Genomic DNA, 72089 nt, shown 5'->3' with positions numbered 1-72089 from the left:
TCCCTATCTAAAATGGAAAAGAAGTCGGAGGAAAGCTTTAGAGAATTTGGACTCAGATGGAGGGAGCAGGCTGCTCGAGTCAATACCCCGATTGGGGAAGAAGAAATGGTTGAGCTCTTCCTAAAAGCCCAGGGGCCCACCTACTTCAGTCATTTGATCCCGGCCTTGGAAAGCCTTTCAATGATGTGTTAAAAATGGGGGAGATGGTAGAAGAGGGAATCAAATCAGGTAAAATCATGAGCTGTTCGAAAGACATTCAAAACATCCCAGTAAGCTTGGGTGAAAGAAAGAGAAATAGAAAAGATGATCCGATGGGCTTTCCCGATCAACACTTCCAGCCTCGACATCGTCCCCATGGATATCCTGATGCACCAGATGACCTCCCCAATGCCACTTCTCTCCACAGAATTCCCAAAATCGTACATCACTCTCTCAGTACCCAGCTCCACAAAATGCCTATCCCCCCCTACAAGCCTATCGAAAACCCCCTGGATCATGTTTCCGGCCCAATCAAGCATTTAAGAATAAGAGGTTGCTGAAAAAAGAAAAGGATTTCACCCCATTGGGAGTGCCATATGCCAGTTTGTTCCAAAAGTTGAAGCAATTGGACATGTTGAAACCGATTCATATAAAAATGACAAACCCTCTGTCAAAAAAGTTTGATTTTTCTCAAAGGTGCGCATATTGCTCAGATGACCTGGGGCATGACATAGAGAAGTGTTGGAATCTGAAGAAAGCAATTCAGAAGCTTATTGATGCAGGTGACATTGTCGTGCAAAATTAAGATGCAGCAGACACTAGCCAAAGTCCATCGCCTGCTCGCAATGAGACGCATATGGTGAGTATGATTTGTTTTGAAAAGGAATACGAAAATTCTTCTGAGATCCTCAAAGGTCCACGTGTTGCAAAGTTTTCAGTGCTATCAGAGGCTAATCTTAAGAACGAGCCAGCAAAGGGAACCCAAAAGCATAAGAACAATGTGATGGAAGTTTGTGAAGGTCATAGTAATGTTGATGCAGAATTCAGTGGCTAAGATGCCGAGCTTGGCAATTGGAAAGACGCTCCTGTCTTGGTTAGCCGGGGGGGAGTTTTGGTGGTTTATTTTGTTGTCATTTCTGTTGTCCGGGTTATTTCAAGGTTGTAATCCAGATATTGTCTTGTGACTCAAACCCTTCTATCCTCTTGGTTTGCCTAGTTTGTTTAGTCTAGTAGCCTGCTTAGTGTTTTCTAGGTTTGTTCTAGGTTTGTAACCCCAGTCTAGTTTGTCTGTTTTGTTGTCCAAACCCTTTCACCATCTGTCTAATGCAAGTTTCTGTTTTCTGTTATTTCTAGTCATTTTTGTTTAGTTCTCTTTTCCTTTTATAGTCCTTTTCCTGTTGACTCTAGTGACGTGACATGCACGCGTAATTCTCAGCCTGGTTTTAAAAGTCAGTTTAATCACGAAGCAATGAAACAATGTTGAAGATGTAAGGACATTTGAGGGAAATAAGTAAAGGCATTTTGGGATCACTTCAAGCCCGAATTGTGTGAAACTGGGGTAGATAGAACATAAAGAACCCCTATTGAAATGCATCATGCCGCATCAATTTGAAGATAAAAGCAAGTTTGCCCCAAATTTGTAGGGGGCCGTTCGTGGTAATGAGAGTGAGAGTGTTGTCCAATGGTGCTTTGTATATAACAAATGTAAAAGGCGAATGTGTGGGTACGGTCATCAAGTCTGGCGCAACCAAAAGATGTTACGAATGTTTTCCTTGGTTTGTTTAATTGTGTTGTTTGTAATTGGCAGGTTTTGAAGGTTGGAATGACGAAGACATTTTGTTCTGCTATCTAAACACTTTATCCCTCGTCACCTCTTTTGAGCCTTATTTATTTTCTTTCATACCCCTCTTTCGGAATCAATAGTGAATATCAGAAACACAAGCATGAAAGATAAGAAAAGGAAGAAAGAAAGAGAGAAAGAAAAGGAAAGAGAAAGAAAGAAAGAAAAAGAAAAAAAAAGAAAAAAGAAGGAAAGAGAAAAGAAGAAGAAAAACAATAAAAAGAAAAAGAGAAAAGCAAAAGAGAAAAGAAGAAAAAGGAAAAAAAGAGGAAAAGAAGAAAAAATACAACAAAAAGAGAAAAAGGAAGAAAGAAAAGAAGAAAAAGAAAAGTTGTGGTTGTTGTAAGAAATCTGATTCCGAAAGTTGTAATTCTGAACCCATGTGAATTGTTTTGAGCCTTTGATATCCTTTTTTTTAACCCTATCCAAAAGCCCACGTTACGGTCCAAAGAAAGACCTTCCGATCAGTCTTCGAGGAATGCCAAGCTAAGCAAGGAGAGGTAACTCATATCAGGGGCAACACTCTGGTCCAAGCAAAAACACAATGAAAATGAGAGAGTCTTATTGGTGAAAACCCTCGCGGGCACCGTAAGGCGACGGTAAGTTGAGAGAAAGAACAAAATGAGAGAGGCTTGATGGTGAAAACCCTTCGGGCACTACAAGTCGAATAAGGATTGTGAATCAGATTGGATGATCGGAGCATTGAAGCCCAGTTTCACGGTTCAGAGGTATAACAGGGGTTGAACATCAAACTTGCTCAACAGAATAGGCTACAGGTGCATGTCATGGTTATTAGAGTTGGTATCCACATCTGATAGGTTTCTACTTTGTAGTTTTCTTGTTAGGAATCATTTCTTTCCTTTGTCCTTTACTCTGTTCCTTTTGTCTTGTTTACTTCCTCTTCCTGAGTCTGTTTGGTCAAAATAAGTGAGAAATGACTTCAAAATTTGCCACCAGCTTTTCAATTGCACAAAACGAGATCTGGCCAATACATCAAAGTGTCATAAGTCAGGAAAGAACAACAAGCGCATTGAGATGGTAATAATCAACATGTTTTGGGATCCTTATGAAATACAAAGGTTTGGTACACATCAATCCAGGAACAATGCAACAGATGGAGGGTGTTAGGTGAACAGATCAAAGGTATTTTTGGTGAAACACAACGGTTTGGTACATATCAATTCATAAATAATGCAATAAGATGGAGGGGTTTGGTGAACGGATCAAAGATATTTTCTGTGGTAAGATCGACAAAAGGTGTTTAATTAGTGACAAGCGAGGTCCTCCGAGCAGAAATCAAAGTTATCATGGCAAGTGAAGGAGCAACAAACCCCAAGGCCAGGGCCAGTGGTTTAAGTCAAGAAAAACAACATGCGCGATGAGTGGGTGGCAATTGTCGTGCTTTGGAATTCACGAGAAACACAAAGGTGCAGTACACGTCAACACAAGAACATGATGCAATAGATGGAGGGTGTTAGGTGGACGGATCAAAGGTATTTTCGGTAAAACACAAAGGTTGGTAAATGTCAGTTCATGAGCAGTGCAACAGATAGAAGGAATTGGGTTTGAACGGAGAAGGGGAATTTTCTGTGATAAGGATGACAGAGAAAGTGGCTGGTCCATAAACAAGCAAGGTCCTCGAGGGGAAATCAGTTATCATAAGAAGTGAAGGAGCAACTGCCCTCAAAGTCAAGGCCACAAACCAACCACCACATTTTTAAACTGACAAAATTTTTCTTTGATTAAAACAGGGGCAGGAAATTTTGGTTGTTTCGGAGAAACCCTCCGTGGAGAAAGGCAGTCACCAAACAGGTTTGATTTTTGATTTTCAGAACCCTCCTTGAAAATGGGACCTAGTTTGAAGTTCAGAAAATAGCATAATCTAGCATAAATGTATCCCAAAAGAATATAAGTTGGTTTAGAAGTTTGCATGTTCGAGATAGGATTCAATTAGGAGTTTTTAGGACCCTCCTGAATAATGGGACTTAGCTTTAAGATTTTGATTAGATAACAACATTTAGCGTAAAGTCTGCTGTAGGGTAGTATAATTCAGCCATAAAGGTTGTCACTCTTAAGATAAAATTGGACTTTGGATTTTCAGGACCCTCCTGGATAATGGGGAGTAGTTTAAAGATCCTCTTAGATAGCAAAATTTAGCAGAAGTCACACCTGTAGAAGATATAACTTAGATTTTAAATTGTCGTTTAGATAAGAGTTGTCAGGACCCCCCTGAATAATGGGACCTAACTTTCAAATCCTTAGTAATACTTGGTAATATGATTTAGTTTTACAATCACATCTGTCCCCAGCCACCAAACTGGGGCAGAAAATTTTCTTTGTGTTTGTCTGTTTTGTTGAAGTCAGGAGCCCGCCTGGAGAGCAGGGAATACATTTCAAGTTGAAGTCAGGAGCCCGCCTGGAGAGCAGGGAATACTTTCAAGCGTAGCAGTCAGGAGCCCGCCTGGAGAACAAGGGAGTACAATTTAAATTTTAGCTTTCAAATTCTTTGTTTTGTCTATCTTGAAGTCAGGAGCCCGCCTGGAGAGCAGGGAATACATTTCAAGTCCAGCAATCAGGAGCCTGCCTGGAGAGCAGGGAATACATTTCAAGTCAGCAGTCAAGAGCCCGCCTGAAGAGCAAGGAATACATTTCACGTCAGCAGTCAGGAGCCCGCCTGGAGAGCAGGGAATACATTTCAAGTTAGCAGTCAGGGAGCCCCACCTGGAGAATAGGGTCAGTTTTTACTTTAGTCAAGCTTAGTTTATAGTTTTCCTAGTCTATTCTTTAGTTTAATTTCATCACTGCATCAATAGTACAAGCGGTTTACAATTTTGCTAACAACCCACAAATCTTCCTAGTGCAAACTGGGCAGAAAATTTCTTTGTTTTGTCTATTTTGTTGTAATCAGGCGCCCACCTGGAGAACAAGGGGAAACAACTCAAGTTTCTAGGGAAAGCAGTGTCGAAGGAAGACAACTCGAGTTTTAAGGGAAAGTAGTTTCGAAGGAAGACAGTTCAAGTTTCAGGGGAAAATGGTTCGAGGTGCAAAGGAAAACAGTGTCAAGTAACAAGAGAAGACGGTTCGAGTTCAATAGTCAGGCGTCCACCTGAAGAAAAGGAAAAGCATCTCAGATTGCAATTCAAGTCAGCAACCAAAGAATCTCGCAACAAGAATGCGAGTCAACAGTCCGAGTTGATCAACAGAAGTTAGTCACAATAAAGAAAAGAGAGAAAGGCAAGAAGTGAATCCAAATGCAGAAGTTGATGAAAGATGTGAACTGCTTAAGACGTGGTGGAAGTCACAAGCACTACATGTCCGGTCCTGACCCAAAAGCTGTAGAAGAACGAGCTAGCACCTGCAGCTAACAAGCCACAAGGTTCAAATCTAAATTTTGCATGAAGAACCATTCAAGACTCAAGATCAAGCTTCAGAAAACTTATAGATAAGAATCTTGTAACTCGTAGTTGATAGGCTTAGCTAGTCTTTTTCATGTTTTGATTTTGATGTAATAGCAGGACTGCGGATCGGAACCTCAACGGAACGACACCTCGAACGTCTCTCCACCTCGGTATATTCTATCACCTCACTCATCTCTGAACTACACGTGGCATGATTCCTTTATAGCCAAGGATATGTAGGCAACCCAGATACCAAGGCTCGGTCACACTCCCTTCTCTCTTAGCTTTAGTCTTTCCAAATAAGGGTCGGGTCAAAAACCTGTCTAGTCAGTCTTTATTTGAAAACTCTGTACGTCGAACGTCAACAACAATGAACAGAGCTTTGGATAGGTTTAACAACCGAGCTCCTTGAGAGACTCAAAGCTGTGAAACTTACGCAACAAACTGGGAGGGAACAAAAATGGTGATAACTGTAGCGTCACAAATAATCGCCGGTTGATGGAGTTTTCCGGCGGGTCAGAGGCTAGCAGCGGCGCGTATGGAACTCATTAAACCGATGAGCTGGTGGAGCTCATTTGTCTGGCGAGTTTCAGGCAGAGATGGGAGTCATTTGATGATTAATGTTAGGGTCGTTGGCGTTTTTCCGGCGAGCTAGGATCATCTGACTCGCTGCTTGAGAGCTATGGTTGTGTTGTTGCCGTTGGTCGAAGAAGAAGAATGGGGAAGGGGGGGTCGTCGAAGAAGACGACGTGAAGGGGGTGGGGGTCGTTCTGGTTCGCAACTGCTCGTGTATTTTTTGTCCGTCCTCCTTCTTCGTTGTTATGCGTAGCTTTTGCTGCTTTTTCATTCCAGCTCCTTTTTGCCTTTTTGCTTTTCTTTTATTTATATAGTCTAGGTTTTTGGTAGGGTTTTAGGTTAAGGGGTATGGGCCTAAGAATTATGGGCTTGACAATTGTGGGCTAGGTCCAAAATTAGGCCTAAAGATGGGTTGCTCGAGCCCAAGCTCTATTCTTTCGCTGCGAACGAGATTAAAAATACGGCCCCATTTGTTAATTATTCCTACTATTCAGATAATTATTAAAATAAAACTAACCATTAAAACAAATCTATTTTTGGTATTTTCAAATATCATATTAAAATAAAAATACGATACTATTTTTGTATTTTTTTTAAGATTAAAAATGACTACAAAACATTAATGAACCTATTTTTGTAATTTTTATTTTCTTGTAATAAAATAAAGTAAAAGAGTCAAAATTACTTAAAATATCTATATTATGCCTAAATTAAATATTTACGCGCTAAAATATGAAAAATCGTGGGGAGGGTCAAAAATAAAATGTCTATAGCTGTCCCTCTTTGACTGGAAATGGTCATTATTGTCTGTGCAAGTTGGCTTTTAGCTGATATAACACATTAGAATTTAGATTCATCACCCATAGCAAGTTGGATCAACAAATACTAGAGTCACACATAAGTTGACTCAGGATATGAATTCTATAGGTTCTAAATTGTAGGATAAATAATAACTGAGTTCTAATATTAATTTTATACATAATAATAATTTTTTTAATGAAAATATAAAATTTAAACTAAAATTATTGAATTCATAGATAATTTTGAAAACTACTAATTCGATCGAACTAGTAGATAATCTTGTAGATCTGCCCCTGGCGTCACGAGCTACACTGACTGTCACACCTCCTTTTTACCTACACCCCTATGAATAAAGGGAGTTTTTCCAATTAAAGGACAATCGAAACGGGATTTATTATAAAGATTCAGAGTCGCCACTTGAGGGATTTATGGTGTCCCAAGTCACCGGTTGAATCCTGAATCGAGGAAAATATGACTCTGTTTAACAGTCCGCGAACTAGAAATCCGGGTAAGGAATTCTGTTAACCCGGGAGAAGATATTAGGCATTCCCGAGTTCCGTGGTTGTAGCAAGATCGCTTAACTATTATAATTGGCCTATTATCTGATTTTAGTACATGTTTTAGCCTATGGTGCAATTTTAACTTTATTAGCCACTTTTAATTATTTTTAAGGAAAATTGCAATGTCATTTAAAATACACCTCGAACCACGTCACATAAATGCACCCGCATTCCTCGGCATATTTTATCTAACAATGTTGAGATCACATAAATGTGCACCCGAGTTTAGGAAGGTAAATTATTAAAATAGCATGCCTAAAGTAATTACGCATTTGCACTTAATTCCAAATTTAACTATGTGATTGGATGACATACCTCAGATTTATTAAAGAAAAAAAATTAACTAGGCAATTGAAAAATTCAAAAACCCTTTCTTTTACAAGAGTACAAGGGTGTATATCCCATAACCTAAAAACCAAACGATCAAAATATGATAAATATCACATGAAGCTAATTAACAAATGAAACATATCACATTCTGCCAAAAAACAACAACGAGACGGTAACTCGGCAAGCAGAAATTTACGACTACAAAGATTAAACAAATCCATAGAAAGAGGTCTCAAACATATTAGACTTAAACAACAAGAACACCAAGCAATCACATAGCGATAAGCAATATATCAAATTTTAAGAATGATATTAAGAGAAATCACACCGTGAGCCTTCAGGAAGCATTGTATGAACCGAACCTTACAGATTTTCACTACAACAAAAATCTGGATCCGATTTTGGACTGCAAACGGAACCTCGCCGAACTACCTCAATCTCGACAGTATCTTAATCACAATTTCAAAAGGTATTGAATGGATGATAACTGAAAAGCCAAGCGAAGCTTGAAACTAGATTCAAGTTCCTCTCGTGCTCACAAAACTTCACTGGTTCGCTGTTGTCCTTTTATTGTTTCTGTGCGTGTTTGTGGCTGTGTGTGGGTGTTTTCCGGCAAACAAAGCAAAAGGAAATCTTGCCAGCAAATAGAGCCACCAACAACGACGCTACTGCCACGACGAGTGACACCTTAAGGGAGAACAAAACGAAAACAAGAAGCCTGTTTACCGTGAAAATGGCAATGACAATTAAATGTGTTGATGGGACTCTAAAAATATGTGATATATTTTTATGCTAGTTGTTAGATAGTTGATTCTAGATATGTGAATATAGGAGATGAAATGCGAGCTAAAATGGAATTACAATCGAACCGGGGGGTTAGCTATTCGGACCTTGGACTGGCCGATGAGGGGCCTCGAGGTCGATGCTTGAGCTTGGGCTCGAGCCGTCGGGGATAACCGGGAAAGGGATAACAGTTAGAATATAATCAAGGGAGGCTCTTTACAGCCAATGACGAGCGATAAACGAAGAACAATTATGAAAGTAATAAGCTAAATCAATAGTATCAGGAGGATATGTTGGAAAGAAGAGAGAGAGAGAGAGTTGTTATTTATCTTGTGTAGAATAGTTGGAGAAACAACAGGGGCCTTACAAAATGTCAAGGATCCCCTTTGTATAGGAGGAGAATCTCAACATAGTACAAAATGCATTAATTGTAAAGGTATGGAGATGGGACGACTAGATGTGACATCAGGCTCTGCCAGTGCTATCTGCTCACCTTGGGAACTCCCCATCCTTGGCATCATCGTTGGGTCGAGCGTAAATGGACATCGAGGGAGAGAGTTCGATTGCAATCTCGTAGCCTCGAGATCTTGAGGTGACTTCCCGAAACACCTTAATGACGAGGAATTGGACCCTCCGATTTCACCGTATACAGATAGTCTTCGCGTTTCCTGGAAGGAAGTAATAGAAAATGATTTTGAGCCGTCGTTTCGAGAGCATCATTGCCATGACGTCAACCTACAAGAGCATTAAATGCCATGTCCTAGAAAATCGTGCAAGGGTCGCCATCAAATGCAATTATCAAGGAACCCACGAACTACTATTGGTTCATCCTTGTGCTGCCCAAGCGGTTCCTATAAATACATCGACTGTTTGATAATCCTCATCTTCGTAGCATCTTCAAATTCACGAGTCCATACCCATCTTCTTTTACACCCTTCCATCTTGCTTTTTGAGAGGAAATTTTACCATTGCTATGACCAGGACTTCTATAACGGTTCCTGGGTGGAATAAAGCTACATCTTCATCTCGGTCGTCCAAGGAGAAAACCAAAGCGGTACCCATCTTGGAACAGTACACTCCCTCCAAGCTTGACATATCAAAAGATTTTACCGTTGATTCCACTTCATCCACACCACGCCGATGTGAACAATTGTCCCGATACATTAGTGTCATGACCAACATCGAAATAGTGAATATAGATTGCCGATAGGGCGAGGCAGTGAAGGTGGAAATTCCCAGCCCTGATGAAAATATAACAGACCACAAGGTCGGCTTCCTTCATGTGTATATCTACCCGTTCACCTTGGGTTCTACTGAGTCCTCTGAATCTTCTGAACCTTTTCCCCCGAAAATAGATCTGGTTATCCTTGATTTTTGTGACAAATATCAAGTGACGCTCGGCCAGATCTATCCCGCTGTCTGAAGGATAGTATTGATGCTCCGTCATTTCACAGAAGGGGTTACGGGCGAAGTTTTTACCCTCAACCATTTGATTAGGTTGTACAACCCTCGATTTTATCAAGGTTTGATCAGGCTCCACAATCGATCCAAAAAATCATTTTTCTCGAGCACCGACGAGGGGAAGGACCGAGGATGGATGAGCAGATTTGTCCGGATAAGGACCTCGGACATCATTCCGGCCCGGAGGATGCCTTTCCGAGAGAGATGGAACACACAACGTAAGCGACTCTCCCTTAACCATGTTTTGTAATTTTCTTCCCTTCCGCCGCTGAATGATGACCTCTTTATCGTTTCACGCAGCCGCTGCTTGGTACCCCGAGGCGGTTTCGGACTCACCGGGGTGGATCAGATGGTTGGACACTGCGTTCCTGTATCATGTTTGGTCTTAGATTGACCTGGCCAATGAGCGATGGGTGGCCAAGAATCATGGTAAAGTTTCTTTGCTGTCTATGTCTTAGATTTGCGTTTCTGCGTTTCTCTCTGTGCCCCTTGTGCTGACAAATTATGGTTATCGTGCTTGTGCAGGCCCTGGCAAAAATATAGAGATGAGGCTGCCCCCTAGTAGTGGGATGGAGGTTTCGAAGCCCAGCAAGGGCAAGAAGAGAGAGGGCAAGGCGGCTGTTGACCTTCCTACGACAAAGAAACCCAGGTCACTCGAGCATCAAGCCGTTGCTAGGACCTCCGCTTCAACTTCAGGGGCAAATCCTGGTGCCGAGGATAAGGATGATGATGAGTTCTAGTTAGCACGAAGGACAGGGTCGCGCGCGGGAGCCTCGCAGGTGCCTTGATCAGGGGCTGCTGAGTCTAGAACGGCCGACTCGGATAGGTCCCGCAAACCGGGGGCCCTTGAGGATGGTGTTAGTGTGGCCTCAGATTGCATGACCGGGTTTGGCGCAGTTTCTGTTAAGGAGAATGCTGCCATCGATCCTAAAGGGTCGGGGCTCGGAGATTTTCAGGAGCAGGGGTTGCCTTTTGGGGAAATCGGCAACATGAATGGTTTCATCTCGTGCTTTCAGGTCTCGTCAGGGGAACTGAGGGATGTTCAAGAAGCGAACGCCGTCAAATCAGGGATTCCTCTTAAAGGGGGAGGCCCCCTTGCAAACATCTTTGACAGTGTTAGCAATAACATCGATCTTGGCATTCCTAGTGCCGTCAAGGTGGTTGAGGGAGTCATGCAACAGGTGATGGCTATCTTTCATATATTTCTTTTAATCTTGGGCGTCATTCTTCATTTTTCTAACTCTTCCGCTATGTCGCAGTGCAAGGATATGTATAATCATGCCCTCCTTCGGCACCACATTCGGTTGGTGATAGTGACGCACCACCGGTACTCGGTGAGCAGGACTCGGGGTGCCTTGCCTCGAGGAGAGCCATCACGCCGGGGAGACCTCCCAATGTTTCGGGTCACCGGGAGTATGTGTCGAGAATCATCTCATCAGTGGGAGAGGAAAGCCACGAAATGATCAGAAAATATTGAGGATGGGGAGAAGGCACGGTATTACAATTACATTCTTCTGAGGTTAGCGTCACGACATACGTCGCAGGGGTTTTGAGCATATACACTCATATTTTTTCGTCGGGTCCCCCTGACCGGGTCATGCTTGATTTCTGTCGGAGATATCGAGTTGCATTAGTGTAGACTCACCCCTTCCTTTGGAAAATAGTACAGACGATAAGATAATTTGCTAACAAGGCCGGGATAGAATTTATCCTCAGCCATCTCGTGAGGTTATATCGGCCACTACGTTATTGGGGTTTGATTGCTCTCTAACATCGATCCACCCGAGCTTCTGTCATCGGTAGCGAAGAGGACAAGGATCGCAAATGGATGAATTGGTTCGTTCAAATCATCCCTAGAGAATTTTTGCCATTTCCTGAGAAATGGAACTTTACACATAAGTGTCTCATCTGAACTATCATCGTTTTGACCGGAGGCAGGCTCCATAATGATATCTTTTCGTTCCATATTTGTAGCAATTCATTAATCGCCGAATGAGGTCCCCGATTTAGCCGAGTGGTCTCGTAAGCTCGCAACTTGCTCGATTTATGATAGGCACCAGTGGCGAGATCTGTCCAAAGGGAGATGGGAGGCGAAGCATCGTGGTAGGTGTCCGGTGTTTTGTTTCCTAAAAATGGCGCTTTTCTTGTCGGCTTATTAACTCAACTACCGGAGGTATCAGAGATTTTTCCGAAATGAGGTCGTGTACTACAGGGGAGGATGAGTGATCGCCGACCTCAGGATCGGGGATTGATGACAAACGAAAAGATGCTCCAGGGTGTGAAGGAGCTTGCAGTGGAGCAACTCCTTCTCAGCGGTTAAGAAGAAGCGATTCGGTCGATCGGCTACCTTCTGAAGGTAGTAAGCCCTCGGATATTGGCTCATCCTTTGGCAAGGCTCAGCGGCTCGACCTTATGGTGAGTTTTGATCGCTGTAAGATTATTCCGGTCCCGTGCTTTTCTTTTTTCATTTAGTTTTATTTTACAGGCCTTCGACAGGCTCAAATCCGAGCTGCTTCGCTGTGAGGCCTCGTTGCGGGAGGCTTTGGGTAGGGAAAGATCCCTTAAGCTTCTTTGTGCGGAAAAGGAAAGCAAGCTGGTTTCCCTGTGACGCAAGGTAGACCAGAGCCGGAGCCGTGAGATCTGCTTAGAAAAACAGGTACCCTGCATTCCATGCTGGCTTGCACTCCCCTTTTCATGTCGGCGGCTTGATGTTTTGATATTTTGGTTAGAGAACAAAGCGGATGAGTGGGACAGGTCTGGGTCGAGGTTGTTCGAGCCAAACGCGAATTCAACGAGCTACAGGCGCATGTAAGTACCCATTTTGTGGCCAAAAAGAGTGCTCTATCCATAGTTTCTGCTCTTGAGGTGCAAATCCAGACCGTTCGCGCGAATGATTCTGCACGGGTGAATATGATCGCAAGGCTTTCGTCCGAGCTTTTGAAGGCAATGGCCGAGGTGGTGAATGTCTGGGTCGAGGTTGTGATGAGCAACACCAGGGCGGGACAGAAAGCGGCGGCCTATTTGAAGAGTGCTGCCTTTGCTAAAGCTAATCTGAAGAGAGCCCTCGATCGTACGAGCAGTATCAAGGAATGCGAGGTGCAAATCTCCGAGGGAAGTTCTCGAGGAGATTCACGCCAGGGCTTTGATCTCTCGGAAGATCGAGCAAGACAAAAGGGAGGAGTATGATGCCAGGTTCCTCCTGTCCGATGCTAAAGATGGCAAGGAAGGGGCCGCCAGGCCATAATCACAGAGGGGGGACGTTTACTTCCTGCCTTGTTCTTGTGTACATAGCTTTCACAATATGTTGTAAACGGAGCTTGTATTTTATCACCTGTACGTATAAGGGGTGTTGATACCTAATTTTTCCTTATATATTTTTCAATATGCAAATACCTTCAAAATAACATATGTATGCATATATAAGTATGTCCAAATATTTTAGTATTTTTTCCTTAATTTTTAAAGGTTTTTAAATCAATTTATTTTCCTATTTTATCCATAAAAACCCAATAATTATTTCCAAAATTTTATTTTTGGTAATTCATTTATTGGACTTTGAAATTTATGTTAACATATAGCCAATATGATTTTTGCATATATTTACAAATTTATTTAGTATTTTTAAAGCTAAATTGCATATAATTGCAATATTAGCCTCTTTTAGGATTTAATTGTGTTTAAATTTATAAAAATTAAGTCCAATAATTTTAAATTTATAATTATATGTTATAAAATATTTTAGTACTTTCAATTTATTTTCAGAAATTAATTTGCTATTTTATATAAAATAAATGGGAAAAATGGCTATTTAAAATCTAGCCAAATTTTATTTCAATTATAGCCTAAAATTGAGCCCAAATCAAGACCCAATTCCCCAACCCAATTGCAACTCAAATCCGACCCCCTAACCCAATTCACACGACCCAACCCGGATCCCCACCTAAGCCCTTTAAACCCAGCCGTTGATTGTTTAGATTAATAGCCACCGACTGCCCTTTCCTAATTAAACCCAAAAGACCCCCAAACCTAATTCTTTCTCACCTACTGCCGCCCTTGAATCCCTCTTCTCCCTCAACTATCTCTGAAACTCCAACAAACCCTAGCCGCCGCCATCAAACTACACCTTAATACCTACCTAGCCCATGGCCTTTCGTGGTCATTTGAGACCTGTACCAGCCTTCCATGGCTTCTATGTGTTTGGTTCTATGGTTTCACAACCAGACTTCGAAGGAGTTTGGTCTAGTCCTTGCTCGACTGGTGTTCATGGCCTTTCTCTGACTGTCCACGACCTTTCCCGTCCATTCATGGCCTTTCAAGGTGGGTCCTTGACCTTTTCTAGTTAGATCGTTAACTTTCGAGATCTTTCTCGTTTCTTTTGGGTTTTCTGAAACCCTAATCTCTGAGATCTTTCGATTTCTTTCAGATCAACCTTAAATCTGTGCTTACCATGAACTTTTAAGCATATTTTCTTGAAGGTTCTTCAACATTGTTTTCAAAACGACTCTTCATTGTTCTGATTAGGGTTTTCCTTTAAGTTGTTTCAAAAAAATTTTCTCTGATTCTCGGTGTTATTTTATGAATTTACTATGTTCGAACTGTTTGTTATGCTTTTCTTCTACTTGAGTCAGCATGTTAAAACCCTAATTTCTTTTGGGTCTCAATCGAGTTCTGAAGCTGTTTGATAGAAGTGTGCTTGTTTGTTTAAAATCCTTGCTTGACTTATCTGTTTACCATCTTTTGAACTCGATTGTTGTTGAAAACCCTAGGTCTTTGGGTCTAAAATTGTTTGTTTGAATACTTGATTGAAAGTTCGTGTTTCAGACTCCCTTTTTTATGTGACTTACCTGATTTTCACTATCTTTCAACTCGACTATGGCTGAAACCCTAACTTTTCAAAAGGTTTCCTCACCTGCTACTGTGAGACCTTTGCATGTTTCTGATAGTCTGTTTTCTTCACTATTGATTCAATGTGACTTGACCTACTTGATTACTATACTTCGAATATTTGCTTTACTACTGAACCCTAGCTTATTTCTGCCACTACTGCATGCTTGTGATTATCTCTTTTGCCAATGTGCTTGGCCTCGCATGTCTGATGACCCTGTTCACTTTATTTATATACTGAAGTGCAGAAGCATGTTTCTTCTTTGATTGATCTCAATCGTGTGACTGATTTCAAAAACTTTCTTTTATGAACTCTAATTTCACTCGCCTGTTAAAGTTAATTGATTCCTTTCCTTATTTTGCCTTACTGAATCTTTTCCCAAAATAAACATATTTTTGTACTTAGACTTGATTACTTACTCAATGCTTTTACTATTCCTTTTATGGCAATAATCAGTTTGTCTCTAAATTGATCTTCTTTCCTTATTTTGAATCTGTCATTACTTGTTAAACAGTGACTCCTTAATTAAAGGGAGTCACTTGTGTAATTGATTCTGACTGTTGATTGTTTCTATATTTGTATTAAAACATTACTTGTTACCTTACGTCTCACTCGTTTGCAGAAGCTATAAATACCCTGCATTTTCTCTTCTTTTAAATAGACACGAACCATTTGAATTCAGAACATACACTTCACTCAAAGCTCTCTCTCTTTTCTCTATTACTACTTGTGTTGCTGCCTTGTCTACTCGGTTGAAAGCCAAGGCTAGGCTGTGGAAATTTGCTCACTTTTCTTTTTGCATTTGCCTCTTTACTGGTATGTTCTAATTAATCTTCCAGCATCAACAACAACATGTTTGTTTACTATTTCCTTCACTCTTGCCTGTTTCTTGCTTGTGTTTAATCCAGTTACATTACCAAGCATGTTGTAATCTGCCCCTTCCTCTTCTGAATTAATGTATTTTTCTTATGTATGAACTCTGTCAGTCACTTATCATGGCTTATGAATCCTAAACCCCCATATCCCCTATGTGTTTGTATTCTTTGGTTGGTTTGAGGGTATGTCAGTATTAGACATTGTTGTGTATGACCCAAACCTGACCCTCCCTGGGGTCATATGCTTCATATCCCCTCTATGTGTTGTGTTCTCTGGCTGGTTTATGGGCATGCCAGCACCAGCTATTGCTGTGCATGTCCAAACCCGACCCCTCTTTTGTGACGACTCGGCCGGTCGTCTTAAAAATTAACGCCCCGATACCCTATTAACTACTTTCCCCAAGTTTATTTTGCTATTTTGAATTGCCGGGATGTTTGGTTTTGAGTTTCAGAGAGTTTTGGGACACTTAGTCCCTAAATGAGAGCTTAAGTGTTGGAAAAGTGATCGTAGTCAGAATAGTATGGAGACGGCCTCGGAACAAAAATCCGATGGTTCCGTTAGCTCCATTGGGTGATTTCGGGGTTAGGAGCGTGTTCAGATTGCGTTTTGGAGGTCCGTAGCTAATTTAGGCTTGAAATGCTAGAAGTTGAATTTTGGAAGTTTCCGGTTCGATAGTGAGATTTTGATACGAGGGCCGAAATGGAATTCGAGAGTTGCAGTAGTTTCGTTGTGTCATTTGGGATGTGTGTTCAAAATTTCAGGTCATTCGGACGTGTTTTGGTTGGGTTTTTGATCGAAAGCGGAATTCGGAAAATTTTAGAAACTTAGGCTTGAATCCGATGTGTTTTGGTTATTTTGATGTTGTTTTGAGGTGTTTTGAAGATTTGTACAAGTTTGAATAAGGTTTTAGGATATGTTGATGCCTTTGGTTGAGGTCCCGTGGACCTCAGGATGAATTCGGATAGCTGACGGAGGAAATTTTTGGAGTAACGTTGCTGCAACAGCTATTCTTTTGGTATTTTCGCATCTGCGGTTTGGGGACCGCAAAAGCGAAATTTGGGATTTTCCTTAGGAACCGCAGATGCGGTGAAATGTCCGCAGAAGCGGAACCACTCCTGCGGTTAGAGTTCCGCAGATGTGAAAGCTGGGTCCTTAAGTGAAAGTCGTAGATGCGACACTTGTTCCGTAGAAGCGGAACCACAAATGCGGAAATCGCTGGGCAGAACATATAAATAGTTGCCTTCGCGAATTTGAGGGATCCTTTCACCATTTTCATCCAGGTTTGAAGCTTTTAAGAGATTTTTTTGAGGAAAACAAAGGGGAATCACTTGGAGGTAACATCCTTGACTTCATAACTCATTTTTATGTGATTAAAGACCTAATTAGTGGTGAGAAAATTGAGAAAAATGGGTAATTATGGCTTGAGTTTAAGAGGCCTTTAAATAAGGATTTGAGGGGCCATTTAGACTCCGACTTTAGTGTTCTTGTTATGTATAGACTCGTGAGAGTACGAGGTTTCTGAAAATGTAAATTTCACCCGATTCCGAGACGTGGGCCCGAGGGGCATTTTGGTCATTTTACATAATTTCGTGTATTAGCTTAGAATTTAATTGTAGAATCAGTTACTTGAAGTGTTATTTACATTATGCAATTGAATTAAATAGATTTGGGTCATTTAGAGTTGAGTACTCATGGCAAAGACGTGGTGTTGGGTTGATTTTGATCCAGTTCGAGGTAAGTGGCTTGTCTAACCTTGTGTGGGGGACCTTCCCCTTAGGATTGGTATATTTGGTAATTGAAATACCTTGTACGTGAGGTGACGAGTGCGTACTTGTGCTAATTATTGGAAATCCGGTTTTCTTAAGTAATTACTAGTATGTTTCCTTTCCTATTTCTATTTCTTGCACTATTAAGCCTGTTGTTAGCTTAGGAAAACATGTCTAAGTGACTTAATTTGGTTTATTTGATTCAACCTGCCTTACTTGAATTCTGTGCAGCATACTAGGACAGAATCACTTATTGCCTTAATATGAAATTTTGCCATTTCTGTATATCTTCCTGCTGCTGCTGTGTATTTATTTTGGGACTATAGATGTGGGATTCCGGTAGCTCCCCCTTGTCTGTTTTCTTTGGGACTACGAGTTAGATTCCCGGTATATCCCCCTGCACATTTACTTTGGGACTACGGGTTAGATTCCCGGTAGATCCCCCTGCACAGTTATATGAAACTACGAGAATGCACCCGGTAGATTCCCCAGTACTGGGTATTTACATTTAGGACTACGAAACAGGATTCTGGTAGATCCCCGCGCGCTATGAGTTGGACTACGGGACGAGATCCCGGGAGATCCTTCGGACATATATATATGATGGACTACAGGACGGTATCCCGGGAGATTCATTGGATTTGTAAAAATGGGACTACAGGACGGTATCTTGGGAGATACCCAATTGTTACTATTGGTGTTGGGCTGTATTTCTTTCCCATGTTTACCTTGTTCTGTATAGTTGTTGCTGTTCTGTTCATCTTGTGTTATTTTACTGTGGTACTTATCTATACTGTTCCATTCTATACTGTCGATCTTTATATTTTAGTTGACCTCAGTAGGGCCCTGACCTTCCTCGTCACTACCCAACCGAGGTTAGGCTTAACACTTACTGAGTACCGCTGTAGTGTACTCATGCCTCTTCTGCGCATGTTTTTCATGTGCAGATCCAGGTACCGCAGATCAGGTCTACTATCCTTGAGGGAGGCGACCGATCTAGAGACTTCGAGGTACATCTGCCGCGTCCACAGACCGAGAAGTCCCTTTCTATTCCTGCTTTTAGTATTTAGCCCTTCTGTACCTTCCTATTCTTATTAGACATTCCGGAGTTAGAGCTATGTAGTATTGATCTTAGCTTGTGATTCATGGGTTTCCGGGTCTTGGATTTATGTTTGGTATGGAGAGTTAAACATGGTGTACGTCGAGCGGCACATTTAAACACTGTTGCTATTTTATTTCTATTTTAAATTGTTTACTTCCGCAAAAATTTTGGTTTTTCTTCTGCAATTTAGGCTTACCTAGTCGTAGAGACTAGATGCCGTCACGATGGTTCACGGAGGGCGAATCGGGGTCGTGAAATCTTTAGGGTCATATAATCCCTGCAATGTATTCCCAAACCCTGACCCCTTTGTATAAAAAAATGCTGATTCTGTGTAGTGTTAGCTTTACTATTACTATTTTCAAATTACCCTTTACCTTACTATTCTCAACCCAGTTTTCAAACAAAATCTCTGCTCCTGCACTTCCACTATACTCTTAGACTTAGGTTCTGCCTCTCTTGTGTAAGCCTTGCCTTGGGACCCATGAGCTCCCTCTGAATTTGGACACATAAGGGATGACTCTTACACTCTGCACTCATCTCTATCTGGTTATGCAAACTTGGGTGTAAGCACTGCCCGGGGCCCCTTGATACCCTTAGGAAACTTTGACACACTCAAGTCCGAGAAAGGCTTTGAAACAAATGGCATTTGAGGTGGTTTATTCCATAACTCAAAGAGGAAGTCAAGAATCAAGCTTCCTCTGGTTGTAACTTCTTGTTTTACACTTTTTTGATGTAATTTATCATTTGGACTGTAATAAGTTGTAATAAACATTAAGGTTGGCTTGTGAAAAGGGCTGGGTAATTGTGCATGCTTAATGGTAAATATCATGCCTATAAGATCTGTTGCTTTAAATTCTGCATGTTTAACTCTGCATTTAGATGTCATGCCTATAAGATCTATTGTTCTGCACATTTAACTCTACATTTAGATATCATGCCTATAAGATTTGTTTTCTTTAAAATTCTGCATGTCTAACTCTACATTTAGATAACATGCCTATAGGGTTTGTCTTCAATTCTACATGTTTATTATCACACTTAGACACCATGCTCTTAGGATCTAAGTGGTTATAATCCGACATCATTAAAATCAGTACCTTTATAGAAATCATGCCTATAGGATTCAAGTAATTACTGCTTGCTTCATTTCACGTTCGACTAGATATCATGTCTATAGGAATTAAAATTAGCAATAATAGATATCAACGTCTATAAAATCTGAAACCAGTCTAGTTTAAAATCAGCCTAACTCGTATTGTTCTGAATTAGTTTTAAACAGCCTTACTCCTTTATTCAACGCGATTTAGAAAGCATGTCTATAGGATCTCAAATCATTTATTGTAGAACTGTTACTGCTTTACTACATTCTGAATCAGCAATATATATCATGTTTATAGGATCTCACCCAAACACTTAGGCGAGCCTTAGGCGATAACGACAATAAAAACTGAATCCGCCTTTGTTAATCAGTAACTGCTACAACCAGTAGGCAGGCCTGATTCAGACTTCTTATCTGAGTTATGTAATAAACTGGTCTGCCTCAACAATTAAAATTCTCCTTGCCTTAGTACTTTAAATTCAGACCCTAACTGTGTTTAAGTCATGCTATTTATGTGCTTTGTTTGAGGAGGTATACATGAGCATTTTAGTTGTTTACATGTTTCCTCTAATATGCAGTCCTATGTGTTTTTTTGTATGTCGCCTTAGCTTTTTTCACTTTTTGAAACCTAAAAGTCAACCTAATATCCCTCCCCTTTAGGAATAGTAGTCCTAAGTTCCTCCGGAACTGATATGAGTGAGACGGATAATAGCATGCAATAGTGTTCGAGACCAATCTGCGCTTTAATACCTCGACGGGGTGGGAAGGGTAGATATGGATATGATGACCGGTACGTTAATACCACGTGTATCCCCTCTTCTGAGGAGTGTCATACCGGGTATCGCATTGATGTGATCCATATTATAAATAAACCTAGGACCCCTCCCATTTTCCTTTCCTTTTATATTCCCAAGTATCTGTAAAAATGTGACTCCTTTTTCCAAAGTTCGCCTTTAATTGTTCTTTCAAACTCTTATGTGTTTAAACTTAAATCCCTACTATTTGAGCCTATACTTGTCTATTTGCTAACTGTACAAATTCACAAAACTATCTGGCCGGAAACCACACTAGTGGATCTTGAGGGGTGCCTAACACCTTCCCTTAGGATAATTTCAAGCCCTTACCCTATCTCTGGTTATCAAGCAAACTCAGAAATGAACCCTATAGGTGTCCTAATGCACCTTAAATTATTAGGTGGTGACTCTTCAAATGCAAAACCCAGTTCCCAAAAGGAATGAGTTTTCTTATACCCAATATTATAAACCCGATTTTCCGATGCGAAGAGGAAAAAAAGGGGCGCGATAAGGGGGGAACCCCGCAATTTGTGTATTCTGTGTTTCTGTTTGTCAAGATTTCAACTAGGTCGATTCAACTTTTGAGCTAGTAGAAATCTTTAAATCCGTGGTACGGCCCTGAGGCTCGTTAGGTTGGCGACAAAGGCTCTTACCCTTTGCCCTTGGGCATATTCATTTTAACTATTTTGGGTTCAGTCTCCGAGTCGGGTTTCGACTCGAGCTCAATCGACCCTCAAGTTTTGTATTTGTGCGGGCTGGTGACAATGGCTCTTATGCCTTGGGTCTAAGCGACCTTCTATATGTGTGGCCCTGAGGCTCATTAAGCTGGCGATGATGGCTCTTACTCTTTGCCCTTAGGCATGTATAGTTAACTATTTTGGGTCCGATCTACGAATCAGATTACGACCTGAGCTCATTTTGACCCTCAAGCTTTCAAATTTTAAGCTGGCAACAATGGCTCTTATGGTTTTAGTCGTTGCGACCTTTTTATGTGTGTAGCCCTGGGGCTTATTACTGGCGACAATGGCTCTTACGCTTTGCCCTTAGGCATATGTAGGCTTTGTTTTCCTCTCGTTAAGGACTTTTGAAATGATTTTGCCTAACCCGTCGTCAGTTCGGGAAGAACCTCGATTTCAAGTCATTTGCGGCGATGTTCGAGCACCTCGGAAGGTTTGGCTCGTAGGCTGAGTAGCTCGAAGCCTTATGATTTGGAGCTGACATGGTCGAATCTCTTTTTCCTATCGAGGGTAAACTGTTTAACCGGTTCTTTTCGAAGTATATTTGAAGTAATGACCTATGATTTTATAGCGATGGTTGGGCATCCCCGAGTTGCGTTAATTCGGCTGGTACAACCGTATGACCATAGTCATTTGTGTTTGGCCGGAGCCATTTTTGATCCCGAGTGTAGTAGTTTAGGCATCTACATCGAGGGTATGCCCTTTCAGGAGTCTTACAAATGCGACATATAGCCCAAACTTCGAGATTGAGTTTATGGTTGTAGTAAGGTCTTACAAAATTTTCATGTCTTTTGAGGTCTTATAGTTTTGTTAATACTTGGTACAAGTATGATTAATGCTTTTCTTGAGGTCTTATAGTTTTGTTGATACTTGGTACAAGTATGATTCATGTCTTGCTTGAGGTCTTACAGTTTTCGTTGATGCCTTGAATAGGTCTTACTAGACCGGGTCTGCCCGCTCGGGGTCTTATGGCCTCGAGCTTTTAAGTGAATGGCGATTGGCGATTGGCAATTGGCTACAGTCTCCGAGTCAACTAGTTTGCTTAGGCTCGGGGCCCGTTACTCGTGAGCTCGAAATTGCCTCATTGAGGGCTTGCGGCCTTGGAGATTCCAACCCTGGGGTCATATGCTTTTTGAGTTTCAATGCCAGTCTCTGAGTGTTCGGGACATTTTTCCCTTTTGGAGATGTTTCGTGATTTCTGTGCTGCCTCGTTGAGGGCTTATAGAGTTCCGATCCTGGGGTCATGTGGGTGCCGAGTTATTAACGCTAGTCTCCAAGTATTGGGGCGTTCTCGCTGGAGGAATCCTTGCTGTGAAAATGCTGAATTTTCTTTAGAGTACGAGATGCTTTGACGAAAGATACTCTTTGATTGTTTGGCATAAGTACGTGTTGTTTTGTTGCTGTGAGGCAACTTATGCGGACACGGCTCATGTGACCGTTTGGCATGGTACATCATTTCCTATTGGAACCTTGTTTGTCGTTCCCTGGTTCTTCCGAGTGTATGACCTCTCAAGGGGGTGTCCTCCAGTGTTCGAGGTTAATTGCAAAAGAAGCCTCGTACGCTTGTTGGATCCTCCTTAGGTAGCACGTGGATGTTGCCTCGTTAAAAACCTTGCCGGTAAAAACCCATTTTGGGATAAAAACTCGGTCGAAGGAAAAGAGTACTACGGACGCTTCGGAACCCCGAGGTCTTCGGGCTGGATCGACATCTCGACTTTTTTGGTCGATGGCTTGCGCAAAAGTTATCATATAGTAAAAAATAGGAAAAAAGGGGGAGATGATTATACCTTAGTGGCGATGGAGCTCTTGAGTTTCGGCGTTTGTTTGGCGGACGTGATTTGGTCCTTTATTTGAATACAGCCGAGGGTGCGTCTTAAAAGATTGTGTGGATGACGTGTTGGGATTCGTTTGCTTTGTTATTTTTGGTCATTTCTCTTTCTCGGGGCTGGTTCTTAGCTCGGTCGCCGAGGAATTCTCGAAGGTGTCCATTATTGAGCAGCCGAGCCACTTCCTCCCGGAGTTGCCAGCAATCCTCGGTTCTGTGTCCGTGCGAGTTGTGAAACTCGCATATCAAGTTATAGTTCCTTTGTGAAGGATCCGACTGTATAGGCCTGGGCAATTTGGTATCCCTGATTTTGCTGATGGCGAAAATGATGTCCGATATATCGACGTTGAAGTTATATTTTGATAAACAAGGTGCCCCCGTTGGACCCATGTCCCCGTCGAATCCGCCTCTGTTGATGAGTCCCCGAGGGTTCTGTCCTCGGTTCACCAATCAATCATTGTGAGGCAGATTGCGTCTCGAGGCATTCCTCCTATCTTTGGGGTACGACTGATACCTCTCTTTGTTCGGTTTTGACTCCTTTTGGTGAGGTCTTCGAGCATTTTCACGATGGTAGGGTCGGCTGTCGATCCGTTGTTGCTCGATTTCTTAGGTATCTGTTCGGTTGGGGGAGCAGTCCCCGGTGCTACCGTGCTGGGAGTCTTCGGGTGGCTTTGCATCTGAGCGATAGTCAATTGTTGTGCCTGCAACATTTCAAAAATAACATGAAGACTAACTTCCTGTTCTTCCCGAGCTGGGGATTTTTGGGCTTCCTGTTGGTCGCCATGTTGTATGCTCCTATCGGTGTGTGAGGTTTCGTTGACCTGTTGTGCGTCTTGCGAACCCGCATCCGCTTGAATCGGTCCAGGTGCATTATCGGGGTTCTGTGATGGCGCGCCAATAATTGGAACAACCACACCATTTTCTCCGTGGTCTTAAGGGTTGTCGTTCTCAACTCTGTTCACTGAGCCAGACATTTTGACCTAAAATCGAAGATATTGGACAAGAAAAAGTGTGAAAGATAACTTGCGTTGTGTAACGAAATCAGTAAGAAAATAATCACTATTCTTTTTAGCCCCACGGTGGGCGCCAAACAGTTTATCGTGAAAATAGTAATGACAATTAAATTTGTTGATGGGACTCTAAAAATACGTGATTTATTTTTATGCTAGTTGTTAGGCAGTTGATGCTAGATATGTGGAGATAGGAGATGAAATGCGAGCTAAAATAGAATTACAATCTAACCGGGGGGTTATCTATTCCGGCCTTGGACTGGCCGATGAGGGGCCTCGAGGTTGATGCTTGAGCTCGGGCTCGAGCCATCGGGGATGACCGGGAAAGGGCTAACATTTAGGATATAATCAAGGGAGTCTCTTTACGGCTAATGACGAGCGATAAACGAAGAATAAGTATGAAAGTAATAAGCTAAAGCAGTAGTATCGGGAGGATATGTTGGAAATAAAAGAAAGAGAGAGAGAGAGAGAGTTGTTATTTATCTTGTGTAGAATAGTTGGAGCAACAACAGGGGCCTTACAAAATGGCAATGACCCCTTTATATAGGAGGGGAATCCCAACATAGTATAAAATGCATTAATTGTAAAGGTATGAAGATGGGACGACTAGACGTGACATCAGACTCTGCCAGTGCTATCTTCTCGCCTTGGGAACTCCCCATCCTTGGCATCGTCGTTGGGTCGAGCATGAATGGACATCGAGGGAGAGAGCTCGACCGCAATCTCGCAGCCTCGAGATCTTGAGGTAACTTCCCGAAACACCTTAATGACGAAGAATTAGACCCTCCGATTTCACCGTATACAAAGTCTATGAAGATCCTCCCCCCTCCCCCCAACCCCCTAATCTTTACTTTGCTGACAAGCGATACACTAGTGTACTCTCAATTTTTTGTATCAAAATTGATCTTATCACTTTTTATGGTCTATATTAAATTGAACCACTTGACTAGCATTTGGACATAAATTTGGTTGAAATTTGAAAAAAAATAAATTAAAGTTGTGTTGAAAAATAATATTTGGAAGTTGAAGTTGTGTTTGGACATGCATTTTTTTTGAAGAAAAGTTAAAGCTTTATGAGTGGAAGAAAAAATTTCACCCGGAAACTGCCTTAAACCAATTTTGAAAACTTGAACTTGTCTTCCAAAACACGATCATATTCTATGAAAAAACATTATTTTTAAACAAAAATTTAAAAAATATAACCAAAATCTATGGCCAAACGAGAGCTCAGTCTTAATAATACAACTAGTCATATGTACACTCGTAATAGAATGAGTGTTTTGCAGTGAAACACTAAACTCAATTTAGCTATAAGCCCTTCTAACTTTAGACTCAATTTGATATTTGATTTAATCCTACTAGTACTAGCTATATACATCGACAATGTGAATTTTGTGTTTCTATACAAGGGATAAAATTTCGCTAAGATTAATAATTAATCAATTTTTAGCAAAGAGTACAAAGGAAAAATGTATTTGATTCTTCTTTTGTTCAATGTTTAAGTTCTCAATTTCAATGTTGTACTTGTACTTATCATAATTAACGTTACCAACCAAAAAGATATTGTATGTTTTGGTATTTAGCTTAATGCTAATAGCTATGGCACCTATATATATTGATCTAGTGATCAAAGTAAGTTATCCTTGGCCCTTTGGTTTGAAGGAGAACTTGTAAGCGCATTATAAGGTTAAACTCTGTCAATGGATAAAAGTTGATAACTACCGTAAGAAGTCTCTCTGCAATAATTATATGGAAAAAAAAGTTGTAAAAAAATAATTCATGCTATGTAGACGTCTTTTTGTATACATAAATTTTGTCAGCAAATCAACTATGAGTACTTACTATTGTAGAATCTATGACTAAAATTTGTGTAAACTGAACTAATTCGTTATCAACATTGCAATACAATCGTTTTATTGAATATTTCTGTTTTTTCATATAAGTGGAGAATGGAGATCATGAGGTTAGAAAGTTCTTATACAAGACACTCAAAACGAGAAGGATGATTATTTTTAGGGATCATATAACAAGTATACTTCGACAATGGTAAGTCTAATACAAGATTAAGAAAAGTAAATTAAATTGCGTAAAGTAGGACTTTCAAGTATAAGAAACCACCCAAAGATGATTAAATTTTATTAATCACGAGAAATGTACAAATGTATTAGAGGAATTAGGTTGATACCTCTAAATACCTTTTTGAGTTTGATTCTTGATCATTGACCTAACCTCTTAATAACAACCTTATTTTCAGCAAACTATATGTTACATAGAGAAATAATAGCAACATCTTATTTGACCTTTGAACAGTCCATATCTGGGCTAATCTTGAAAGGAACACGCGCGTGGCATCGTCCCGCCAGACCGTTGGCGCGGGCAAGTTCTTCGGGTGTGGTACTAGAAGCAGCGCCCTTGGCGCACGAGCAAAAGCTCTGGCGGTCCGGTCTTGTCTTGGCGATAGAAATGAGAGATTTAAGCCCACTGCAGCACTCTGGTGGTAGAGTTCCGCCACCAAGTACGTAACCAATGCATGGCTGGAGGCTACTGTACACAGTGTCACTAGAGAGTAATGCCTCCGTCCGAAGTGCTGCAGTCAGCACCGTGCAAATGAGGATCAAAGAAAGTGGTTTCTTAGGACTTAACAATTTGGAGCTGGCGATTGCCTTAATTGGAAATATATTCTTGTTGAGAAAAGCTTTGTAAAATTTACGTATTTAAAGTACACGCACAAGAATTGTTATTTGTTTTCGGCATCACAACATGCTGGATATTTCCTTGTATTTTTTCTCTTGTTTTGTTGTTAACTCTAACAGGAATGCTGAACTATCCATGTTTTTATCATTGTAGGAAGCTCATAAAAGTGTGTATGTCGAAATTTTAATTTATTTCTTCCTACCTTTTCAAATTAACGGACAATGTGACAAATTAATCTGAAAATGGATAAGTGTTAATTCCAAAACAACATGTAGGTATCAATTGGTGCCACTTTGTTAAATTCGCTATTAGTTTTATTGTATATCCTTAAGATCGATTACTTAAATTCTTTCTTAGTAGTAGTTCTGATGGTATATTAATTGGTTGCTCTGATGGTAAGCAACCTCCACTTTCAACCAAGAGGTTGTGAGTTTGAATCTCCCCAAGAGTAAGGTGAGAAGTTCTTGGAGGAAAGGATGCTGGGGTCTATTTGAAAACAGCCTCTGTGTTGTTGTTTCTTAGTAGTAGTGAATAACAATGCAAAACAAAACCACATGCCTCGAGTGTGTCCCACGTTATCAAGACAACCAGAAATTATGTTGGGCTAAAACTACATTGATCTTTACTAGGATTGAAGTCTAATTCATTTTATTTACTTTTGTCCAGATAAAGATACTTCAATTCTTACTTATTATACCAAAAAGAAATGTAAATAACTGTTTTGTTTAAGGACAAAATCAAAGTTATATTTGTCACACTTCCTTTTTCCGAAGCATGGGGAGTTTTTTCAATTAAAGTGGCATTGTTCGAAATGTCATTATTTATTGAATGAGAGTCGCCACTTGGGATAGTCATTATGGTGTCCCAAGTCCCCGGTTTATCTTAGAATCTCAGATCGAGGAAATTGTCTCTACTTTTTACGGTCCGCAAACACAGAAGACCGGGTAAGGATTTCTGTTAACTCGGAAAAAGGTGTGACACACTCTCGAGTTCCGTGGTTTTAGCACAGTCGCTCAACCATTAATAATTGGCCTAAATATCTGATTTATTACATATTTTAAAACTTTTGTGCATTTTAATTTTTAATCGCTTTTAATTAAATATTTATATGCTTTTAATATATATGGAATTTATTTCAACAAGTTGCGATGTCGCGCACTCGTTTGTTTTTGTACATCGTGTGAATCGCGTCATTTGAAATGCACCCGCGACCTACAACATGTTGATTTTTATTATTATTTGAAGTTGAAGTCAAGTCGCGTGAAATACGCACTTGAATTAGGGTTTACGTATCATGACTATGCCACGAGAATAGTACCCATAGTCCGAATAATTTAATTAATCGCGCCTAAAACAAACTACGAATGTTAGGAGTCATTGTCCTAAATCAGTTTAAGATCGTTGCAAAGTCGTATATTATGAAAATTTCTTTGGGAGTCCGTGCAAATCTGGAAACACTATCAATCCATTTCGTATCAAATATTAGGCACACTTTTAAAACTAAAGTCGGCAGTTTACAGTAATTTGTCCTAGTAAAGGGATCTTTATCGGTTAATTTAAAGGCTTTGAGATTTAAAAATATAACTCTTCTTAACTATTCAGCTCCGCATGGGTTTCTTCAAGAGCAGCATTATTAGATTGTAGTTGTCAAGTGTTCGCATTGAACCTTCAATAGGTCAATTGTGCAATCCAACGGGCTTCGAATTGAAGCCTAAAGCCTCATTTGAGCCTTTTGAGGATCATGCCACGTTGGAGGCCTCTAAATGGGCTCAAAACTTGAACTAGCTAAAATTCTAGAATCTTTGTGACTTCAAATTTGTCTGCCTCTTCTGTTGGGCCAAAAACTTTTAGGCCCAACAGCCTTTGGGAACAAAAGGCTTGGGAGTTCGTGCACTCAATTTGGTCATAATTTTCATACATCATTACAAAGGAACAAAAATAACCAAAGCAATTAAACCAAAACTTGCACACATGCTATCCAAATTCAACGAATACATTATACAGAAACAAACTAACTTTGATAGTAACAGATGTCAATCTACTAATTAATTCCAATAATTGATGAACTAAGTTACTACAACTCATCACCAACTTACTACATACAAATCCTTAAACTTACAAAAGAAACAACTTTCAAATTCTAAACTAAGTGCTAAACTAAGTGAATTAAACCATTATGCGGTTGAATCCAACCCTGTTTCTTCTTCAGATTTTCCAAATTTTAGATGCATGCTAATTGGAACATCAAGAGATGAGATAAACATTTCTCTCTAGCTTCATTTTAACCTGAAAATGTCAACTCCAATCCTATTTCTTACTAGATGAACAAACTGTTTTTCAGTATATCGTATATTCTATACTACAGCAGGAACATCATTAACATGCTTCCAAACCAATTTATGAGCAACTTCAGTCTAAATTTCAGCTAGACAAACACACTGAGGCTAGCAGAGCATATAGATAAAAGAGCTTGGACAAACAAACAAAATCTTGGAGGAAATTGAACACATATGTAAATAACAATTCAGGTTTCATTACAAACTTACAGGAACTCAAAATAGACTAAAATAAACTAACAGATAAAAAAAAGTTCAAACAAATTCAGTATCACGACCCAAATTTTACTATGTTTGGTATCGTGATGGAACCTAATCTTAGGGACTACGTAAGCCTAACATTAACTGCAATAACAACAATATTTAACTAATATCGAACAATTTCGAAACGAAAATCTCTATACAAATTTACAATTCCAAAACCAGTAGTATAAGTCATAAGCTCTACAGAGTTTTTGCTAGAAAATCTTTAAATACAATTGTTCTGAAATAAGGATAAATAGTGCAATACAAAAACTAGAAGGTGACTCTAAAGCCTGAACGCAGCAACATGTTTACCTTGAGTCTCCGCAGCAACAATCCGTACAGCTACTAACGATCAGATACTGGATCGGCACAAAAATTGTGCAGAAGCGTAGTATGAGTACACCACAGCGGTACCCAGTAAGTATCAAGACTAACTCCAGTGGAGTAGTGACGAGGGACAGCCAAGATACCTACTGGACTAGATAACATGGACAAGTATAAGTGTAGAAACGATAGAGTACGATATCTATATAAAGACTATGCATAATGACAAAATAATACGGAAATTTCAGTAAGAAAAGGAAGCAACAACTAATAGTGGAACACCAAAATAATTACACAGCAAAATGAGCGGAACACAGTTCAAATCCGGTGATCACAGATAAAGGAAAGGCAAGTCACAACTCAACAAAAATGACCGCTTTCACACCAGGTTTTAGCCAATAACCTTCACGAGGCACCAAACCTCAGAGTATTCATAATTTACGGATCCCAATTTCGGAACCCTAAACACGTGGCATCTTGTGCCCTCATTACAAATTTATAACCACACTGTCGACTCACATGCCAATGGAACCATTCTCACATAGAAGCCAAATAAACAAGAGCGTGCATCAATACTCAACAATATCAAGATCCATCCTCTTAACCCATATGAGTGATTAACTCTGTGTATGCTTATGCAAGTGTTCTAACATAGTTCATGCTATCTAGTAAGTATAGAGAAAATGGACAACATGTAAAGATGTCTTCCCACAATTTCCACAAGATAAAACTCACACAGGTAAGTGCGCCACTACACAAATATCAACAGCAAGAATGCCCCCAGTCCATCACAAGTCATCACAATCAATTCCTGACATAGTCCACCTTGTCTCGCCACGTGTGCAATAACAAAGTAAATGACTGCCTTATCTCGCCATACGTGCATAATAATATTCTCACATTGTCTCGCCACATGCACAATCACACAGATATAGCCCGACTTGTCACGCTGCATGTGTATAATTAATAGTAACAATAGTATGACAGAAACCTCGTGCAACACAACCCCAACTGCACGGCAGAAACCTCGTGCACCACAACACTGAGTACCACAACCATAATGAAAATAACACAAGAGTATAGCAAGTAAATCAACTCAAGAGCTTTCGACCACAAAGAAACAGTAGAACTAGTTCACAAGGGATAACCACAATTGAAAATACCAGTCATAATAAGAATAACTCAACAAGGGAGAAAATAATATGTAACAACGATCTCACAAAGTATAGTTCAACAATAAGGGAAATAGCACGAGTCAATAATTCCAAATAAGGATAAGTCAACTAAGATATATGATATCTAAACTTCTTTTAAGGTTGAACAATTACGAAAGAGATACAACAAGTTCAATAAAGGATAAGTAGCAGAAGGATAATCATAACCTCAATTAAGGATGAACAAATTCAGAAGAGATAATTTATACTTTCAATTAAGGAGAAGTGATTAGGAAGGGATAGCATGGCAATAGAAGAGGCAACAACTTCAGTTAAGTCACATAAGAGTCAAATAGGCAATAAGAGTGGATCATGAAGTAATTAAATCCAATTAAAACACGTAGTGGTAAAATATAGTAAACATGAACTCAATCATAGCAAAATAATTTCATATCTAGTGAATATAAAGATCTAAGAGCCCTAAAAGGTCAACTTTCCACAATTAAGCCCGAGCACGTACTCGACACCTCGCGTACACGAACTTTACATGATACAATTAGCACAGAAGACTCAAATCCTAAGGGGTAGTTCCCCCACACGAAGTTAGGCAAGATACTTACCTCAAGAAAGACAAACCGATACTCAAAAATTAACTTCTTGGGTGAAATAAGCTCCGAACGGCTCAAATCTAGCCAAAATAACTTCAAAGCATAAATAAAACTCATAAGAAACTATCTGGATCATAAAGCCTCAATCTTTATTTAAAACTAAAAATCAACCCAAAAGTCAACCCCCAGTCCCGCACCTCGGAACCCGGCAAATTTCACAAAATTCGAACACCCATTCCGGTACGAGTTTTACCATACTAAAATTATCAAATTTCGATATCATTTGGTCTTTCAAATCATCATTTTACTTTTTGGAAGTTTTCTTCAAAATCCCCATTTTTCCTCAACCCAAAACACTAATTAAATGATAAAAATAAAGATAAAGTAATGGAATATAATAAATTATAGCTGAAGAACACTTACCCAATTGATTTGCTTGAAAAACAACAAAGAATCACTCAAAGCCGAGCTCTAGAACTCCAAAAATGGTGAAAATGGCTAACCCTCGTAATAGAATACTATATATTCTGCCCAGGAATCAATGCATCGCGGACGCGGAAGAGTGATCGCGTTCGCAAAGAAGAAAAAAATGAAGGCTTCCAAGATTTGCTTCGCGAACGCGACAGATCGCTCGCGAACATGAAGAGCAAATCTAGATGGCCCAACGACTGGGCTACGCGAACGTGTGAAGTAGTATGCAAATGCGAAGAATGGAATGACATACCTTCGCGAACGCAGGGAGAAGGACGCGAACGCGAAGTGGAAATAGTCACCAGCGCTCAGCTCCTATTTTCTACTGCGCGAACGCGAATGTGGAGTTGAGAATGCGAAGAAGGGAAGGGCAGACTTACGCGATCACGGATTGAAGCTCGCGAATGCGAAGAATAAATAATTCCTCCTCCAAAATAACACTACGCGAACGCAATTAAGGAAACCAGATGCAGAAAACAACAGTCCAAAAATAAAAGGAAATGACCCGTAGCCCACCCGAAACACACCCGAGGCACCCGAGACCCTGTCTAAGCATACCAACAAGTTCCATAACCTAATACAGACTCGCTCGAGGTCTCAAATCACATCAAATAGCGCCAAAACTACCAATCGCACCAAGAATCGAACCTATGAACTTTCAAATCTTCCAACCTCTAGAACTCGCGCCGAGACCTATCAAATCAACCCGGAATGACGTCAAATTTTACAGTTAAGTCCCAAATAACATAACAGAGCTGTTCCAACTCTTGAAATCACATTCCGACCTCGATAACACCAAATTCAACTATTGGTCAAGCCTCTCCACCTTCCAAACTTCAACTTTTTCCAACTTTTACCGAAATGCTTCAAATTAGTCTATGGACCTCCAAATCCAAATCCAGGCGCACATCCAAGTCCTAAATCATCATACGAATCTGTTGAAATCATCCAAAATCTATTCCGGAGACGTTCACACAAAAGTCAAATTCCGGTCAACCCTTACCGCTTAAGCTTCCAAAAACTAGAATCCTTCTTCCAATTTGATGCCGAATCATCCGGTAACTGAACTCGACCATGCACGTAAGCCATAACACATAATACGAAGCTGCTCAAGACCTTATGCCGCCGAACAGGACTTAAATTCTCAAAACGACCGGACGGATCGTTACATTGAGTCATCAAAAATGTTGGATTAGTATAGATAGGCAGCAAAAACAACTTCATTTTTTATTCATGATTTCAATGGAAAACTATAAAGGCATTTGAAAATATCTAAAGACAGATAATGACCAAGTAAAGGCCAAGAAAGAAGGTTATGAATCCCAGTCTATTTGTTCAAGTGAGTAAACAACAGAAACAACAACAGAAAAACCCAGCAAAACCACATTTGAAATCCAGAAAATGCAAGAAAAACGTCAGATTTTAGTTACTACTCAAAAGTGAAGAAGAATATGTGTCAATTTTTTTTGAAAGAATGCCCAGATCCTTTTCGTTAATGAATATCTAGGGGTTCTTATAGAATGAGAGAGTACTGTCATGAGAGAAAAATCAGAGGGAATATAGGAAAATCTGTCAGGCCCCTCAAATATAGAAAAATGGTATTTTTTGACAAAATTGGACAACTTTCCTATTTTCAGCATCTTTTTATAACATATTAGAACATTTTTCTGCGTTTAAATCCTTGCCTAGAAGCTTCTTTCATACTAAAAAGATTTCCTTAAAATTAATCTTTCAATTATAACCCCTCAAATCCTGTAAAATCGCATTTAGACACTGAACTCTGCGTGGGCATTTGGCCAATAGGCCCATACCTCCTATCTTCCCCTACCCAGGCCTCAAATTCAATGGGCATACCTATCAAACAGGCCAGACCCAAACCAAGCAAAGCATGTATTTACAAATCTGGCCACTCCACACTCGACAAACAACACAATTAACAAATTGAAACACTTATAATAAATTGCAATTAAAACCTAAATAAATTAAGTCTAACAAATAGATGCTAATTTAAGCCACTTATTAATCAAATCATGCTTAATAGGTAAAACAATAGTAATTAAAAATAAATCACAGAAAAGGGGAAGGAGATATACCAAGTTGAGTAGCATCAAATAATTATTTCCGGCCATCAAAGTTAGAGGATGAAAACTGGCCGATCAATGATGCCTTGATCGAGTCTCGATGAATTTGAAATGGTCTGAAATTAACGTTAAATGGTTGCTCTTGTCAAAAGCAAAAAATTAACATATTTTTCAAGCCAACTTGAGTTGAATCTAGAGAAGAAAACTGGAAAAGGCAGAACTAGGTTTTTAAATTCTTGGATCCAAAAATCAGAGAAATCTGGGGGGTTTTGAAGGAAATTAACAAGAGATATGAGATGAGGGAAATATAGAGATTGTAGGGTGAGGATTTGGGGTGGTGGCCGCCAGTCACAAGGGTTTGGGGATTTAGGTCCGCTAGGGTTTAGAGGAGTTGAGGAATATAAAGAATGAGGGGTCTTTGGGGTTTGGGAGGTCAGTTCGGACTGATATAAGGGGAAGGGGTGTTTAGTTGCGAACCGTTGGATGAGGGGAAGTCAAGGTCTAGGATTGAGAGGACAAAATGGGGTCGTTTGGTTAAAGAGGGGGGACAGAATAGGTGTGGGGAATGGGTTGGACTGTTTTTTTTAGGAATTTTTACCTCCTATAGCAAAGGTTAACACCTTATTTATTTTAAATAAATAACATTTAAAAAAATTATATTCTATAGATACCTTTTAATGTTTATAGCAAAATATCTAATTTTGGTTACCTCCTACCCCTAAGCTTCTAAATATGCTATTCAGTTACACTATTTTCTTTCTCTCTCTAGTTTGATACATGCCATTCTCTTCCCCTATCCCCTGAAAATACGATGCTCAATCTCAAAATTCCCCTCACCCACATCACCTACGTTCTCTCCGATCCCAATTTCTCCAATCCCATCGAACGTTGCTTTTTATTAGGAGAAAAGGTAGAAGAGGACAAGGGGAATTTGTAGAGAGGTTTCAAGAATGGAAGTCCATAAAGTGGCATTGCCACTCTCATGATTCGTCGGCTGTGTTGGCAAAGTTGCTGATTTACGTTTTTCTGTTTGTTATAAACCGAAGAGATGAATTGTAATGCTCTTTATTTCTCTTTTAGGATTTTTTACATCTGTTTAACAGAATCCTTATTCTGCTACTATTGCTCGATGGCAGATTCACCGGAAATTAAGGTTTGTTCTTGAACAAAGACGACGGAGTTTGGGGCTGAACAACTTGAATTTCTGTTAATATATTTCAATGTATCTTGCTATATTTCCATGTATTTCATTGTATTCATTGTCTTTTTTTTTCATTGTATTTCAATGTATCTCGTTGTATTCCATGTATTTCATTGTATTCACTGTCTCGTTGTATTCCATGAATGCATTCATATATTTTTTAATTAATATAATTTATGTATTCAGATGTATTATATAATTTCTCTGAAGATTGCTATGTTTTAGGGTATTTTTTGGTTGAGAATTTTTTTATAACTGGAAATACAAAATTTGTGTGTTATAATTGAGTTTGTTGAGTTATATTAGGAGTCTATTATGTTAATTGATTCACTTTCTATTTAAAAACAGTGTAATCCCCTGTTTTACGCCGTGAATACAGTCGAATATAATAATCTGTCCAGCTGTAATCCCATGTTTCACGCCATGAATACAGTCGAATACACTTGAATACAACAACTGATTAGCTGAGCTTCCTTGATTCACACCTATTTTTGCTATTGTATTTATGAATACAGTAGCTTAAATACATCTAATAGATCTTATAACAACAAAAAACGTATCTACAATTCGTAATATAGCAAATGATATCTATAAATAGCTAATTACCACTAAAAGATAGTGCTTTATAAAAAAATTTCTTTTTTTTACAACACAGAGCCACATATTTCGGCCCAGGTCAAGTGTAACAAAGGCAAGACCCAATTCTTTTCCCTTCATCCTTAACTATATTTTCCAAAATTAACCACTACAACTCTATAATCCAAATTAACCCATTTTACAAAATTAACCTACTTACTATTTTCTAATATTTAAATAATTAATTAACTTAATATTAATGACAGGAAATTATCAATTTAAAATAAAAAGCTAAAACTATAAAAATGACCATTGTATTTTTTGTGATTTTCGTTTGATTATGCATTTAGTTAATGTAATTAAATCCTAAATGCAATTAAGATCTAAAATGCCATGAGACGAAGAATTAAACATTTTTATGGTATTTTGTATGATTTTAAGATATTAAATATGCACAAAAATAAAACTAAATGCAAACAAAAAATTAAAAAGGAATTTCTAAAATTCTATAAAATAAAAAATTATTAGAGAAATTTATTTTTTGTGGATTTTGTAGGAGTATTTTCGGAGACAAAAATTAAATGCTCACAGCTACCCCTCTTTGCTCGAAAACATGAAGAGTTTTTCGGGCGAAGATAAAGTGAGAATTATGAGCAATTTTTGCCCGCTTGACACTCCATGGGAAGCACTTTGAAAATGCTTGACCGAACCCTACTTCGGAGGTTGCCTACATATCCTTGGCTATAAAGGAATCAAGCCAGTGTAGTTCTGAAATTTTGGTAGCTGGGACTATCAAGAAACTGTGATTTCACTGCTGTTGCTTCTTGCTAAACTCATTATTACACCAAAATCAGAAATGAAAAGAAACTAAGCAACCCTATCAGCTGTGAGTTACAAAGTTCCTATCTATAAATCTTCTGAAACTTGATCTTGAATCTTGACCGATTGTTCATGTAGACCTCGATCTGAACCTTGATTCTTGCTAGCTGCAGGTGCTATGGCTTCTTCCGATCAAAACAGGGTATGCGATGCTCGTGACTTTAGTCATGTCTTGAGCAGTCCACATCCTTTTATCTGCTTCTGCATTTTGGATTCACTTCTTTTCCTTTTCTTTTCTTTATTCTCGATTGAGACTTCTTCTTTTGGTCATCTCGAACTATGTGCCTCAAGGTAAAACCTGCTCATTTACCAAAACAAACAAACGAACGAAATTTTCTGCCCCAGTTTTACTAGGAAAATTTGTGAGTTATTTGTAGCAAACTCTATACTACTTCATTATTGAATGCAGTAAAGGTTAGATTTGCTACATTCTGGGGAAACAACGACTAGGGAGTGGAGACCCTATGTCTAAAATAAAATCAACTAGGGAGTGGAGACCCTATGTTGGAAAAGCAGACTAGGGAATATAGACCCTATGTCTAAAATAAAATCAACTAGGGAGTGAAGACCCTATGTTGGAAAAGCATACTAAGGAGTAGAGACCCTATGTCTATAATAAAATTAACTAGGGAGTGGAGACCTTATATTGAAAAATAGACTAGGGAGTGTAGACCCTATGTTGGAAAAGAGACTAAGAAGTGGGGACCCTATGTCTAAAATAAAATCAACTAGGGAATGAATACTCTATGTCTGAAATAAAATCAACTAGGGAGTGGAGACCCTATGTTGGAAAAGAGACTAGGGAGTGGAGACCCTATGTCTAAAATAAAATCAACTAGGGAGTGGAGACCCTATGTTAGAAATAAGACTAGGGAGTGGAGACCCTATGTCTCAAATAAAATCAATTAGGGAGTGGAGACCCTATGTTGAAAAGAATACTAGGGAGTGGAGACCCTATGTCTAAAATAAAATTAACTAGGGGTGGAGACCCTACGTTGGAAAAGAGACTAGGGGCTGAAGACCTTATTTCTAAAATAAAATCAACTAGGGAGTGGAGACCCAATATTGGAAAGGAGATTAGGGAGTGGAGACCCTATGTCTGAAATAAAATCAACTAGGAAGTGGAGACTTTATGTCTAAAATAAAATTAACTAGGGAGTGGAGACCCTATATTGGAAACCCAGACTAGGGAGTGGAAACCCTATGTCTAAAATAAAATCAACAAGGGAGTCGAGATCGTATAGACTAGGGAGTGGAGACCCTATGTCTAAAATAAAATCAACTATGAATGGAGACCCTATGTCTAAAATAAAATCAACTAGGGGATGGAGACCCTATGTTGAAAAATGTAGCTAGGGATTGGTGTAACCTATACTACCATGATTTTGAACTTTCTTCCTTTTTTCTTCTTTTTACTAAGAGAATGAGTAAAATGCGGGAAAGAATTTGGAGAAGACTTTTTTTTTTGAGTGGTTGTTGCTGCAGAGCTATTTTAGTCTCGCGCATTTTTTTTGGTTGCACCTACTTCTTGAAAGGTTGCTTTGGATTGCACCTGTTTCTTGTGGTTCAAACAAAGAAAAATTTATCAGTTTGAAACGGTAGTTGGTTTTGCGGCCTTGAGTATTTCAGTCACTTGATCTTGGCCGGCTTCTTTGATGATAATTTCATTTGCAACTGGTTGTTTTCTGGATACCGATTGCATTTCTGGCCACGACAAACCTTTGGCTTTTTCGAAATCGGTTAGTCATGCGAGACTTAACCTTTTTTAACTTTATTTTCCCTTTGTGGGCATTTGACTTTCTTTCTTCCAATTTTTAACTTTAAAACATTGGGGAATCCTTGGCTTTCAAACTTGCTAAGATGGTTAGTCACGTGGGACTCAACGTTTTCAACTTCATTTCGCCCTTATAGGCACTTCAATTCGATTTTCTTCTTTCGAGAGTTTTTGATTTCGATGCATCGGCCATCATGGCCAGTGGGGGTCTACTTGATACCCCTGCCGATGCTGGGTGACTTTTTGCATATTAGCTTGTATCAAATGAGAAACCTATAAATCAGTCTTATCATCCCTTCTTTGTCCTAGTTTCATAATAGAGTTAGACCTAAAGGGATTCAAAAAACAAACAAACAAGAGAATGCACAATGAACTTAGACAAGAGGTATCCCTTTCGGGGAGAGGCAAGAAGTACTTATCTGGAGTACATGCGAAATACTATGAACATGACATGCCTTTTGGACTGGATGCCTGATCTGTGTAAATCGTATGACTCTCAGAAATTCATCTCAAATTTTTCCTTGAAATCGGAAAACCTTTTCCAGGACTATGTTGATGCCAATGGTTGTGAGGACCCTCTTTTTCGACTAGTGTGCCCTTTGTGGGTTTTCGATAGCAAACATCTCTCATTTCTCTTCTCACCATCACCTTATAGTGTTTTTTGTTAGTTTTCACTAAAAAGACTCCGTCATTTTTAATTTCTCTACTTACCATCGCCTGATAGTGCCTGTGAGGGTTTTCACCAATAAGACTCTCTCATTTTATTTCTCTCATTTTAATTACATCAGATCCAAGTAACTGTATCCTCCGATTCTCGAACATTCTCACTGATTGATCGGAAGGACTTGAAAAGGAATTGGGTAAAAAGAACTTGGACTGAATTACAACTTTGGAACCTTTCAGGCAAAACTATCACCAAACCATTGTAACATCTGCCCAGTTTCAAATTTTGGGGGAATGTGATTTATTTTTGGTGTGACTAATCCTAGAGAGAGGCTGCCTACGTATCCTTTTGAAATCAAGCCGAACGTAGTTCAAGAAACTTTGTTTTTGATTTTCTTTTGTTTTGCTTTTCTTTTGTTTCTGCTTTTCTTTTATTTCTTTTTCTTTTCATTTCATCATTTCATTTTTTTTAAATTTTTTCTAATAGCTTACATGTTACAAAGAGAGTAATCAAAGAAAAGGAATCGGCTCAAAGGGTTTGCAAGGGGTTGATAGTGTTTGGATAGCGAGAAAGAAAGCCTTCGTCATCCCAATTGGAGCATGTTAAAGCTGTGAAAAGGGATCAAACGTAATACCTTTGACCGCATCCGCATTGACAGCTGTCTCGGGGTCATTTCCTTCGATGACTCCCAAATATAGTGCTTTTGGCAACACTCTTTTTATAATGTATGGACCCTTCCAATTTGGAGCAGTTTCCTTTGGCTTCTTCATGATGCGGGAGAATACGTCTCAGAATGAGTAGTCCCACTTCGAATTTTCTAGGCCGCACTTTCTTGTTGTAGGCATAAGTCATTCTTTGTTAGTACAACTGCCCATGGAAAACTGCGGCCATCCGCTTTTCATCAATCAAAGTCAACTATTCCAACCAGGTTTTGTCTCTTTCAGCATCCTCGATCTCGGCTTCAACAATGATCCAAAGAGAGGGAATCTCAAATTCTACAGGTATTACGACTTCAGAGCCATAAACCAATAAGTAGGGCGTGGCCCCCATTGATGTGCGCACGATTGTGGGACATCCCAATAGCGCAAATAACAATTTTTCGAGCCATTATCAAGAACTGTGAATCATTATCCTAAGGATCTTCTTGATATTCTTGTTTGCAGCTTCAACGACGCCATTAGCTTTGGGTCTATAAGGGGTAAAATTATGATGAATAATTTTTAATTGTTCGCATACCTCCCTTATCAAGTGGCTGTTCGAATTTGCAGCATTATCTGTAATGATAGTTTTAGGAATACCAAAATGACAAATAATGTTGGAATGCACGAAGTCTTCCACCGCTTTCTTGGTGACGGCTTTGAAAGTGATTGCTTCGACTCACTTTGTGAAATAATCGATGGCACCCAAGATGAATCCCATTTAAAGCTTTTGGCTCGATTGGCCAGATGGCATCCATGCCCCAAGCAACGAACGGACAAGGCATTGACATAGGATGTAACTCTAAAGGTAGCACATGAATTAGGTCACCGTGTATCTGGAACTGATGGCACTTTCGGACGAAACTGAAATAATCTTTTTCCATGGTCATCCAGTAATAACCTGCCCGGAGGATTTTCTTTGCAAGGACATAACCATTCATGTGGGGCCCACATACTCCTGAATGCGCTTTATTCATGACCTTTTCGGCTTCTCAATAATCTACGTACCTTAAAAGGTTCAAATCCAGAGTTCTTTTTTGTAAGACCTCTCTACTCAAAAAGAAACTGCTTGCAAGCCTTCTTATAGTTCTCTTTTGATCTCCACTGGCCTGCTCGGGATATTCTTTTGTTTTCAAAAACCTTTTGATATCATGATACTATGGTTGAACATATGGCTCCATTTCAATTGCGTTACAATAACCGTGCCTTTCTCGAACCTAGATTTCCAGCGGTTCAATATGAACATTACCCGGGAACGGCGACATTGAGGCTAAAGTAGCTAGTGCATCAACTAATTCATTGTGGAATTGAGGGTTATACTTGAACTCGACGGACTTGAACCATTTGCTGAGATCATCCACATATTGCCTATATGGGATGAGTTTGATGTCTCGAGTTTCCCACTCACCTTGGGATTTTAATGATCAAATCAGAATCCCTCATGATTAATAATTCCTCTACATCTGGATCAACTGCCATATTCATGCCCATGATGCAGGCTTTATACTCGTGTTGTTGTTTGTATAGAAGAACCAAAGTTGGGATGTGGTTAGATAGTGCTGACCTATGGGCAAAATCAGAATTGCTCTAATCCCTTCACCTTTTGCATTTACAGCCGCATCAAAGAATATTTTCCAAGCATTGGCGTTCTCCAGAATCACTTCAACCTAGTTAAACTAATTTAGATTAATTAAAATTGAACTATTTAATTACCAAAATGCAAAAGAAATAACCTAATGTAATAATTATTTTTTAATGATTTTTCAATCAACATGTAATTAAATCCTATGATGCAATCAAGATATAAAAATACAATACATGAAAGATAAAAATATTTTTCATAATTTTTCTTTTAATTTAAAACATTCCTAATGTTACAAATAATCTATTAATGCAACAAAATGCGAATAAATAAGCAAACAAAATTCCTAAAATTCTACAAAAAATAATTAAAATTATTTTGAATATTTTTTAGGAGTAATTTATATATAGGGTAAAAATTACGTGCTCACAGCTGAAAGAAATAAAAGGTCAGGACTGGTGTACCCTGAGAAAACATGATTCCTTGGGAATGATGTACCCTCATTGTCTAAATGATGCCTCATCTAAGGATTGATGTACCTTGTGTTGGAAAAATGCGGCTAGGGAATGGTGTACCCTATATTAACAATGATATTAGAGGGTAGTGTACCCTGTATTTAAGATCAAATCGATTAGGGAGTGGTGTACCCTATATTTGAAAACACAACTAGGGAATGGTGTACCATATACTGGAAAGGATATCAGGGAGTAGTGTACCCTACATTTAAGATCACTTGGTAATGATATTCAGGGAGTGGTATACCCTGCATTTAAGCTCAATCAACTAGGGAGTGGTGTACCCTATGTTGGAAAATATAGCTAGTGATTGGTGTACCCTACACTGGTAAAGAAACTAGAGGGTGGTGTACCCTATGTCTAAAATATCATCAACTAGGGAGTGGTTTACCCTATGTTGGAAAACACAACTAGGGATTGGTGTACCCTATACTGGTAAGGAGATTAGGGGTGGTGTACCCTATGTATAAAATATCATCAACTAGGGAGTGGTGTACAATATTTCAATCACTTGTTCTCGGCCCATCCTTTTTTGATGATTATTTCGGGGGATTTGCATCTATACCCACTTTTTGTGTCAGGTTTTAACTTGTGCCCGCTTTGCAAAAAAATTGCAAGTGTACTCGCTTTTTCTCATAACTTCAGCATATGGGGCTGAAGTAGCAAAGACAATCATGCAAAACTTTAGCATTCTAGTAGACGAGCCTGAAGTAGCAAGTGTGCTGAACCAAGTGTGCTGAAGTTTTTGTTTGTAATTGCTGAACTTAAGCATAGTAGCTGAAGTTTTGTTCTCTATTTGCATTGCTGAAGTTTTTGTTTTTGTAACTGGCGAACTTCAGCTCTAGAGCTGAAGTTTTTGTTTTGTAACTGGCGAACTTCAGCTCTAGAGCTGAGTTTTTTATTTTTATAACTGGCGGACTTCAGCTCTAGAGCTGAAGTTTTTGTTTTTGTAACTAGAGAACTTCAGCTCTAGAGCTGAAGTTTTTGTTTTTGTAACTGGCGAACTTCAGCTCTAGATATGAAGTTTTTGTTTTAAGTTTTTGTTTTGTAACTAGAGAACTTCAGCTCTAGAGCTGAGATTTTGTTTCTGTAACTGACGAACTTCAGCTCTAAGCTGAACTTTTTGTTTTGTAACTGACGAACTTCAGCTCTAGAGCTGAAGTTATTTAGTTTATTTGTAAAAACTTCAGCACTATATAAGTAATGGACATTTTATTTCTTATTGCATATAACTATACAAGTAACTTAGTGTTTCCTTGTCATGGGCAAGATGCTAAATTTGTGGTGAATTGCTTTCATTTCAGCCTGAAGTGTAAGGTGAAAAAGGACATGGTGCCAAACAATGACCACTTGTAGATCCATTCGTATTTCTTGACTGGAATACAGTAGTGTAAGAAAATTTTCATCTTATCATTGAACCAGATATGTCTACACAAAATTTTAATAACTGAAGTTCCATAGCAGCACCAACAGCAGCAGAAGAAAGAAGAAGAAGAAGAAAACGAAGGAGGAGAAGGAGGAGGAGAAAGGGGACTGAAGTTATTTAAAAAGTGGGTACAAATTAAAAGTTTTAAAAAAATGGGTATAGGTTAAATGGGGGCGACCAAATAGGGTGCCCAGTGCAATTTTTATGATTATTTCAACTGCAACTGGTTGTTTTCTGAATACCAACTGCATTTCTAACCCCTGGAGAACCTTTGGCTTTTCCAAACTTCGCCATGATGGTTGGTCGCGTGGGACTTAAGCTTTTCAACTTTGTTTTGCCTTTGTGGGCATTTAACTTTTTACTTGTTTCTGCAAAGTTCCAATTTTAGAGCATTGGGGAACCTTTAAGTTTTCAAACTTTGCAAAATGGTTAGTCACGTGGGACTTAACCTTTCAACTTCATTTTTGCCTTGTAGGCACTTCAATTTGATTTTCTCCTTCCAAGAGTTTTCGATTTCGATGCATTGGCCACCATGGCTAGTCGGGGTCGACTTGATGCCCCTGTCGAGGCTGGGAGCCTTTTGAATATATCGGCTTGTGTTAAATGAGAGTCCTGTAACTTTGTATTGCCATCTCTTCTTTGCCTTAGTTGTGGAACAAAGTTAGGCCAAAAGAGATTCAAATAAAAACAAGCAATGGAAAATGTGTTTAAATGAGAGATGTCCCCGATGTCCCTTTCGGGGAATAAAAAGATAGACTTATCTGGGAGTACATGCAGACTTCAACGATCATGACATGACTTTTCGAATGGATGCCTGATATGTGTAAAAGCGTCTGACTCTTAGAAATTCATCACAAATTTTGCCTTGAAACCGAGAAACCTTGCTTGCCCAGGAATGTATTGATGCCATGGCTGTGAGGATCGTCTTTTCGACCACTAGAGCCCTTTGCTTGTTTTCACCAGTTGACCTCTCTCATTTCTCTTCTCACCATCGTCTTATAGTGTCCTTTGCAGGTTTTCACTAACAAGACTCTCATTTTTTAATTTCTCTACTCACCATCGCCTTACGGTGCCCGTGAGGGTTTTTACCAACAAGACTTTCTCATTTTATTTCTCTCATTTTGGTTGCATCAGATCTGAGTAATTGTATCCTCCAATTCTTGAACATTTTTGTTGATTGATCGGAAGGACTTGAAAAGGATTTGGGTAAAAATAATTTGGATTGAATTATAACTTTAGAACCTTTTAGACGAAACCAACACCGAACCATTGAAACATCTGCCCCAGTTTTCACTTTTGGGAAATTGTGAATTTTCATTTTGATGTGACCGAGCCCCAGAGTGAGGATGCCTACGTATCCTTTCGGAATCAGGTCAAGCGTAGTTCAATTATATGAACTCTTTTTTGTTTTTTTACAATGACTTCCAGGTTCCAAAGGGGGTAATCAAAGGAAGGGACTCGGCTCAAAGGGTTTGCAAAGGGTTGATAGTATTTGGGTAGCGAGAAAGAAAATCTTCGTCATCCCAATTAGAGAATGTTAAAGTTGCGTAAAGGGTCAATCATAATATCTTTTGACCGCGTCTGCATTGACATCTATCTCGGGGACATTTCTTGTGATATCTCTCAAATACAGCACTTCCTTTGGCAACACTCTTGTTACAATGTATGGACCTTTCCAATTCGGGGCGAATTTTTCTTTAGCTTCCTCATGATGCGGGGGAATACATCTTAGAACAAGGTTCCCTACTTCAAATTTCCTGGGTTGCACTTTCTTGTTGCAGGCATGAGCCCGTGCTATCTCCTCCAACGTATGTCACGACCCAATTCTATTATAGGCCGTGATGGCGCCCATCCTCGTTTCTAGGCAAGCCAATGGTGAATTTTTTTGTGATTTCCCTTTTTTAGGCTTTCCAAGTAAATAAATTTTCTTACTTTAAAAGATTTAATAAATGGTAGATTTAAAATAATTTAAATGAAAGCAGCGGTGTGCAATCATAGCCATAGAAATAAAACCAAAACCTCAAGTCTACTAGTGTGTGCCAAGACCTAGCGTCACAAGTGTATGGGCTACTAGTAGAATATAAAAAAAGTTACTACTCTACTGTCTGAAATGAAATAGACAGAACAATAAACAAAAGAAAAACTCCGGCTGCTGCAGAACGGCTCGGAAGGCAACTCACCGTGTAGTCTCGTAACTGGGATCAAGTATGCGCGCCAGATTGATATCCAGATGCACCTGCCTCAGATCCTGCACATTTAGTGCAGAAGTGTAGCATGAGTACATAAATGTACCCAGTAAGTATCCAGTCTAACCTCGAAGAAGTAGTGACGAGGGGTCGACTTTGACACTTACTATGGGCTAACAATAAAATGTCAAAATAATAACTAAGCATGGATTACATAAATATAGCTGAAAAACTTCATAACAGGAAATAATAAACAATTCTCTCGCTAATAGTAAATTTCAAGTTTATTTCCATCATTTAAAAATTTATATGCCAAGCCAATGAAGCAATATCAATTATAAATAGTTCCAAAGATTCATTATACGCAATTATGCCAAGGTCGTATGGCTCGATCCAGCATAGATATTTAAACTGTGCACTGCAGAGGGTTGAACGACATGAACCATAGATGCATCTATCTGCTACCGAGGTGTTAGGCCCGCTCCACAAAAAAAAATACTTTAAAGAAACACAAATTCTCAGTAACAGTCAAGTTTCCCATTCATGATCTCAAGTAAGTGAAATTTATCCTTTTATGATTCTTTTATCAAATTTCAATATGACTTAAGAAATTCAGTTAACAAGTAGGGTGCGAACATTTGTAAGTATAGCATGATATGGGTCCTAGACTACCCGGACAATAGCATAATTAGTAGCTATACACGGACTCTCGTCACCTTGTGCGTGCGTAGCCCCCATAAATAGGAGCACATATTAATCAATTCATCTATGAGGTTAATTCTCTCTTACAAGGTTAGAAAAGAGATTTACACTGTCTCAAAGCTTACTTTCCGGCCCCAAATTCACTCTAAAGCCTCAGCTCGGTGCCGAACAATCCAAAACTAGTCAAATAATTTATAAATAAATCAATACATGTTCAAAATTTTATATTCCAACTATTAAAGTGATTACCCAACCCCAAATATAGGATCCTAAAATTCACCCCTTGGACTCACGTGCCCAGATTCCCATTCACAACCTCATGTTCAAAATTTCATATTCGAATTAGTCCTTCTTACTAAAGAAGTTCGGGGAAACACTCTCGAAGGGAGCCATGATATGGTATCACAACCTAGCTTCTAACTCTATAGACTCATTTTCCATGCTGGCAGACTCTTTCATAAAGGCACATGCTGGTGCCATCAAGGTAGCAACCAGGAAATCCGACGTCTTCAAGATCAAACAGAGGGAGAATGAGATGTTGCGAGAGTTCATATCTCGCTTTCAAATGGAATGAATGGAACTACCACCAGTCTACGACGACTGGGCAGTGCATGCCTTCACTCAAGGTCTGAATGAACGAAGCTCGGTGGCTTCAAAGCAGCTGAAATAGAACCTAGTCAAATACCCTGCCATGACCTGGTCGGACGTCCACAACCGATACCAGTCAAAGATCAGGGTCGAGGATGACCAATTAGAATCCCCCCGGGCTCGGTATACCCGGGCAGGCTACCGTTTAAGGAGCCAAAATCAATCAAAGAAAGGTACCAGCCATACCCCGAAGATAAGAGGAACGCCCCAAGGCGCAACATACCCCGCAATGATCGAAGGATGGACCGAGGCCAGAATCCTTGGGGACTCATCAACAGAGCTGGCTTCGATAGGTACACAGGGCCGACGGAGGTACCTCACTTGTCAGAATACAACTTCAATGTCAATGTATTGGACATCGTGTTCGCCATTAGTAAAATCAGAGAAATCAGATGGCCAAGGCCCGTATAATCAGATCCTTCACAAAGGAACCATACCTTAGTGTGTGAATTTCACAACACACACGGTCACAGGACCAAAGATTGCCGACAACTCCGGGAAGAGGTAGCCCTACTCGACAAAGGTTACCTCCAATAATTCCTTAGCGATCAAGCCAAAAATCAGTTCTGGGAAAGAGAGGCGACAAAAAAAAAACGAAGCAAATGAGCCGCAACATGTCACCCATACGATCTTTTAAGGTGTCGGTGCCCTGTAGGAACCCACGGTCAGGAGAATGAAAACATCCCTCACCAAGAAGAGGCAAACTCGAGGCTCTATCTCATCCCCATAACAACGCACTGGTAACTTCTTTTCTTGTGGATATATTTCAAATTAAACCTATGCTTGTGGGTCCAGGTAGCTCAGCCAATATTATCAGGTCAAAGGCAACAAAACAGCTTCGACTGCTTGACCAAAGGTCACCTACTCGAAGAAGCCAAGATATGCCAAACGGGGGCTCAACAGGAAAGTAATGTACCAGGCCAAACGGTCGAACGAACCATTTTCGCATAGAACAACGAGCCCACAACAACAAAAACATTTATACTTGTTCCAAGTAATCAAAGAATACTTCCCGAAAGCATTTTGCATCTCAAGGAAGCTCGATATTTTTGCAAAAAATGGCCCTAGAGCCAAAAAATTTCCCGAACACTCGGGGACTAGCATCAACAACTTAAAACAACGCGACCTCCGGGTCGGAGCTTCTGACTCATAAGCCCTGAATGAGGAAACATCAAGATCACAAAGTGGTTCCAAAGCCAGAAGCGTCCTGAACACTCGGGGACTAGCATACTCAAAACCACATGACCCCCGGGTCAGGAACTCCGAAATCGTAAGCCTTCAAAGAGGCAACACCGAGTTCACAAGTAATGGCTCTCGAGCCAAGAAAGCCTCGATGACTCGGGGACTGTCATCAATTGCCATCTCCACCGAATTATCAAAACTCGAGACCGTAAGGCCACATACGAGTAGCCTCGGTCTCGTAAGAACTACATAAGGTAACATCAACATCTGTAAGACCTCAAGAAAGGCATGAACAATACTTGTACCAAGTATCCGAAACTGTAAGACCTCAAAGGCATGAAAAACTTGTAAGACCTTACTAAAGGCATAAACCCGATCTCAAAGTTTTGGCTATATATCGAACTTTTAAGACCCCTAAAAAGGCATACCCTCGATATAGATGCCGAAACTACCTCACTCAGGACTTAAAGGCTCCGACCAAACACTAATAACTCCGGTCACAAGGCTGTACCAGCCAAACTCAGGCGATTTAGGGATGCCCGACCATCGCTATAAATCATAGGTCTTCAATTACTTCGAATATACTTCGGAAAGAACCAGTTAAATAGGCTACCCTCGATATAGGCAAAAGAGCTTTGACTATGTCAGCTCCTAAACATTGGCTTCGAGATACTCAGCCTCCGAGCCAAACCTCCCGAGGTGCTCGATCATCGCCATATAACGACTCATAATCGAGGTTTTTCATTAAATCGTCGAAGAGTCAGGAAAACACTATTTCAAAAAATCCTTATCAAGGGAAAAATAAAGCCTACATAAAAGGTCGCATCGACCCAAGGCGTAAGAGCCATTGTCGCCAACCCACATATACAAAATGTCGTACCGACCCAACGCGTAAGAGCCTAAGGGCCAGCTTGCAATTCAAAAGCTTTAGGGTTGAATGAGCTTGAGTCGTAACCCAATTCGAAGATTGAACCCAAAACAGTTAACTAAATATGCCTCAGGGCAAAAAGGTAAGAGCCGTTGTCACTAGCCCACAAACACTAAAAGGTCGCATCGACCAAAAGCGTAAGAGCCATTGTTGCCAGCCCACATACACTGAAAGGTCGCATCAATCAAAAGCGTAAGAGCCATTGTCGCCAGCCCAATGAGCCTCAAGGCCATACCATGAATCTAAGGATTCCTTTCAACTCAAAGACTAGTTCATCTGGCTAAAATAAAAAAAAAAGAAATGCAGGAGAAACAAAACGCGAGGTTTTCCTCTTTATAGATACACACAAAAAATACAAGCTCCATTTACAACATAATTCGAAAGTACTATGTATAGAATCAGAAAAGGAAATATATGTGCCCCTTGGGGACTATGGTTCGTCGGCCTCATCCTCGCTATCCTCGACATCAGACAGAAGGAATTTAGCATCGTGTTCTTCCACCTTGGCTTGCTTGATCTCTTTTAAGAGGTCGAAGCCCCTAACATGAATTTCCTCGAGGGTCTCCCTCCGAGATTTACACTTCACGTACTCTTTACTATTGTCTCACAATCAATAGCTTCCCTCAGTTCAGCTCTAGAATAGGCAATGCCCTTAGAATAGGCCGCCGATTTCTGTCAGCCCAGTGCGTCTCATTACGACCTCATCTTAGGTGTTCACCACCTCGGCCTTCGCCTTCAAAAGATCAAACTCGAGCCTTGTGATCATATTCGCTCGGACAGAATCATTCACATGAGCGTTTTGGATTTGCGCCTTGAGGGCAGAAGCCTTAGCCAAAGCATCCTCCTTGGCTGCAACTTGGGCATATACTCGAGCCTTCAACTCGTTAAGCTCATGTTTGGCCCGGCCAACTTCGCCCCAAAGACGTTCCAGCTCCTCCATTTTGCTCTCCAACTGAAATATCGAAACATTAATCTCTGAAAGTGAAAGGGAAGAATACATCAACCTGAAATACAGGTTACTTGTCTTTCGTGATGGCTTTCGCAGTTCCGACTTCGATCCGCCTCACACCGCAGGTATACTAGCTCACTTTCCTTTCTCTCACAAAGGAGCTTAAGGGATCTCTCCCTATCCAAAGCTTTCTGCAGCCTGGCCTCATGGTGAAGAAGCTCGGACTTAAGCTTGTCAAAGGCCTGCAAAGGAAGACTCAATAAGAAAGGAAGGGCGCGAAACCAAGGTAAGCATATACTGGCTACTAAAGCTTACCATAAAGCCAAGTCACTGAGCCTCCCCAAAGGCCGAGCCAATTCCCGATGGCCTAGTATCCCCCGAAGTGCCTTTGGTAGAAAACGAGGAAGGTGCCGCATGACCCTCGTTCCTCGAAATACCTTCGATGGGAATGGGGAATGATCTTTCAGAAATAGAGGCCTCCGAAGCCGGAAGATTGGTCGAATCTCCTCTTTTGAACCTCAGAAAAGGACTCGCCCCGCCGTGAGTATCCTCACACCTCAGAGACTCTTTCTGTTAATTATCAACCCTTGATCTCGAGGTCGGCAGTCTCTCCTCCTCTTCTAGGGGGCACGGTCTCATCTCGGAAAAATATCCAACACCTGCGGCGATAGAGTTAGTGCGCTAAAAATAAAGGTACCTTTCTGAGGAAATAAACCACTAAACGCTTACCGTGATGCTTTGCCTCCTATCTCCCCTTGGACAAGTCTCGCCACGTGCACTTATCATAGGTCGAACAAGCCGCCAGCTTGCGGGACCATTCAACCTGATCAAGGATCTCATTTGGCAACCAAGGAATCGCTACAAAGAATAAAATAGAAATATGCCTTTATGGGGTCTGCCCCCGCTATGGACAAAGCGATAAAAATACAGGTACACCACATATGTGTGAAATTCCATTTCTCAGGAAATGGCAAGAACTCTCCAGTCATAATATCAACTGTCCGTACTCGAACAAACTTACTCATCCACCCCCAATCCTCGTCCTCTTCATCGTTAATGGTAGGGGACCAAGTGGATAGACGTCGTAGAGTAATCAAGCCCCGGTAATACAGCGACCGATATAACCTAACGAGATGGCTGAGGGTGAATTCAAGCCCGGCCTTCTCCGCAAAATACCTTATAATTAGCATTATCTTCCAGAGGGATGGATGAGCCTGTGCCAGGGTAACCTGACATCTCCTACAGAACTCAAGCATGACCCTTTCAGGGGGACCCGACTTAAAAGGATGCATATACATGCTCAAAAACCCCTCAACATGGGTCATGATATTCTCCCCCGGGGAAGGTACCTGTAGTACCACTCCTTCTCCCCATCTGTAATCTTTTCTAATCATCTCAAGGGGTTCCTCCCTTATTGAGGAGATGAACCTCGATACGTGCTCCCGATGCCCTTGAACGTTGTGAGGTCTCTCCAACGTAAAGTCTCTCCTCGAGACAAAGTACCTCGAGGCTCGCACACTGGGTACCGATGGTGTACCTCTGACCGGACATGGAACAGAGGCAGAACTCCTCTCTCCTTGATGGGCGGATGTCGATGTAGCATCCATGGCTACAATAAAACAGGAAGAGGAGGATGAAAATTTGGGCCAAGGCTTTAAGTCAAAACGGCGAGAGAACTAGCACAAAGAACAAAGTTCTATGGAAGAAATAGTTACTCTGAATAGCAGAATCTCCATTTGAGAAGTAAGCGAGTGAATATATAAAGGCAGGCAACGACTGCTCACCTACCCAGAAGACTAATTAATTCTGGTCATGACAGCGTCACCTTTTTGGGAAATGTACTAGCAGGACCACCCCGGGGATCCCACTATTAGGTCACATGAATGTTGTTGTCGCACAAAGTTCGGGAGGTATCGAGACCTCGAAGGTTTTCTTGCTATCATAAGCATAGGCCTCGAAAGAGCCGTCGACCTAATTTCGAGATAAAATCTGATCTCGAGAGCCCCTATTACTCCGAGCACGAGCTCCAAATAGCTAACATCGAAATTCAAAGGCTAACTCCGCAAGAATAATGGAATATAAAAAATGAAAAAAACTTGAAGCAGAAGGATTCTCTTGCATTGCCGAAAAATATATTTACATGGGGCGTCTTTATAAGACTCGTTTCCCCGGGAGTACATACACAAAAAGAATGAAGAAAAGCAAAGACGATGCGGGACTACTCTTTATCGCCACTACCCTCCGAACCATCTCCGGGACCTTCATCCAAAGCAACTAAAAGCTCCCAAATTTCCTCTGATTCTTGGGCCTTCTCGACCTCAGTTGAGAGGTCGATACCTTTGGCACTGGCTTACTCTAAGGCTTGCCTCCTCCCTTTTGCGCTAGCATGAGCGACAACTAGAATCAGTTTTTGCTCGCTCTTCTCTGATATATTTCAGGCTATTTGATTCGCAGTAGCGGTGTCCTTCAGATAAGTGGAAACTTTTCCTTCGACCTCGGACTTGGCCGCAGATAGCACGACAATCTCTTTTTGAGCATTTTGGATAAAACCCTGAGTCGATATCAATTCCGAGGTCACTGCCTCATTTCGCTTCCTCAATTCGAGGATCTCCCCATTCTTCCGCCCGATTCGCAAAAGAAAAAGTAAGTCAGCAAACCTCGAATTATGGGAACAACAAATGGGTTTACGAGTAACGAATTACCTTCTCCACAAGTCCAGCCGTTTCTCTAAGCACTCCCTCCAAACTCGTCCAAAGTTCACCCAGTTCCTTCTCCTTTCGGGCAGTAGAGGCCTCCGACTCCTGCAGTCCTGAGGTAAGCTTCTCGAGCTCCTTTTCACGGCATGAAAGCTCCTCTCGGAGCCTGGAGAGGGCATGATCATACATCTCCTTAGACTATGGCAAAACAGAAGAGTTAGACAAAGGTGGAATAATGCTGAGATTAAGGAAATATACATAAACAACTATCACCTGCCGTTGGAACCTCTCCATTGCCTTGATGACGCTGGAGGCGTCAAGATCGATGCCCTTGCTGATGTCGTCAATATCATCGAGAATGTTGCCAAGCGCACCTCCTCCCTTGGGAGGAACCCCCGCGTTGGCAGCATTCGGGTCCCGAGCGTCCCTTAACTCCCCAGAAAAGAACTGAGGGCCCAAATTAAGTCCACCCAGGGAATCGATGTCGCCAAGGGACAACTCCTGCCCCCGAAAAGATTCAGGCCCAGACCCTTCGAAACCTTCAGCAATAGTCTCCTTGGCGGAGGCTACACCGCGATCAAACGAAGGCTCGGGGGCCATGCCTGCACCCTCTTCGAGGCCCTCCGAGGCACGGGCTCGAACTAAATCAGCCGACACCAACTCAGCGCCCTTCAACTTGGACATTTGGGGAGCTCCCGTGCCCGACTTTCTCCTTTATACCAAAGGGGCATCATCTCCATCATCGTCCTCGTCATCAGAGCCCACTTTAGAGGCGGAAGGCGAGACCTCAGCTTCGGCCCGAGATCTACTAGGTTTAGATTTCTTCGCCATCAGGAACACATAGATGACCCTGGAGTCGCAGAACACCATCATCGCTGATAGAAACCTCATTGGCACCTCCCTGTAGTACCGTCTCTCTAAGAACCATAAAATGTGGATCATCAAACTGTCGAGCCTTGATCTACTCCAATTGTAAAAACTGGTCAACGATGCATGCAAGAATTCAGTTGGGCTCTGAAATATCCAACCTCACAAGTCGATTAGCCAAGGACTGAATGTCCAAAGCTAGTGGCCTCTCCTATGTTGAAATGAATGCCAAACTACCCATACTCTCTGCCTTTCTGCTCATTGCATCCGCAACTACATTCGCCTTGCCCGGATGGTAAAGGATGGTGATTTCATAATCCTTCAGTAACTCAAGCCACTTGCGCTACTTCAAATTGAGATCCCTTTGCTTGAACAAATGCTGCAAGCTGCGATGATCAGTGTAAACCTCACAGGACACTCTATAAAGATAATGCCTCCAGATCTTAAGAGCATAAACAATCGCGGCTAACTCTAAATTGGGCACAAGGTAATTTTTCTTATGGATCTTTAGCTAACGTAAAGCATATCCAATAACTCGCCACTCCTTTATCAATACACAACCCATACCAACGTGTGAAGTATCACAATACACAGTATACATCCCCGAATCGGAAGGCAACACTAGAACTTGTGTTGTAGTCAAAACTACCTTGAGCTTCTAAAAGCTCGCCTCACAATCACCGGACCATTAGAACGGAGCACTCTTCTGAGTCAATGTAGTCAAAGGTGCTGCAATATATGAGAAGCCCTCTACGAATCAGCGATAATAACCTTGTATACGGTGGAAATCGATGGCTCGATTTCATGCCATCTCGAGGGTTTCCAATAATTGACTTTGAGAATTCTCGACAACTCCACTTCAAAAGTATAAGTAATGACATGTCTCGAGGCAATGAAATCAATGGTCTTGCCGGATCAGGGTGAAGTTCCCAAGGCACGTATGTATAGTTGGCCAGGTCTAGAGGTCAAGTCGTAAAAGCGAATCAAGGTATTAAATGGTTGTACCAGCCCATATCTTTGTAATTAATGTATTTATACTATGTTAGGATTTCCCCTCTTATATAAAGGGGATCCTTGTCATTTTGTAAACGTCTGTTGCTCCATGCTAAATATACTGGAACATTCTTTATGCTCTCTAAGACATTCTCTTGGTTTCGCCATCTTATTTATTGCTCATATCTATTGTGTTCTATTTATTGTTCATCATTTATTGCTTATTATTGTCCATAAAGAGCCGTCTTTGATTTGTTTATAACTATTATTCACCATCGACCGCCTTCGATAGCTCCCAGCCGAGCTTCAGACTCGACCCCAAGGCCCTCGAATAGGCAAGCTCGAGGCCCCAATTGACAACGATTCGATTTGATTAATGCCTCGTTCTTAAGCTCTTATTTCGTTTCTAAGTCTTTCACATAGCATCAACTGCCTAACAACTAGCATAAAAATAGATCACGTATTTTTAGAACCACTAAATCAAATTTAATTGTTATTACCATTTTCACGGTTAACAAACCTGCTAACCCCAGGAAGCTCCTGATCTCTGTCGCCGAAGTGGGACGAGGCCAACTCTGAACTTCCTCAATCTTCTTGGGATCCACCTTAATACCCTTACCTAATACAACATGCCCCAAGAATACGACAGAATCTAGCCAAAACTCACACTTGGAGAACTTAGCATATAACTTTTGTCCCCGTAATATCTGAAGCACCACTCTCAAGTGCTGCTTGTGCTCCTCTATGATGCGCGAGTAGATCAAAATGTCATCAATGAAGACAATGACAAACGAATTAATATATGTCCTAAACACCTTATTCATCGAATCCATAAATGCCACTGGGGTGTTAGTCAAGTCGAAGGACATCACTAGAAACTCATAATGGCCATATCTAGTAAGGAAAGTAGTCTTCGGAACATTTGAGTCCTGAATCTTCAACTGATGGTACCTTGATCTCAAGTCGATCTTAGAGAATACCCTAGCACCCTACAACTGGTCAAAAAAATCATCAATATGCTACAATGGGTACTTGTTCTTGATGGTAACTTTGTTCAACTGGCGGCAATCAATGCTCATCCGCATAGTCCCATATTTCTTCTTTACAAATAATATGGTGCACCCCAAGGTGATACACTTGGTCTGACGAACCCCTTTGCTAGCAACTCCTCAAGCTATTCCTTCAACTCTTCAACTCTTTCGGAGCCATACGGTATGGTGGGATAGATATAGGCTAGGTACCTAGAGCCAAGTCAATAAAGAAATCAATATCACGATCTGGTGGCATGCCTGGAATGTCAGAAGGAAACACATTGGAGAACTTTCGGACTACTGGTACTAATTTAATCACCGAAGTCTATACGGTAGATCCTAAAAATAAGCTAGATAAGCCAAACAACCCTTCTTGATCATATGTCGAGCCTTCAGAAAAGAGATAACCCGACTAGACATACTGACATACGAACCCTTCCACTCCAATCTAGACAACTCTGGCATCGCTAAGGTAACAGTCTTGGCATGGAAATCAAGGATGGCATGATATGGGGATAGCCAGTTCATGCCTAGGATGACCTCAAAGTCGATAATATCAAGCAACAGAAGGTTCGATCTAGTCTCGTAACCACATAATGTAACCACACAGGACTAATAGATCCGATCCACAACAACAAAATCACCCAAAGGAGTGGACACATAAATAGGAGTTCCCAAGGACTCACGAGGAATATGCAAGAAATGAGCAAACAGAGATAAAACATAGAATAGGTGAACCCTAGATCAAATAATACCAAAGCATCCCTACCACAGACAGAAATAATATCTGTGATCACGGCATCTGAGGCTACTGCATCTGGTCTAGCCGAACAAGCATAGAACCTAGTTGGGGTTCCGACTAGCTGGCCCCCACCTGTCTGGGTTGTAGCTGGCTGGCCTCCACCTCTAGGAAGACCCCTACCCACCCGTCTTCCGCCTCTGGGCGGCCAGGCAGCTGGTGTTGTAATCATGGGCTTCTGACCCTGCTGCACTGCCTTGCCCCAAAGCCTAGGGCACAATCTCCGCATATGACTGAATTCCCCGCACTCGAAACAACCTCTTGGTACGGTGATCTACTGGCCTGAAGTCTGACCCTGATGACCTGAGTACCTACTGGAAGAACCCTGAATACCTGATGGATGGTAAAAATCTCTAGCATGGCATTGAAATAGGGTCGCACTAGAGCACCCCGAGGAGGTGGTGGTGCTGGATATGTAGGCCTGCTAGGCTGGCCCCTCCCAAACTGACCTGTGCCCCCATCCGTGGTACCTTTAAACTCTCCAGAATAGCGGACCCGCTTGTCTCACTGCATCTGCTTTCTACCTCCCTAATGGTAGCCCTCAATCCTTCAAGCTATCTCCACTACTAGCTGATAAGAAGTCCCCATCTCAACCTCCTGGGCCATGGCAGCCTGAATACCTGAGTGCAACCCAGTAAGAAACTTCTACACTCTCTCCGTGTCTGTAGAAGCTATCATAAGTGCATGGCAAGACAACTTAGAGAACCTCGCCTCATAATCGGTCACTGACATCTGACCTTGCTGGAGCTGCTCTAACTGAAACCGCAACTCTTCCCTCAGGAAGGGTGGAATATACCTATCCAAGAAAAGGCATGTAAACTGATTCCAAGTCATGGGAGGAGAACCTGCTGGTCTACCGAGAAGATGAGACTGCCACCACCTACGGGCTTTGCCCTCCAACTGGAAAGTAGTGAAATCCACCCCGTAAGACTCCAATATCCTCATGTTGTGCAGTCTGTCCCTACACCGACCAATAAAGTCCTGGGGATCCTCATGTTGCTCACCCTCATAGACAGGAGGGTGTAACCTAGTCCATCTGTCCAATAGCTTCTGCAGCTCACTGGCCGCAGCTGGTCTGGGCTCAAGTATGACTTATGCTACTGGCAGAGCCCTACATAAGAGTAGTGCACCCGGGGTCTAATATACAACAGCTGCATGCCTAGGAGCCTGAGCAGTAGGGGTCTGTGTTCCCCCTCCCGCCTAAGATGTATCTGGGACTACTGGAAATAAACCAGCCTGGGTCATAGTATCCATGAACCGTAGCATACGACCCATGACCTCCAGAAAGACCGGTGCTGACATGAAATCTACCGGGGTTGGCTCTGCTACAGGCACCTCGCCCGGCTCCTCAGTAATAGGCTCCTCTACTGGATCCGGGTGGTATAGCTGGGGCAACTCTCTGACGTCCTCATCCCCTACCTCGGGTTGGTGACCTCCCCTGACCTCTGCCTCTAGCAATAGGGGGAGCAGCCCCTCTCAGGTCTGGAACGTCCGCCGTACGCGTTCTCACCATCTGTGAGAGAATAAGAGAAAGAAACTTATTACACCATCAACTAAACGATAGGAGATGGATAAAGAGTAGTTTCCTAACACCCTATAGCCTCTCGAAGATAAGTATGGACGTCTCCGCACCAATCCATAAGACTCTATTAGGCCTTCCCACAACTTGTGAGGCCTATATGAACCTAGTACTCTGATACCATGTTGTCACGACCCAATTCTATTATAGACCGTGATGGCGCCCAGTCCCGCTTCTAGGTAAGCCAACAGTGAAAAATCTTGTGATTTCCCTTTTTTTAGGTTTTCCAAGTAAATAACTTCCCTTAATTTAAAAGAATTAATAAATGACAGATTTAAAATAATTTAAACGAAAGCAACGGTGTGCAATTATAACCATAGAAATAAAACCAAAGCCACAAGTCTACTAGTGTGTGCCAAGACCTGGTGTCACAAGTGTATGGGCTACTAGTAGAATATACAGAAAGGTTACTACTCTACTGTCCGAAATGAAATAGACAGAACAATAAACAAAAGAAAGACTCTAACTGCTACAAAATGAATTGGAAGGTAGCTCATCGTGTAGTCTCGTAACAGGGATCAAGTAAGCGCGCCAGACTGATATACAGATGCATCTGCCTCAGATCCTGCACATTAAGTGCAGAAGTGTAGCATGAGTACATAAACAACATGTACCCAGTAAGTATCCAGTCTAACCTCGAAGAAGTAATAACGAGGGGTCAACTTTGACACTTACTATGAGCTAACAATAAAATGTCGAAATAATAACTAAACATGGATTACATAAATATAGCTGAAAAACTTCATAACAGGAAATAATAAACAATCCTCTCTCTAATAGTAAATTTCAAGTTTATTTCCATCATTTAACAATTTATATGTCAAGCCAATGAAGGAATATCAATCATAAATAGTTCCAAAGATTCATTATATGCAATTATGCCAAGGTTGTACGACTCGATCCAGCATAGAGATATTTAAACTGTGCACTGCAGAGGGTCAAACAACACGAACCATAGATGCATCTATCTGCTACCAAGGTGTTCGGCCCGCTCCAAAAAAGAAAATACTATTAAGAAACACAAATTCCTAATAACTGTCAAGTGTCTTATTCACAACTTCAAGTAAGTGAAATTTATCCTTTTACAATTCTTTTACCAAATTTCAATATGACTTAAGCAATTAAGTTAACAAGTAGGGTGCGAATATTTGTTAGTATAGCATGATATGGGTCCTAGACTACCCGGACAATAGCATAATTAGTAGCTACGCATGACTCTAGTCACCTCGTGCGTGCGTAGCCCCCACAAATAGGAGCACAAATTAATCAATTCACCTATGTGGTCAATTCGCTCTTACAAGGTTAGAAAGGAGACTTATATCATCTCAAAGCTTACTTTCCGGCCCCAAATTTACTCTAAGGCCTCAACTCAGTGCCGAAGTATCCAAAACTAGTCAAATGGTTTATAAATAAATCAATACATGTTCAAAATTTCATATTCCAACTATTAAAGTGATTACCCAACCCAAAATATAGGATTCATAAAATTCACCCTTGGACCCACATGCCCGAATTTTGGAAAATTTCGAAGAAAGTTGTTACCCATAACTTCGTGAACTCAAATATATAATTTTCACTAAATTCCATAACAAATCTCGTGGTTAAATCTTATTTTTATCAAAACCCTAGGTTTTCACCTAAACCCATGATTTTAACTAATTTACACGTTATAATCTATCAATTCAACTATGTATTTAACTCACAATTGGTAGAAATTACTTACCTCAAAGTATTAGATGAAATCCCCTCTCTAAGAGCTCCAAGAATCGCCCAACAATGGAATAAATTAGCCAAAAATGACTAAGTCCCGCATTAAATGAAGGATTCTACCTTATGTGATTTCTGCACATGCGAGACCGCTCCTGCAACCCTTTCTTTCGCGCTTGCAGACACTGCCGCTTCTGCGGTCACAGCCTTCGCACCTGTGCGTTCGTAGGTGCGCTAGTTTCCTTGTTCCTGCGGATTCTGGTCAGCCTTGGCTTGTCCACTTTTGCGGGTCTTGGCTCGCACCTGCGGTTGGCCAAGCACATGTGCGATTATAGCAGCCGCTAGGAGCTCAGATTTTGTCCCAAGTTCCAACTTGGTCCGAGCCTCGTTCGATTAACACCTGGGGCCCCCAAGACCCCGCCCAAACATATCCACAACTTTGGAATCATAAAACAAACTCGCTCAAACTTTCGGAACGTCCAAAACAACATCAAAACTAAGAATCACTCCCCAAACCAATTGAATCAAAAATATGAACTTTAAGTTCTTCAATTTACTCCCAATGCGTCGAAACGTACTTAAACTACTCGGAATGACACCAAATTTTGCGTGCAAGTCTTAAATGATATTACGGAACTATTCTCTAGCTCAGAATTTTATTTGGACCTCGATATCACCAAAACCTACTCCATACTAAATTTAAAGAACATAAAAAACCTTCAAAGAACCAACTTTCACTATTAGGCGCCAAAATGCTCACGGGTCATCCAAAACCCGATCCGAACATACGCCCAAGTCCGAATTCATCATACGAACCAATTGGAACCGTCAAATCCTGATTACAAGGTCATTTTCTCAAAATGGTGACCGAAGTCAAACTTAGTCTTTTTAGCCAACCTTAAGGAACCAAGTGTTCCGATTTCGACCGGAACCCTTCCAAATCCCGAACTAACCATCCCCACAAGTCATAAAATAGTAAAAGCACGTACGGGAAGTATTATTTAGGTTAACGAGGTTCTAGAAAGAAAAAACGACCGGTCGGATCGTTACAACATAGAGGTCAAGTCAAATCCGAGAAGTGAAAAATATTATGTTTCGTGTCCCAGAACGATATCAATGCCTCAATCAGATCAACCCTTGGCTTAATCCTTAAAAGCCCTATGAGACCACCTAATACCTTGGTCACGGGACGCTGACTGACTTCCCCCACGTTATTCAACCACATGTGGAGTCTTAATAGAATCTCATCTGTGACCTAAAAAAGGTAAATCGTCAACAATGCTCATTTTGCACGTAAATTAGGACAAAGGATCCAAACCGCAACTGTTTTCAAAATCACTAAGTGGCTAAATTTTAAAATTCAGTTTTAATAACTCAATGACAAAATAGGGGTTGTTTTGCAAATACGGCCCTTCAGTGCTTGAAGAAAGTTTTTAGGGCTGTTTCTGCCAAATGGTGTTGATTATGGGGAAAAGACTAACTCGGGTTAACATTGCGGCTATTCTTGCAAAAATAGCCCTCTAGTGTCCTGGGAGAACGTTTTGAGGTTCTTTAGACAAGAACAACCTAGGGTGATGACCATGTTTCAAAAAATTTGCCATATTCCTATTTTTTGGTTATTTTGCAAAAATGGGGCCGGACCTGATGAGGGTTGCCTAGTATCTCACATCTGGTAAGAATCAGACATGCGTAGTTCGGGGGAATATTCAAAATCAGGGAAAAGGTCATTTTTTTGAAAATTTGGACTCATTTTGTAACAACCTTCTAAAAAAATTCGGTAGAGTTTCAGGATTTTTCTCTTTTATTTTCAAAAATGGGAATTTTTAGGAACCGAGTAAATTTTCTCTCTCCTATTTTTTCTTGATTTTCTATCCCTATTCTATAAACTGATCAACATGAAAACCAAAACAAACAAAAATGCAACAAATAGCACGTAAGATGCATCAGGATGATCTTTTATTTTGGAGGTACACCAGTCCTAGACGGACCCAACTCCGGTGTTGAGTCCCCAAAGTCAAATGCATGTGATATAAACAAGCGTACCTACTAGGGATCCAGCATTAGGTTTTGTTCGTCTAAGTTTAAACCTTGCGGTGTGAATTTATAGACAAGGCTTACTCGAGCGGACAACTCGAGCCGGGAGGGGGTGGGCAACACACTGGGAATACAGAAACTTCACCAGCTTTGCAGCTGATCCGAACCTTATTATAAAATTAGGATATGGTATCTAACATAAAAAAATCCATGCGAAGCGCACACTTACCAGATGATTTAGAAGACTTAGAGAGAAGAAGGGTGTTGTAACAGTTTTTATTCAGTTCAAATAACATCAAAGCTGAAAGAGCGACATTTAGCACATTAGGCCCAAACACATAAAATCGTACAGTTACAAGAAAGACAAGTATAACAGTTATTCTAAACTCGAATTCTGAACCCTGAACCAGAGATTCTGGGTTCGTTCTCCAGTAGAATCGCCAGAGCTGTCACACCTTATTTTTTTCGAAAATAAGGAGTTTTTCCAATTAAAGTGATATTATTTGAAAAGAGATTATTTTATTTTAATTTTAAGAGTCACCACTTGGAATTATTTAATTAACAATGTTCCGAGTCACCAATTATTTGTGAATCCGAAATCAAGGAAAAGTTTGACTCTATTTATGATCCGCGAATACATAAGCCGGGATAAAGTGTAAGGCACCCCCGAATTCCGTGGTTCTAGCACGGTCGCTTTACAGTTACACGTGGCTTAATACCTGATTATTACATGTTTAGACATATTATGCATTTTTACCTCTTACTGCTTTTAATAATATATTTAAATCATTTTTGGTATTTTTATGGAATTATTTTAAATAAGTTACGATGCCGTACACTTGTTGTTTTGGTACACATTGCAAATCGCGCAGCGTGAAATGCACCCTCAATTCGTAACATGTTCATTTTTATTATTAGAAGTTAGGGTCCAGTCACGCGAACGTGCACTCGAGTTTGGGTTACTTATCATGACTATGCCACGGGAAACCCATAGCCACAATAATTTATTATTGATCACGGCTAAAGCAAACTTCAATATTTATAAATTTGATTAATCCTATGTTTGTGATTGCATATGAAGGTCAAGAGTTTATGGAAATCGTGGAAGAACTCACATTTACACTTAAGCGTGAGGCTGACTTGAACTTTCATAAAGTCATAGAGCACATCTATCATTATTGGCCTACTTCTCAGAGTTGCAGGAGTTTGGGTAATTCTGAATATTGTTAAATTAAACAGGCAGAAGACAAGAAAAAAATGTTTATTTCATATCTACTAAATTATTATGGCTACTTAAACAATTCGTGTATCAAGCAGACAAGTAGATTGAAGCTCCTTTTTGTTGTATTGAACAATCTAATCATGTAGATTTTCCCATTCAAAACCATGTAATGACATCAGTGGGCCTAAAGACTGGCCCAATCACAATGTGCCCAGGTTTCATATAGGACTGAGAGTCCTTGGTCATTAAGGCCTACCAACTGGGCCATCTTGTCGCCAGGTCCATATTGAAAAACATAAGGAATTGTAACTTTTCAGAGTTTAGTCATTTAACAAACAACATCACTACTAATCATGCCAAAAACATTCGTCTCCTATATATGATTTCAACAAGTAGTTTACTGAAAATGTGTCCATATAAATGATTAATATACAAAATGATTGATCCAAACACAACTAATTAACTTTACAAATTAACCTATAAACTATGAATCTATGTATATCCACCAGTGATTTCCTCAATGTGGAATGGAAATGCAGAAAATTGTTGTTGCTAGGTCCTATTAACTAGGATTCCTCATACGTGAAATCAAATATTTGATAATCAGATGCGTGAACATAACATGTTTAGCATGAAAACTCATACTTCAACCATCAATTTTCGAATAGGCAAAAACATCAACAAAATAAATCACATTAGTAAGCAATGCCTAATAGGATCACATGCTTTAACCTAAGCATATTGTTTGCATCAGAGATAAACATAGAAGAATATTCAAACAAATTCAACATAAAAGAAGATTCAAACAAATTTGGCCATTAAATATGCTAGATCTATAGAATTAGGCAGTAAACAACTTTAATTTTACTCCCGATTTCAATTTAAAACTACAGAGGTGTTTGAACATACCTACACAGTAGCAAACAAGTCTCAAAATGACCAAATAAAGGTTGAGAACATCTACAACTGAAATTCAGCTACTAGTTGATAGAGAACAACAACAAACAACCAGTAATCAAAGCTGGATCCACTTCGAAACCCAGAAATGCAAGAGAGAATACAACAATCGAAAAAGCTACAACTTATGAACTGTTTTGGGTGCAAAGCTAACCTAGAATTCCACTGTCATACTCATTCTTTTCAGATTGTTTTAGTTTTCAGATCTAATATTGTTTTTTTGAAGTTTTTGTGAGTAAAATCTCAATGAAAATGTAGAAGGAATATGTGTAAAAAATATATAGTGTATCTGATCAGAGAGTCTAAAAATCTGTGTGAGAGTCAGTGCATTTATAATAGAATTTAGGGCAACAACTAGATTTTTCTAATTCATTTTCACCCTTTAAACTTTCTATTATTTACCCTTAGATCCCAAATTCTGAGTTGATTCTATTTTTCTTTTGCAAAGACAACCCTTTTTTCCTTTTCTTAGAAGCTTATTTTCTAACTAACTAAGATTTTCTAAACCAATTCCCTACATTTCCCTTAGCTACTTCAGCATTTACCCCTCTTCCAGATTTTACCTCTTCTCTTGTATTCAATTCTCAATCTCATTTAAATCAAACTCTTAATGGGCCTGTAATACGGAATGAGCTAATTTTGAAAGACCTGGGCTTATTCCACTAATACAAACTCAAAAACCAGGCTTGGCCTAAACCAAATCAAAGCCTACTGCCACTTCTTGCCTAAATACCATTACACAAAAGTGGCAAATACCTAAATGATCCACAAATAAAAATACTACTCGATTAAGCATAAATTAAACTCTCAAGTAATTAAACACCACTGAATCATCGAGCTTATAACAATAATATCCAATTACCCATATAGTATCTAAAAACTCTTCATAGAAATGAAAACATGATAACTAAACAAGGAATTTGCAATTAAAACAACCACTGAACCTAAAGTGACTAAACAATTAAATGTGCAATTCACAGAAAGATACAAGGGAGAGATATACCTATCGAGGTTGAACAAATCGATGAAAGGGAAGCCCACGAGCTGGACGAATAGGATGGAATAATTGGGGAGCAACTGACCGATCAATGATGTTTCGACCGAATTCCAATAGCCATGAAATGAACCAAGACTAACATCAATCAATTGCTCTCGTCAAGAGCAATTAATTGATGTAGGTTTTGAGTTCAGGAGGTGGAGAAGGGGATTGGCGTTCAGATTGGTTGTGAGTAACAACAACCCTACTCCTCTTTGTTGAAAATGAGGAAATTTTAGATCATTTTTTCTTACCATTCTCATCTCCCGCCTCCGGCTTCTATGAGATAACAGAAAAGACCACAAAGATTTAATGTATTGTCGTACATATTTATATCATCAATGATAATAAATCACTTAACAATAAATGAAATATTTCAAGCTATATATAAACTTATAGTACATAAAGAAATCTTTTTCATGGTGGAACCAACTAAAAGGCAACTAAAGGTAATCGGAATCTGTGTAAGAGTCAGTGTATTTATAACAGAATTTTCAGGGCAATACCTAGATTTTTTTAATTTATTTCCACCCTTTAAACTTTCTGTTATTTATCCTTAGACCCCAAATTCTGACTTGTTTATATTTTTATTTTGCAGAGACGACCCTTTTTTTCTTTTTCTAGAAGCTTCTTTCTTAACTAACTAAGATTCCCTAAGTCAATTCCCTACGTTGCCCTTTACTACTACAGTATTTACCCCTCATCCAGATTTTACCTCTTCTCTTACATTCAATTCTCAATCTCATTTAAATCAAACTCAGAATGGGCCTATAATATGAAATGGGCTAATTTTGACAGACCTGGGCCTTGTTCCAATAATCCAAACTCAAAACCTGACTTGACCTAAACCAAATCAAAGCCTATTGCACTTCCTGCCTAAATGCCATTAAACAAAAGTGACAAATACCTAAATGATCCACAAATAAAATAACTACTCGATTAAGAAAATTAAACTCTCAAGTAATTAAGCACTGTTGAATCATCGAGCTTATAACAATAATATCCAATTACCCACATAGTTTCGAAAAACTCTTCAAAGAAATGAAACAAGATAACAAAACAAGGAATTTGCAATTAAAACAAACTGAACCTAAAGCGACTAAATAGTTAAATGCGCAATTCACAGAAAGATACAAGGGAGAGATATACCTATCGAGGTCGAAAAAACGATGAAAGGGAAGCCCACAAGCTGGAGGAACCTGATGGAACAATTGGGGAGCAACCAACCGATCAATGATGTCTCGACGGAATTCCAATAGCCGTGAAATGAACCAAGACTATTATCAATCAATTGCTCTCATCAAGAGCAATTAATTGATGTGGGTTTCGAGTTCAAGCGGGAGGGGGGGGGGATTGAGAGATCCTCACTCGTTCAGATTAGTTGTGAGTAACAACAACCCTACTCCTCTTTGTTGAGAATGATAAAATTTTAGATCCTTTTTTCTTATCATCCTCATCTCCGGCCTCCGGCCTCTATGAGATAACAAAAAAGATCATAAAGATTTAATGTATTGCAAAATATATCTATATCATCAAAGATAATAAATCACTTTACAATAAAACAAAAATGAAATATTTCAAGCTATATATAGACTTATAGTACGTAAAGAGATATTCTCCACTGTTGAACCAACTAAAAGGCAACTAAAGGTAGCAAGAATCTGTGTAAGAGTCAGTATATTTATAACAAAATTTTTAGGGCAATACCTAAATTTTTCTAATTCATTTTCACCCTTTAAATTTTCTCTTATTTACCCTTAGATCCCAAATTCTGACCTGTTTCTATTTTAATTTTGCAGAGACGACCCTTTTTTTCTTTTCCTAGAAGCTTCTTTCCTAACTAACTAAGATTCCCTAAGCCAATTTCCTACATTTCCCTTCACTACTTCAGTATTTACCCCTCTTCCAGATTTTACCTCTTCTCTTACATTGAATTCTCAATCTCATTAAATCAAACTCAGAATGGACATGTAATATGAAATGGACTAATTTTGATAAACCCGGGCCTTGTTCCATTAAACCAAACTCAAAATCAGACTTGACCTAATCCAAATCAAGGCCTACTGCCACTTCTTGCCTAAATATCATTAAACAAAGGTGACAAATATCTAAATGATCCAAAAATAAAATAACTACTCGATTAAGTAATTAATCTCTCAAGTAACTAAACACCACTGAATCATCGAGCTTATAACAATAATATCCAATTACCCATATAGTTTTGAAAAACTCTTCAAAGAAATGAAAACATGATAATTAAACAAGGAATTTGGAATTAAAATAAACCGAACCTAGATCAACTAAACAGTTAAATGCACAATTCACATAAATATACAAGGGAGAGATATACCTATCGAGGTCGAACAAATTGATGAAAGGGAAGCCCACAAGCTGGAGGAACATGATGGAACAATTGAGGAGCAACCGACCGGTCAATGATATTTTGACCTAATTCCAATAGCCGTGAAATGAACCAAGACTAACATCAATCAATTGCTCTTATCTAGAGCAATCAGTTGATGTAGATTTCGAGTTCAAGCGGGCCAGAATTGATGGGAAAAATCACAAAGGGAGGAATTAGGTTTTCTATAGATTCTTAGATCTACTAACAGAGAAAACCTAGGGTTTTTTTCACAAAACTAATGGTAAGAGAGGTATGGGGGGATGATGGAGATTATGTGGTGATAATTTAGTGCTAATTAGTGGTTGGCCGCCGTCGTGGGGCGATTTTCAGCGGCAACAGAACAGTGAGAATGAGAGAGAAGGTATGAGACGGTCTTTAGGGTTGGGAGGGGGGGAGGATTCAGACACTTATATATGTTTGAGAGGCTAGTTCCGATCCATTGGATCAAACCCAATAGATGGCTGGGATTGAACAAAACCAAAACGTCGTCGTTTGGAGCATCAGTGGGGCTGGACCAATTTGGGAGTTGGATTGGGGTGGATGTGTTGTGAGATTTGGGCCATTTGAAATTGGCCCAATTCAGAATATAAAGAAAATAACCCTCTTACTCTTTATTTGATCTTCAAAATTAACCAAATTAACACTAAGTGAACCTATTTTGCAAAAATAACCTAATTAGCAATTAAACTAATTTAAATTAATAAAAATTGAACTATTTAATTACCAAAATGCAAAAGAAATAAACTAATGTAATAACTAATTTTTTAAAATTATTTTTCAATTAATATGTAATTAAATCCTATGATACAATCAAGATATAAAAATGCAGTACATGAAAGATAAAAATATTTTTAATGATTTTTCTTTTGATTTAAAATATTCCTAATGATGCAATGATGCAAATAATCTATTAATGCAACAAAATGTGAACTAATAAGCAAACGAAATTCCTAAAATTTGACGAAAAATAATTTAAAATATTTTGAATATTTTTTAGGAGTAATTTCCTATATGGGGCAAAAATTACGTGCTCACAGTTGTCCCTCTTTGCTCGAGAATATAAAGAGCTTTCGGGCAAAGATAAAGTGAGCAATTATGAATAATTTTTGCCCGTTTGATACTCGATGGGAAGCATGTTGGAAAAGTTTGACCGAACCTTGCTTCTGAGGTTGCCTACATATCCTTGGCTTTAAAGGAATCAGGTCATAATAGTTCTGGAATATTTGGTAGTTGGGACAACCGAAAAGCTATGATTTTACTACTGCTGCTGCTGCTGCTGTTACTGCTGTTACTGCTTGCTAATTCCTTATTATACCAAAATCAAAATCAAAAGAAACTAAATATGCCTATCAGCTATGAGTTACAAGATTTCTATTTATAAGTCTTCCGAAACTAGATCTTGAGTCTTGACGGGTTCTTCCTGCAGACTCTAATATGAACCTTGATGCTTGCTAGCTGCAGGTGCTATTTCATTCTTCTACGGCTGATTCTTAAGAAAAATGGGAAATGCAACGCATGTGACTTCAGTCACGTCTTGATCAGTTGACATCTTTTCATCTACTTCTGCATTTGGATTCACTTCTTTTCTTTTCTTTTTTTATTTTTTATTCTAGATTGAGACTTCTTCTTTTAGTCATCTCGAACCCTGTGCCTTGAGGTAAAATTTGCTTAGACACCAAAATAAACAAACGAACAATTCTGCCCTAGTTTTCACTAGGAAAATTTCGTGAGTTATTGTAACAAAAATTCTAAACTACTTCATTATTAAAATAAATAAAAGATCGAGACTGGTGTAACCTGGGAAAATATGATTCCTTGGGAATGGTGTACCCTGATTGTCTAATGAGTGCCTCAACTAAGTATTGGTGTACCTTGTGTTGGAAAAATGCGACTAGAGAATGGTGTATCCTATATTAACAATGATACCAGGGAGTAGTGTACCCTGCATTTAAGATCAAATCGATTAGGGAGTGGTGTACCCTATGTTTGTAAACATGGCTAGGGATTGGTGTACTATATACTGGAAAGGATATCAGGGAGTGTCGTGCCTTGCATTTAAGATCACTTGGTAATGATATCATGGAGTGGTGTACCCTGCATTTAAGCTCAATCAACTAGGGAGTGGTGTGACCTATATTGGAAAACATAGCTAGGGATTGGTGTACCCTATATTGGTAAGGAGATTAGAGGAAGGTGTACCCTATGTCTAAAATATCATCAACTAGGGAGTGTTCTACCCTATGTTGGAAAACACAACTAGGGATTGGTGTACCCTATACTGGTAAGGAGATTAGGGAGTAGTGTACCCTATGTCTAAAACATCATCAACTAGGGAGTGGAGTACCATACGTTAGAAAATGCAGCTAGGGATTGGTGTACCCTATACTATCATGATTTTGAATTTTCTTTTTCTTTCTTTTTGCTTTTTATTTTATTTTATTTTAGTTAGAGAATGAGTTAAATGCGGGAAAGATTTTTTGAGAAGGCTTCCCTTTTTGAGAGTTTTTGTTATTGGAAAGCTGTTTTTAGTTTTTTTGTGATTTTCTTTTTGGTTGCACCTGCTTCTTGCAAGGTTATTTTTAGATTGCACCTGTTTCCAGTTTTTCAACAAAGAACAATTGTTAGTTTAGAACTGTGGTTGGTTTTGTGGCCTTGAGTGTTTCAATCACTTGATCTCGGTCCATCATTTTTTGATGATTATTTCAACTGCAACTAGTTGTTTCCTTAATACCAACCGATTTTTGACTCTGGAGAACCTTTGGCTTTTTCAAACTTTACCATGATGGTTGGTCGCGTGGGGCTTAAGCTTTTCAACTTTATTTTATCTTTGTGGGCATTTAATTTTTGACTTCTTTCTTCAAAGTTCCAATTTTAGAGCATTGAGGAACCTTTAAGTTTTTAAACTTTGCATAATAGTTAGTCACGTGGGACTTAACCTTTCAACTTTATTTTGCCCTTATAGGCACTTTAATTTGATTTCCTCCTTCCAAAAGTTTTTGATTTTGAAGCATTGGCCACCATAGCTAGTCGGGGTCGACTTGATGCCCCTGTCGAGGCCGGGGTGCCTTTTGAATATATCAACTTATGTTAAATGAGAGCCCTGTAAATTAGTATTTCCATCTCTTCTTGTGGAACAAAGTTAGGCCAAAGTAGATTCAAATAAAAACAAGCAATGGAATAGAGAATGAGTTTAAATGAGAGATGTCCCTTTCGGGGAACAGAAAGACAGACTTACCTGGGAGTACATGAAGACTTTAGTGAATATGACAAGCCTTTTGACGGGATGCCTGATCTGTGTAAAACCATCCGACTCTTAGAAATTCATCATAAATTTTGCCTTGAAATCGAGAAACCTTTCCCAGGAATTTGTTGATGCCATGGCTGTGTGCCCTTTACGGATTTTCACCAACTAACCTCTCTTATTTCTCTTCTCACCATCGTTTTATAGCGCCCTTTTTGGATTTTCACTAACAAGACTCTCATTTTTTAATTTCTATACTCACCATCGCCTTACGGTGCCCGTGAGGATTTTTACCAACAAGACTTTCTCATTTTATTTCTCTCATTGTGGTTGCATCAATGTCACGACCTGGCCAATCGTCTTGAGAATTAATGCCCCGATCCCCTATTAACTGCCTTCCCCGAGTTTATTTCTGCTATTTTGATTTGTTGGGATGTTCGGTTTTGAGTTTCGGAGAGTTTTGGGACACTTAGTCCCTAAATGAGAGCTTAAGTGTTGGAAAATTGACCGTAGTCAGAACAACGTGAAGATGGCCTCAGAATTGAAATTCGATGGTTCCGTCAGCTCTGTTGGGGTGATTTAGGGCTTAGGGGCATGATCAGATTGTGTTTTGGAGGTCCGTAGCTAATTTAGGTTTGAAATGTCGAAAGTCAAATTTTTGAAGTTTCCGGTCCGATAGTGAGATTTTGATCTAAGGGTTGGAATGGAATTCCAAAAGTTGGAGTAGCTCCGTAGTGCTGAATGTGACGTGCTTGCAAAATCTCAAGTCATTCGGACGAGATTTGATAGACTTTTTGATCGAAAGCATAATTTAAGACTTCTTGGAGTTCTTAGGCTTGAATCCTATGTTAAATTGGTGATTTGATGTTGTTGTGAGCGTTCCGAAGTTTTGAACAAGTTTGAATGATGTCATGGGATGTATTGGTACATTTGGTTTGAAGTCCCGGGGGCTCGGGTGAGTTCCGGAATGTTTTAGGTCTAAAATCATAGTTGTTGCAGGTCCAGAGGAGTTGCAGACCTCTGAACCCACCAGTGCGGTCCGCACAGGATTTTGTGCTGCTGCGGTGGAGGCTTTGCGGCCGCACAAAATCCAGTGCGGTCCGCGGTGAGGAAAGTTTCACTAGTTTGATTTCAGAAGCTTATATCTTTTGATCTACAAGGAATTTTGTGATGATTCAAAAACGAAAGTTGTAGCCCTTCGTGTCTAATTTTCAGAAAAGTAAAGAAATTACAATTTGGATATCTGTAGAGAAAGTTATGGCCAACATGCTAAAACCTATCACTGCAGTCAAATCCACCGCGGACAAGACCGGTTTTTGTGCAGTCAGCGGTGTGAACAACTAATTTTTGACCAAACCCAAATTCTATACTATTTTAGTGTAAATATTTCTTTTATATCTAGTCTTAATATTTTAAACTTTTATCATACTCTTAATAGGTTTATTAAAAAAAGTTACACAAATATTCACATACTTATTGTACAAATTTCATTTCTATTTGTAAAGAGAAGAAGAAAATTAACAAAAAAAAATATTTGGTTTCATTTAATTAGAATTTTAATAAGTAATTATGGTATCTTTTCTTAGTATTATTTAAAGTACATGTAAATATTTAATTTTCCTATATTATAAGAAATATTGATTAATCTTCTTATATTTATAATTTAATTATCTTTTAAAATAAAAGACAAAAAAAATTAATAATAAAAAAAGAAGTTATGTTAAAAGAGATAAAGTTTGTTATCTCAAACTTTATCTCAAAAATCTCATTTAACTAAGCTAACAAATCTCAATTTCCCCCCACCCCTCACGTCACTCTACACCAACCCACACACTCACGCCCCAACCTCCATATCCCCTCAATCCCATGATCATACA

This window comes from Nicotiana sylvestris, chromosome 6 (assembly GCF_000393655.2).
Source record: "Nicotiana sylvestris chromosome 6, ASM39365v2, whole genome shotgun sequence".
Taxonomy (NCBI): Eukaryota; Viridiplantae; Streptophyta; class Magnoliopsida; order Solanales; family Solanaceae; genus Nicotiana; species Nicotiana sylvestris.
The sequence above is the reverse complement of the archived record's forward strand: the minus strand, read 5'-3'. Positions refer to the sequence as shown.